Source organism: Phragmites australis, chromosome 11, assembly GCF_958298935.1.
Source record: "Phragmites australis chromosome 11, lpPhrAust1.1, whole genome shotgun sequence".
Taxonomy (NCBI): domain Eukaryota; kingdom Viridiplantae; phylum Streptophyta; class Magnoliopsida; order Poales; family Poaceae; genus Phragmites; species Phragmites australis.
The window spans coordinates 36,532-97,479 of record NC_084931.1 but is presented as its reverse complement, the minus strand read 5'-3'; the positions used below and the strand labels follow the sequence as shown (position 1 = coordinate 97,479).

At 45.6% G+C, this 60,948-nt stretch overlaps 5 protein-coding genes and 1 long non-coding RNA gene across 10 annotated transcripts; 4 read left to right on the top strand and 2 right to left on the bottom strand.

Annotated features, from left to right (window-relative positions):
- The first annotated feature begins 212 nt into the window (after positions 1-212).
- Positions 213-7,881, top strand: LOC133884502 (uncharacterized). Of its 2 annotated transcripts, XM_062323941.1 has the most exons (21): positions 216-481; positions 625-687; positions 1,107-1,447; positions 1,552-1,648; positions 1,728-1,805; positions 1,886-1,945; positions 2,016-2,120; positions 2,553-2,663; positions 3,012-3,053; positions 3,184-3,279; positions 3,356-3,543; positions 3,881-4,164; positions 4,247-4,368; positions 4,499-4,541; positions 4,655-4,746; positions 5,331-5,379; positions 5,583-5,653; positions 5,751-5,870; positions 6,394-6,482; positions 6,820-6,865; positions 7,548-7,881. In XM_062323941.1, the coding sequence occupies exons 1-21, from the start codon at positions 341-343 to the stop codon at positions 7,593-7,595; spliced, it is 2,286 nt and encodes a 761-aa protein (XP_062179925.1). In that variant the 5' UTR covers positions 216-340; the 3' UTR covers positions 7,596-7,881. The 2 variants fall into 2 exon arrangements, with proteins under 2 accessions (XP_062179926.1, XP_062179925.1); XM_062323942.1 differs by lacking the exons at positions 5,583-5,653; positions 5,751-5,870; positions 6,394-6,482; positions 6,820-6,865; positions 7,548-7,881 and having other exon boundaries at positions 213-481; positions 5,274-5,338.
- Positions 7,882-13,586: 5,705 nt separating this feature from the next.
- LOC133885344 (uncharacterized protein At4g28440-like) lies at positions 13,587-15,979 on the top strand. 2 transcript variants are annotated; one of them, XM_062325040.1, is made up of 3 exons: positions 13,587-13,714; positions 14,309-14,591; positions 15,519-15,979. In XM_062325040.1, the coding sequence occupies exons 2-3, from the start codon at positions 14,366-14,368 to the stop codon at positions 15,707-15,709; spliced, it is 417 nt and encodes a 138-aa protein (XP_062181024.1). In that variant the 5' UTR covers positions 13,587-13,714; positions 14,309-14,365; the 3' UTR covers positions 15,710-15,979. The 2 variants fall into 2 exon arrangements, with proteins under 2 accessions (XP_062181024.1, XP_062181023.1); XM_062325039.1 differs by having other exon boundaries at positions 13,628-13,754.
- An 878-nt stretch (positions 15,980-16,857) lies between these two features.
- On the top strand, positions 16,858-21,382 carry LOC133884437 (proline-rich receptor-like protein kinase PERK8). The gene is made up of 8 exons (XM_062323854.1): positions 16,858-18,319; positions 18,402-18,815; positions 18,891-18,977; positions 19,079-19,149; positions 19,241-19,317; positions 19,412-19,559; positions 20,213-20,374; positions 20,668-21,382. The coding sequence occupies exons 1-8, from the start codon at positions 17,632-17,634 to the stop codon at positions 20,884-20,886; spliced, it is 1,866 nt and encodes a 621-aa protein (XP_062179838.1). The 5' UTR covers positions 16,858-17,631; the 3' UTR covers positions 20,887-21,382.
- Positions 21,383-21,938: 556 nt separating this feature from the next.
- On the bottom strand, positions 21,939-27,977 carry LOC133884436 (putative phospholipid-transporting ATPase 9). Its single transcript, XM_062323853.1, has 12 exons — positions 26,828-27,977; positions 25,315-26,657; positions 25,060-25,170; positions 24,652-24,928; positions 24,480-24,568; positions 24,285-24,393; positions 23,877-24,080; positions 23,645-23,770; positions 23,464-23,562; positions 23,154-23,345; positions 22,702-22,988; positions 21,939-22,595 (listed from the first exon to the last, which is right to left on the bottom strand). Exons 1-12 carry the CDS (start codon positions 27,257-27,259, stop codon positions 22,217-22,219), a joined length of 3,648 nt encoding a protein of 1,215 aa, XP_062179837.1. The 5' UTR covers positions 27,260-27,977; the 3' UTR covers positions 21,939-22,216.
- A 12,755-nt stretch (positions 27,978-40,732) lies between these two features.
- Positions 40,733-44,742, bottom strand: LOC133885881 (uncharacterized). Of its 2 annotated transcripts, XR_009903272.1 has the most exons (6): positions 44,502-44,742; positions 44,327-44,382; positions 44,174-44,240; positions 42,261-42,350; positions 41,925-42,161; positions 40,733-41,537 (listed from the first exon to the last, which is right to left on the bottom strand). It is a non-coding gene; the product is annotated as an uncharacterized LOC133885881 (long non-coding RNA). The 2 variants fall into 2 exon arrangements; XR_009903271.1 differs by lacking the exon at positions 40,733-41,537 and having other exon boundaries at positions 41,768-42,161; positions 44,502-44,739.
- Positions 44,743-44,864: 122 nt separating this feature from the next.
- On the top strand, positions 44,865-47,739 carry LOC133885880 (protein TIC 62, chloroplastic). Of its 2 annotated transcripts, none has more exons than XM_062325648.1 (10): positions 44,865-45,343; positions 45,474-45,519; positions 45,654-45,836; positions 45,958-46,039; positions 46,136-46,208; positions 46,295-46,537; positions 46,634-46,740; positions 46,842-46,988; positions 47,095-47,304; positions 47,402-47,739. In XM_062325648.1, exons 1-10 carry the CDS (start codon positions 44,945-44,947, stop codon positions 47,454-47,456), a joined length of 1,545 nt encoding a protein of 514 aa, XP_062181632.1. In that variant the 5' UTR covers positions 44,865-44,944; the 3' UTR covers positions 47,457-47,739. The 2 variants fall into 2 exon arrangements, with proteins under 2 accessions (XP_062181632.1, XP_062181631.1); XM_062325647.1 differs by having other exon boundaries at positions 46,631-46,740.
- The last annotated feature ends 13,209 nt before the right edge of the window (positions 47,740-60,948 follow it).

The following is a 60,948-nucleotide window of genomic DNA, read 5'->3' as shown; positions in this document are numbered from 1 at the left end:
TTGGTTAATTAAATCTAAGGTCATAAGAGCGGATGCAAGAACTGAGATTCTAATTGGTTGCTTATATAAAAATGGTTTTGTGGCACTTACAAATAAATTCGTTTGCACATACATTTACATACACCAAATTAAACAGAAACAGTATATACAAACAACTAAACACATTTCTATCTAAAATTATATTTATCTACTAAACCGGATCCCGGCCAACCAATCACCCCTGAATTGCTAGCTGAAAAGGGTGTGTGCCCTCCCTTCCATTGCAGTCGGTTCGGTCGAGTCGAATCCCCTGCTCCTCCTTGGGTAGGTAGGGTTTCGCGTTCCTCCCTCTGAATCCGCCATGGCCGATCCCGACGAGCTCGGCCGGAGGCTTAATGCTGTCGGCGTCTCGGACTCCCCCACCGCCCTGGAGAGCAGCAGCAACAACCTCTTCCAAGTGATGCGCGCCGTGGAGGACGCCGAGGCTACCATCCGGCAGCAGGTACGCTACCATTCCGATCCCCTCTCTAGAGTCTCCTCCTCTCCTTTCCTCTCGGCTGAGTGAGTGATGGATTGAGTGAGTGCTGGATGGATGGATGAATGCCTCTTTCTTATGCCTCTTCTCTTCTCTCATCTTGTCTTCAGCTGGAGGAGAACAGTCGCTTGAAGGACGAGCTGATGCTCAAGACGCAGGAGCTCCACAGAATTGTAAGTCCCCCGCTCAGCTCTGCCCCCTCTCCCAGCTCCCTACCCGACCCCCCACTTTCTTCTGCTCTGCTCTGCTCTCACTCCCATTCCCACTCGACTGTGCGTGACCTTTCCAGATTCGATCGCGCTTGCCCACTCATTCAATTGGGCTGCCACAACACTTTCATAACAAAAGGATTCCTGGCTTCGCTATCAGCAAATACCGCCTGCTAAAAATGTAGCTGACCGTTAATCCTGGCATCATAACTGCGATAGCCTAGGGTGCTAAGTGAATCTTCTTTCTCAAATACACCAACAAAGGATTCTCCTATAACAACCACAAAGGAATCAGTTACAATTAAATTCTACTCTTTTTTCAATTTTTCTATGTGCCATAGGGCCATAGCTTTGATCCATCTTCAATTTCTATGTGTTGCCAGAGGTCAGAAGCGACAAACCAAACTTCATTTCGTGGGATTGATCAGGATCGCACTCTCGAGACTCACATAAACACCTTCCCAAGTGCTCCGCTTGGCAATAAGACAGAGGCCTCAAAATGGTTCACTACAAGTTCTTCGCCGCCAATTCAACAAAGCACTCTTCCTGGTCATCAGAATGGAGCTGGGGATCCCATGTTGGAGGATGCCATGAAGCACAAATACCTCGAGGCCAGCCAGGCTAATGGAATACCGAGGAAATTTTCAGGGGACCAGAGTGCTGCTGACAGTGGTGTCCAATCCCAGCTATCTACTCCGACATCTCGTTCACTTTCACCAACTAGGTATATCCAAAATACAACCTCACTGAATAAGTTAATCGTTTCTTTCCCTGGATGCATCTTTACCTTGAAGAAACCATGGTGTAAATGAAAGCCTTTCCTTGCAGAAACCGCAAAGAAGGAGACTATGATTCTAGGTTCAACCTAGCTGGACAAGGTTTGTTGCCTGTGTCAGAGCTGAACTCAAACATCATCTGGAAGCAGGTATATACTAGTATTTGCTTTGTCTGTCATTGGCATGTTTGTGACTTGCTGTTCTTGATGAAGTTATTTCCTTCCACAGGATCTTCTTGCTAAGGTTAAAGAACATGAGGAGGAGATTGCACAATTAAGAAGGCATCTCGCTGATTATTCTGTGAAGGTGACTATGCACACTAAGAATCTTCTTCCTTTTTGTTTCTTCTTGAGTCTTTGATATTTGACTCGTATTTCTTTTGATAGGAAGCCCAAATACTTAACGAGAAACATGTCTTGGAAAAGCGCATAGCATATATGCGCATGGTGAGTATTTTATCTTATCAGGCCTTAACTACTCTCTTGGGGTGCATGAATTTATGTTTTTTTTTGTCAGGCGTTTGATCAGCAGCAACAAGATTTGGTTGATGCTGCATCAAAAGCTTTGTCCTACAGACAAGATATTATTGAAGAAAACATCCGTCTGACATATGCATTACAGGTAACTATTTCCCCCCTTGCCATTGTACCAGCTCTTAAAGTTCTGAGAACCAACTGCATACTCTATCCTGATGTGCTTGCTTTTGCCTCATGGTACATTTGCAATCAATTCATTGTTCATTGTTTTTGCTTTCCATATATCTGTACTTTCCACAGTAAACTGCAGCATTTACAATACTGAATGAACAGCCTTTCTGATTTACAAAGCATCCAAAATCTGTGAAGAATTCTTTTACAGCATTAAATGATTTCTGGCAGTCATTCGATTTATATAACGGACCTTAGTCATTTCATATTTTTAGGCTCTTACTCGTTTGGTTTAGATAAGCTAATTGTGTACGATGCACCTAGTCCTCTTTATCTTCTTCAATCTTTCATTGTCTAGATTTAGTCAAATAAAAAAAAGAATGCTGAATTATTCTTTACTCCACAGGCAGCGCATCAAGAGAGATCAACATTTGTATCGTCTTTATTGCCTCTTCTATCAAAATATAACCTGCAGCCTTCTGTTCTTGATGCTCAATCTATTGTCAGCAATCTGAAGGTATGTGCCTCTGTCATTATAAATTATTTCCTTGTGATTAAATTCCTTTTTTCCACTAAGCAAGCTTGCTCAGGGTAAACTGGGGAGGATATTGCATAGTTTAAACAGGAAATTTTACTTGGCTTATTGGAATATGTCATACATACCAAGAGGGAGCTAAACTACCTTCTAAGTTATGTTCTGATGTATTGTATATAGAGAGAAATGATTAACACAATAGCTATTTTTTTCCTCTCTGGAAACAATCAAGTAACAGAAGTAAATAAGTTCTGTGATTCTTTTCATTCCTTGTTTGGTTGAAACAGGCCATATTAACATATTAGTTAACCATTCATTTCGTTCTTGTAGGTTTTGTTTAAGCATTTGCAAGAGAAACTTATAATTACTGAGGTGAGTCACATTGGCCCTTGTTGCTATGTATTTGCTTTGTGAAAGAAGAGCTAGTACAAACCTGCAGCCTGGCCAGTAGTGAGCTTGTTATGCTTGCCAAGCGTATCACTGAGAAGCTTGGATGTTGCAGGAAAAACTGAAGGAATCACAGTACCAGATTACTCCATGGCGCGCTGAATCTTCAAACAATACAAGTGCTGCTGCACAGCCGCCTTCTCATCCTCCTGTATGGCTCTAACTTCTCGTCATTTACTCTTCAATGGATGCATGACTGCATATTCAAACTTTATCACATTTCCCAGATCAAAGCCAACCTTGACATTGTGCCCCAGCAAGCATATTCTCACGTACAATCTCCAGTTTCTTCTCCTGCTCAAGGTAGACGTGATTGGGATTTGTTAGGGAATGAAAACCGTCAGGTCATCCCAAGTGAGGTTGCTGCAGCAAGTGCAGAGCATGATAGCTTTGGAAGGACCTCGCCTTCAACAAGGTTGCCATTGGTTACTTAAAAAAATTCAATAGGACGACTTCTTAGTTATTTTCAGCCCTTCCACGTTACAATAGTTCACTATCGACTTCCCTTTTTTGCCGCATGATGAAAACATCGATATTTATAGTGTAGTACTCCCCCATTTATTGCAAAAAAGTAAAAAATGGTGGCCTTGGAGCTTGCTTAGGCCCCATTATTTGCAAGTAATGAAAAGTTCTTGTCCTTGGAACACTACTACGGCTTGGAACATTAGGAAAGTTTTTTTATTAATAAAAAAAGAAACTTCGAGCAGTTATGCAAATTTGGATGTTTCTTACTTGATTCGAATGCTCTGCAGTAACCAAAATACGAAGGATGTTGTCCCTCAAGGATCTGAACATGGTTCTCGTGTTGTCCGATTTAAGTTCGAATCCAAGGATCAAAACCCCTCATTCAAAGACCTCGTTACGAGTGATGCCTCAGAAAATCTTGAGGGAACCGAAGCCCAAATTCCACAAGAACCTTCTACACAATGGGGTTCTGGAGGCTCACCTAATTTGGCGTCTGGCCTTGATGATGCAAATCCACCATACCCTTATCTTCCGACCGTCCTTGAGGAGCCTAGTTCTTCTTTTTCTGAAGGTGTTGCATCTTTATATTTGTGCAACCTCCTTCCATGTTACATCCGTTCTTATGTTAAACATTATTTTTCATGAACGGGCAGCTGCAGAGGATGATCCGCTGCCAGCCATTGAAGGGCTGCGAATCACAGGCGAAGCTTTTCCTGGAAGAGAACTTCAAGCAAGTGGGTACTCCATCAATGGGACCACAAGTTGTAATTTTGAGGTGTATTCTATTTGCCATCATTATCCAGAGTCTGAATGTTTCATCAAATTCTTTTGTATTCACGAACCCCTTCTCGGTTTCATATTTTCATTACAATATCCAATTTTGCAATTTTTTTTTGTGCCGACAGTGGGTACGCCATTTGGACGATGGATCAGTAAATTTCATAGAAGGTACTTTCTTTTACTTGAGATGCAAGAAAGAAGTTAGATGCGTGAGGGAATTTTGTTTCGTTTTGGATATACTGTTAAAATATTGGAATTAGCATTTTTCCTGGCTGTTGTAGGTGCAAGGCAGCCCACATATTTGGTAACTGCTGATGACGTGGACTCTTTACTAGCTATTGAAGTCCAGCCTCTGGATGACAGACAAAGAAAGGTATATCTTCGCATCATGTGCTGGTCATTCTTATATGTCATTGTTGCTTTCTTGCATTTTTGGAATCAATAGCTTGGTCAGCTGTTGTTTACTTCTTGGATATTAGACGATGGGGACCTGCCTGCAGTGATTTTAGCTGCACACTAGTGACTTCTACTATTCTATAGCGTACTTTGAGAAGCAAATTTCTGAAAATTCTTTGTCCACTTGATGAAAACCTGGGAGGCAGTTTTTCTATTTGGAATTTGCAATAACAAGAAAATGGCAAGGTCTGTGACTTTACGTGGTATGTTTTCCTTATTGGTTAGAAAAAAGAAGAAGCTTAAGGTGAGCTGACTGTATTGGTTGGGAAATATGTACGGATGTGCTGGTTAGGATTCATAATGCTGCTTAATAGTAATCAACTAGGAGGGTGCTCAGTTACAGTTGTTGGTTTTGAGACTGTAGCATGGTGGAGCATTATTACTTCCAGTTGGATGCGGAAAACATTTGATTTTATCTGAATCCTTTACCTTTTCTTGTTGTAGGGGGAGATTGTGAAGGTTTATGATTTTATCTGAATCCTTTTACCTTTCTTGTTGTAGGGGGAGATTGTGAAGGTTTATGCTAATGATCAAAGAAAAATTACATGTGGTGAGTTTTCTGAGAGGCTTTGTTCTTCAAGTTGGGGGCACAAACTTTCTTGTTTCATCCACACATATATTTAAAGAATGATCAAGTACTGAGCTCCATTTCTTCTTGAGAGAATTCCCAGAATAACATCAGCTCTGGGATGGTTGTTTTTACTTTTGGTATGTTTACTACATACAGTATTTGCATAATCCTTATTTCTGCAGATCCTGAAACCAAGGAGATCATTAAGAAAATTCTTTCAATTGGGCATGTTTCTTATGAAGTTCTGTTACCTGTATGTCCTCTACTCTTCTCTAATGGTCTGCCAAAAGCACTCGTGCTACACTTTTTCAGTGTCATATTAACCATTGGAACACCAAACAATTCTGCAGGTTAGATTTTTAGATATGTGGGAACCAGCTGTTTTGGCAATAAAGAGGGAAGGTTACAGCATTAAGTGTAATGGACAGCGCGGTGTCGTCATTACAGAGAAATTCCAGCAAGCCATGACTGTATGGTTCCCAAAATATCATTGCCCTTAAAATAACTCTGTTCTAGTTATACTCAAGTAAAAAAAAAGTCGTCTTTGGATTTGGGTGATCAAATCTTTAAATTTTGACCAGCAATATCGTTTCAATGTTTAGATTAGCTGCATGAATTTATATAGTAGATCCATGCCAATTGCTTTCATCATGGTAAATTTAGTAGGTTTGCCAAATATATTAAAATGAAATGGTGGTCTAAGGTGCATGACTTTGTATAATAGATCCACGCCAATTGCTTTCATCATGGTAAATTTAGCAGGTCTACCAAATATATTGAAATGAAAAGGTGGTCTAAGGTACATCTCGAAGACCACTAACAGTATAAATTACTTCTTTTCTTTTGTAACCGGAAGTGGTATTTGTTAGTTTCTCTTAATAAGTTTACTAATTCAGGTTCGGGGGTTCTCTAGAGTTGAACTGATCTTTTGTGCTCCATTGCTTTTTAAATATGTACAGTAATTTACAACTAATCTTGCGCAACTTTTTCCAGATCAATATCCCATATGGACGTCCTACTGAATTTTCTATTCTGTCTACTGATGGAGCTGAGTACAATCTAAAGCCTGCAGAAAATGCCCCGTGAGTTTCATACTAAGTCACTGTCTGAGTGTCTGTTGCTATTGCAGTATATGTTTTATGGTACATCAAGTTACATTTTAGCGGTTGCTACATCTGATCATCAAAGCATGTCACAATCTGCTTATTCCACTTACCCTGATTGATTAGCAGTCTCCATAACTTTAATCCAACGTTTAATTTAACTCTCTGGCACTGGCAGTCATTTGCTTCTTTGTTTGGATGACTGAATCCGACACCATTGTTTTTTGTGCCTTTGTGGTAGTTCTTTTAGAGTGATGGTCTGGGTCATAAAAATCATATACCGCACAGTTGCTAACTATTTCTATATTTTTTTCAGATCACGAGATACCATTGTTCTAATACTAAGGCTGTTCAGAATGAAGGTACAGGCTCACTATCTCACTGAAATTTCAGGATTAAAATGTTTAAAATGTTTTAGGCTTAAAATGTTCACTTGTTTATTTGTAATGTCAATTTACAATATTCTTTCTAATGATATCTTCATCTAGTTTTTTATTTGTCTGCTGCGCTGAAGTTCAGGCACTTGTAGACATGTAGTGCAGTCACCTGTTCTGCATAGTCAACAGTATCATTTGACCCCGCACTGCAGTAGCCCACATTGTCCCGTGAGATGATATATGTGCCTGGAATGTTTGCCACTTTGTTGCATAACTGATTTTGTCAAAAAGCACTGTAGTTTTGTTTTGGCATACCAGATGGTCGACAACTAATACAGGACAAGTTCCAGTAAACTAATCAGGCAATGGCTGTTATTCGCTGGGTTTCTTTACAGTTTTGGTTTTGTGGTCAGGAAAGCCATTGTGCTATGGTCCAAGCAATGTGTGTTACAACATGTTGACTCTAGAGAAGATGCGCTGCCATTCTTGCGCCTAGATGTTTCTAAATAATCAGTTGCATGGTGTCGCAAGGTTTTCTCTAGAACCAGCTGAGCTAGGTTGTTAACCTGCTTTTAGGAAAGAGGAACCTTGGCAGTTTGTGATTACTAAGTTTACACACTTCACTTGTGGTGCATGGATCGTGAAGTGTGAATGCGTGTGATTGCAGGCTGTTGAGAAGAGCAAAGGAAGAAGAAAGGGCATCTTCTTCAAGTAGATCAGATGTAGTAATATTACATAGTGGGAGGATGTGTGTTTGTATTTAATTGTGTTTTTTTGTGGTTCTTGTATGTAGAAGGAAAGAGTGGGTTAGGCGTGGCTGTTTGCACTCACTGATGTATGTGCTGTAAAGATTCGATTCAATTCAATTGGTACAGTACCCAGTTTTACCTTATTGTAAAGGGAGTAGAGGACAGGAGGATCAATTGGGATTCAGGTGCAGATGGCTCTGATGCAGCTGCCTCTCTGTTTCTTTTAATCTATGCATGATGTGTCCCGTTTCATTTAACTTGCCTCCTTGGTCAATCTTAGGGTTTAGGAATTCAGGAATGCTTTGGCAGGCTAATCTTGGTTACCCTGCCAGATTGTGGATTTGTAAAGAGGAAATTGCATGGTTGGTGATGCTCATAATTCTTCTTTTTGGTCCTTGGCTCCTTGCTTGGGGATGCTCTTCTTCGATATAATCAAGGCGCATAAGCAATCTCTTGTTTCTAAGTGCTTGCAAAAGTGTGATTTACTAATTACTGTTGCGTATGATCATGTGGTTCTCCTATTCTTGACCTCACTAATCAAGGTGTATGTGATCAAACAATAAGAGATGCCAGATTGTGTGTGATTCGTGAAAAGAGCGAGCATTCTGTATCTGCCTGGGGAGGATAAGAGGCAGAATCTAGTGGATGTTTTATGAGTGCTGTGATCGTTTGTCACGCTCAGTTTTCAAGAAAATAAATTAGATGTATTTCATATGTATGTTAGAATCAAGTTTTCGTATATATATAGTGATATTATTAGTGATAGCATAAACTGTGTTATTAATAACGAAAATATTCCTTACAAAAGGACCTACAGGTCTAAAAGAAAACACTAAAAGATCTTCAAGCGGCAGCAGGACTCATATATTCACATGTGTTGTTCGGGGGAAACACTAGTTTATGACATGGTCTTCAGAGCGACGTCTTCCTCCTTCTAGAATTCAGAACCATCGTCCGGGAAATCTTCGAAAGCTTCACCTTCTGAGCAGCATCCGGAAGTTGGGAGAAAGCAAGCATGAGTACACGGAGTACTCAGCAAGTGAGGGAAAAAATATGACATGCAACCTTATGACAAGGAAAAGCTTGACTCGGGATAACTGCGACTAAGCCCAACTAAACAAGACTCAAATGACTTAGCAACCTAATTACTAGATTATAACTCCAACAAATTAAGAACACAGCTCATCGGATTCCATTCGACTACCAGACTCACCAGATATCCCATATCCGGCTACCGACTCATCGGGAGTTCCACCACCTGACTATACAAACCAACCCTTCAGAATCCCCACTAATTATGAAGAAGTCCAAGCTCGCTCTTAACCATGAGCACGACTGATCGATCAATTTTATTACTCTGCAGAGTTTGCACACTTTACCCACGAGCCGTGATTCCCGTTTTTCTTTACACTTCGGGGGTTATCGGAGGGTGAACTTCTCAAGCAGGGGTCCGGAGGGACCCCCTTTGAGATTCGACCAGGGGGATGATTCCGAATCTGTTTTGCGGGTGGAGTAAATGGGTGTAAATGCGATGCAGGTGGAATGGAAGGATCGGATGCAGAAAGTAGTAAATGCACAGGAGATTTTTAGACAGGTTCGGACCGCACTGAGCGTAACATCCTACTCCTGTGTGTATGCTATAAATGTTATGAGAATGTCTCTCAGAGATGTTGCTGGTTACAAGAATATTTATCTAGCCTAGAGCTTCGGGCTCCTTATTCTTCGGTGATCTCAGCTTCTGCGCTTGTACTGAGCTTCCGTTCACTTGGCTGACCCTAACTTCTCTTTTCTTCGGGGAGCCCGCCCCGCCTTAAATACCCGTCGGGCGGTAGCGTGCCCAGAAAGGGAGGGCGTGAGTTCCGAGACGCCATAAATGAAAAGCAACCATCATGGGCTGCTGCACGAAGTGACGGGGAGGGTTGAAAACGCGCCCTCGTCCGGTCTTGTTCATCATCATACCGTTCTTCAACGGGCGCCGCGGGGAGGGCCCACCGAGCAGCCCGGCGTGCCCGCTCGGTCTTGTACACCTGACACAGCAGGGCGGCAGGCGGGGCGCCTTGGGCCTCGCGATGTTATCCCGAGGCACGCCGGATGTCCCGCGATGGGACCCGTGCATTAAATGTCCCCACGCCTCCATGCCATGCCGTGGCAGGGACTGACAACAAGCGTGGAGGAGCAGTTGGATGTGACAGGTCACGCACCCTCTTAAATGCAGCATCGGGCCTTTCACTGGTTGATACCTCATTGCTAGACCTCTGTAGGGGCCACCAACAAAGGACTTCTGAGGTCGTCGGGGAACTGAGTGCTCGGGGGCCACTGTTCACAGTCCTGAGCACTCTCTCCCGGATATGCCCTTTCTTGGTCCTCAGGGAACCGAGTGCTCGGGGGCCACTGTTCACGGCCCCGAGCACTCTCTCTTGGAACTGACTGTTCGGATCCTCAGGGAACCGAGTGCTCGGGGGCCACTGTTCGCAGCCCCGAGCGCCCCCTCCCTGGTACTTGGCTTTCCTGGTCGTCGGGGGACTTGAATGCCCAGGGGCCACTGTTCACAACCCCGAGCACTTTCTTCCTGATACTTGGTCTTCTCGGGCCATCGGGGAACTCGGGTACTCGGGGACCACTGTTCATGGCCCCGAGCACCCTCTCTCGGGACTTAGTCTTCTCGGACCTCGCGGAGGTGATTCCGCGGGAGGGCGCCATGTGGCACGCTGCTGATCTGGCCTCGGGACTCGGGGACCCCTAGTTCCTGTGTCACCGACAGGGGTGTAGAGCCGGGGTCTCACTACAAGACCGTTACAAAGCGCCTCTAAATCTATAAGCACCCACTAAAGTTTCACCGCTAACAGGGATTCCATCCACTGCAGAGGTCCCCTCTTGTGCCACTTAACCGACCATTTGTGCATACAGAATATGAAGGGCACTAATTACTTGGCCATGCCGTACCCATATAGGCCTCATGGTTGTGCTGTTATGCCGGGTAACAGGCTTCACAAACCGGTCCTTAGGATCCCATATAGAAACATACACAATCCCTGATGTGTAGCTCCACCTTATACTAGCCATCCAGTTGGGATCTCTATTCCAAGTTACTACAAGAATACCATACCCCAAATTCTTGTTACATAAACATTAGTTAAAATTAATATTTACTCTAACCCTGACTGCACTAGTATAGCTACCCATTTCATGTCTCATGACCCAACAGAGGCTACAAGGAATTATCACATAAATTCTAGTAAAACCCTACTCATGAGATTACATATTAAACAAGCATGCAGCTAAGGAAAGTAAAACTACAATATCCTACAATGGTATCAAAGTGGTCAAGAACACTTACCTTTTAATGCAGGTTGCTCAAAGTCTTCAAATGCTTGGTCTTGAAGGCTGACACACTACTTGTCTCATAAAGCCAAAGCGCATACTGGAAAGCAAACAAACATAACAACTAAGTACAGCACACAAAACAGGGGCAAATAACTCTAAAAAGGCTACTAAAGGACAATACACGTTGCTACGATCTCGGGAGCGCGAAAATCACCTAAATTGGAGCTCGTATAAAAAAGTTATGCTAGTTTTACTCTACAAGGGCTTTTTTGAAAGATTACAGGGACTAATTTGTGAATACAGAAGGCTCTAGGGACTTATATGTAAAGTTCAGGGACCTATCTGCAATTATCCAAAAGTTCAGGGGCCTAAAAGCATAAAACAACACTATCCAAGGGTATTTTTGTGAAAACATAAAAGTCTAGGGGCCTAAATGTAAGTTTACATATTTTCTGGGAATTAAGGAATTATTTTTGTACTGAAAAATCCATTTTGATGCATTAGCACGCTGACTGGGCTCAGAGGCTGACATGGTTGACACGCGGGCGACACGTGGCGCTGACGTGTATCACTTAATCCGACTGTGCTAAAGTGGACACGTGGCAGCTTCCTACTGGTTAGCGAAAGGGTACGGGGCATTCTAATCTGGACCACTCATAAACGATCGGACGGCCGAGACTGGTTGGGGAGGATCGGCGGCCGACGGCGACCGAAGGTTGGCAGTGTCGCCTCAGGCTTCGCCGGAATTTTGCCGAAGACGCACTAAAACACGCTACGGGCCACTAGAATCTACGGCGAGCGGCGAAAATCAAATAGGGGTGCACGGGGAGTCTCACTGAGAGCTTGTCGACGACCGGGAAGGTCCTGACGGTGGTTGGCGACGGCAAAAGCAGACGGCGAAGGTCGGAGCCCGGTGAAATCACGACTGCGGCGACGGGGAGTTGAAATTGATAGTCGGGAAAGGTTCCTGGGAAGCACGTGGTGCCGGAGAAGGGGTCAATCGACTGAAAAATGCTCCTGATAGCGCTGACGACGGTGAGGGGGCGGCAGTGCTTACCGGCGTTCGGTGAAGGCTCGGTTCCGGTGGCGGGGAGGCTTCGGCTAGTGGGGAAATAGGCTCCACAGGCTTCGGCGAAACCAATGGCGCGCTTAGACGCGGAGGGGAAAGCTCGAGCGCAGTGGATTTGCTCGGCGAGCTTAGCAACAACGGCTATGGCGCTCGGACTTTCGACGAATTAGGGAGGTGGGGTGGTGGCGCGCTGCAGGGCTGCTTTATAGGCGAGGGGGAAGGCATGTCGTTGGGCGGACGTGGGCGCGTGGGGGCGGGGCGTGCCAATGAAATCGGGCGGCAGTTGCGGGAGCGGGCGCAGGCGCGGGCACAGGCGCGGTGCGGCAGAGACGAATGCGCTGACAAGCGGGCCCCGGGTGTCAGCGAGAGCGAGGGGGTTGGGGCTGGGCTACGTTTGAAGATTGGGCCGAAACCAATGAGCTGGGCTGGGCCGCAAATTTTGAACGGGTGTCACACCGTCCGACCCTATGTGAATAAATCCTGTATCCTTTGTTACAACTGGGGCCGAATTTGGTTGGTAATTTTTAGTATTTGCAAACAGAGGGAATATATGCATCTATACTGGTCACCGATGTAATAATTACGTTACAGTGCACTAGTTAAATAAGAATTCAAAGAAATAACACGTAAAAAAACATAAGATGTGGTTTGATACCGTTCTACTTTATTGATCAATGATTGCACGTATAACTTTGAAACCCCTCATCTATTTGTATATGTACTAACTAAGTGTCTGTGTGTTGTAATAAAAATATAAATATTAGATATGGTAACATTAAGCATAAACTCAAGGTATGGAGATGTTAATGCGCTATGAGAGTACTGCTGAACGAATATGTCGGAAGTGATGCTGTAGTTTAATTTTAGATGAGATTCGAAAAAAAAGGAAATTATCTAATAATTTTTTTTATTTTTTTATTAGTAAAATGTATCATATATTCATAGCCAGTAACGAGATGGGGATGCTGTAGAACGAGAGTGGATAGTAAAAGTGGTAAATAATTTAAACTTTAGATATTTTTATTAGATGTAAGGAAAGTAGATGGAAGAAGTGTCGCGAGAATATTGGGAGGAGAAAAGGCTCCTATTACATAGATGAGCAGTATGTAACTAAATTTACTACCACTAATAGGTTTCGGCTAAGTGTCCACATAGTTTAGTCCATTAAATATGTCTATATTATAACAGTCACAACTTGACATTATTTATTTTTAAAGGACTTAAAGTTACAAACATTTATGAGGTATTTGATTTGAGGGATCAACTCATCCAACATCCTAGATAGGATGGTACATCATGGGATCATATCATGAAATTTGGTTGGATGACAACATCCTCATAATTAAATTAACCTTGTGCTTGTGAGGTATGAGGTGGTGAAAACCAAACAAGTGAATTAGGTTCGGAATTAGGATCAGGTGATCCATCACCACCTCATATTTTTCAAACCAAACACAGCCTTAGCGAAAAAATGTTCCTTAAGTGAAAAAATGTTGAGGAGAAATGAGAGGAAGCCTAACCTAGAAGAAGAAGAAGAAGAGGTAGTTGGGCCGTGGGCCTTGGATGGGCCGAGGGTGTCTACTAAAGGCTGTCTTCTCTCCACCGAAGCCAAGGGAAGGGAAGGGAAGAGCGCTCCTCATCTCCTCCGCGCCGGCGCCTCGCCTCGATCCAGATCCACCACCGCAACTGCAGGTCTGGAGCCTCCCTTCTCCTCTCCTCTTCTCTACCGTAGGTTGGCGTCACTTCTGCCCCATCCATCTCGATTGGACTCGATTCTTGCTCTTCCCCTTCTCTCCTTCCTTAGGGTTTTGAGTTAGGAGGATAGATAGATAGGGCGCTAGCTTACCTTACCTTACCTTTGTGAGTTGAGCGCGCCCTCGATTCCAATCCAATCTGTACCATCGGGTTTTGGTGCGGATTTGAAAGATTTGTTATTTCTTTCGGTTGCGTAAATCGTAATGGCGATTTGGTTTGGTTTTCTTTTTGATTCCTAAGAAACAAGAAGAAATTCTTCTTCTTGGCCCTTGCCAGACCCGCCCGGGACTTCACATCAGGTGGATGGATGGATGGATACTCACTAGATATAGATATACATAACTAAGCTTGCCTTCCTCAGATATGCAAATTTCTACCTCATTCCCCCTTATACAATACTCCACTTAATACCTATTAGGACTCAAGATTGGTGGATTCCAATCAAATCAATCGTGTCAATACCATCCCATCTAGATGCATCTCACATTTAATTATCGTTGCTAATGGTTATTAGGTTTGCTATGTTTATAGGGTCAGTTAACTACCGCGCACACACACCAACATAAAGAAAGAAAAACAACAAGAAGAATGTCGGCGGATTCCAGCGCTCGTAGGCAGCCAACCTTCACCAAGGTGGACCAGCTTCGCCCAGGCACCCATGGCCACAACTTAGTCATCAAGGTTGTCGACTCCAAGATGGTCGTCCAGAGGGGCCGTGCCGAGGGGGGGCCCCAGGGCAGGCAGATGAGGATTGCCGAGTGCATGGTTGGTGATGAAACCGGCATCATTGTCTTCACCGCAAGGAACGACCAAGGTACAAGCTCACTTGCTGCTCCTTAGCTAATGCTTTTTGTTCAAATAACAATTAAGGTGAAGCAGGGTTAGGATTAGCATGATGTAACAATAAGCATCTATGCAAGATCTGTGTGCTCTGTCATGCTTTAGGGCATATGATTCCAGCTTGTAATACTACTTAGTGGGCTGTCTGAGTTTGAAAATTTCATAAACTATTTGCAGTACCAGATCACCAGCACTACCGTTGTTCTCCTGTCCAACACATTCAGTGCTTAAGTTGAATTTATCGTCTGTTGCATTGTGTGTTTCACTGTGTATTTGAGCACTGACTGCAGTTTAGCTTGTACTATTGAGATGCTAGATAGGTATCGTGCTCTCTACAGTTAATCATTTAACCCATGCATTTTTCATGCTAGGCATGGCACTTGTGTAGTAGGGATTGCTCGACGTGTTGTGATGGACTTTATAAATATGTCAATCTTGACCTCTCTACATGATGTCAGTGTACTTGTCAAATCAAATGGACTGATCGGACCATTTTCATGTCAACTATCAACCCAATATAATGTGGCTTTGCGTCACAAAACAGTTGGTACATAATTTACTCTTACTACTGAAAGCACACAATTTTCCAAGTTCAAATTTGTTCCTCTGCTCTTCCTTGCCTTGTGTTGCATACTAATAGATAAATGTAAAAATGTGGCTGGAGATGGTGTTTGGCTTGGGCAAATTGTTGTAGGTCACCTTTTCTTTTTGGCCCTGTTTCTGAAATGTTTTTTTTACTAAACAGTTCTTATTGTATGTGGCACGCACGCTTTTGTCATCAGTGTTGTTGATAGTTCTACTCTGTTTGGAACATTACACTACCTACCTGTATCCTAGCTATTTTCCTCTCCCAATCCAAGCAAGGTGGGACTTAACAGAGCAATAAATCTTTTTTTTTCAGTGGATGTAATGAAGCCTGGGGCAACTGTTGAGCTGAGGAACGCGAAGATTGACATGTTCAAGGGTTCGATGCGGCTTGCAGTGGACAAGTGGGGAATCGTGAAAGCTGCTGAAAGCCCAGCTGAGTTCACAGTCAAGGATGACAACAACCTGTCGTTGATTGAGTTTGAGCTGGTGACTGTGGTGGAGTGAACTCTTGTGTTGTTGAACGGATTCATCTTCACCAAACAATAAGCGAGTCATGGTTGATGTTTTTTTCATGTATCGGAGGTTGCCTAGCATCATGTTTAGTTTTCGAATTGGTGAGCTGTGGAGCAATGGAAGTTGGACCTGTCATTATGCATTTGAGTTTGCCGTGCTGATGTAACATGGCTGCTTAGTTGCTAGTGTTGGTTCTGCATTCGCGTTGCAACATGAACATAGAGTGCACTCTAATGAATAATAAGATGTTAATTGTGTACTTATCATGTTCCCCCTGTACTAAGTTGTAAGGTTTTGATGAAGTGACGAGGAGCTCAACTTGCAGGCGTTGTCGAGCACAGCTGACTGTCGACTGAGCACCTGGCTGGGTCGTGGTAAATGAGACTAAGACTAAGGCTATATACTATTCGTTCTCGTAGGTTAGGTAGCTTGTGCTTTTCGAGTCAGAGCACCCACTTTGTAGTGCTTCGGCCTGAGTGGTTGCAACCCGCTTAATGATTGTGCTTTGAGGCCGCCAGCCAGAGAGGCTTTCCAGCACAGGACAGGAAAGATCAGTTTATCTTGTTGGATTTGGATATTTCTTTTTTAGTTTAATCTTATTGCCTCTGCCTTTACTTTTACTGATAGAAAGAAAATAGTTCTAGCTGGGCCTTATTGACCAGCTTATTACAAGGCAGCAGGCACTGATCATCAGTCATATCCTGGGCGACTTGTACACAGGGTTTCAAAAACTGAACTTGGATGAAATCGGTCCCAGCGTTTTCGTCGGTTTTCACGAGAACCGCTCGAAAACCAACAAAAAACCGGTAAAATTCGGATAAATTTTGTCAAAAATTTGAATTTGAATGAATTCCCCATCAGTTTTGGTTATCGAACCGCAGCGAATTAATCAAAATTTGTGAATACCGACCAATATTCGATGAATTGGTAAACCAAATTGTACAACTGATTGATTATGAGACATAGGACAGGAGGGGAAAGGGAAAGATTTCCCATTGTTTGTTTGGCAGAATAAGATCGTATTGTTGCCCTAAGACTCGAGGTAGATCATGCATGGATTCCAATACTAAGTATAATCTATTGGGACCACAGGCATTTTCTTTTCCAACCCTAAAACTTTAATCTCTCGCGGAGCACAGGTGAGCAGAGGTCCAACCCCGAGCCGAAGAGACGAGGAGAGAATCCCACTCCCACTAGTGAGTAGTGACTAGGGCCACGGAGGAGAGGACAGCTGAGCTTCCACCTGCAAGCTGCAAGAGTTGGGCTGAGAGGGAGGAGGAAGAAGAAGAATTCCGGAGGAGAGAGACGAACCAACCAACCAGAAGGGAAGGGGATCCGTTGTTTCATCATCTTGGCAGGCCGGGCTTTCTTGCTCTGCTGCAGTTGAGTTCCCTCAAACAGCTGCTGCCGCAGTTGAGTTGAGGAGGCTTTCTTCCACCTCTCGCCATCTTTCCCTTCCCTGCCCCGAGTTGGAATCTTCCCTCATCTTGGATAGATTAGATTAGACTGCTCCTCCTGAAGAAAAGGAAAAGGAAATTGAAATCGAATGCGTCGCCACCACTCCATCCCACTCCACTGATGGATCCTGCATGCCCAAATCCCTTCCCCCCCCCCCTCCACTCCACTCCATTGCAGCAGCAGCGCCGCTCGTACCCTCCTCCTCCTCCTCTTCTGATTGGTTCGGTGGACCTCGTCTCCACTGAAGCAAGTTTTTAGCTTGCTTTGCAGTTGCTTGCTTCTTACCATTCTGATTGATTGATTTTGCTTCCACAAGTCAAGTCCGCCTTAAAGGTGGAGTCTTGCAATCCAATCTCTCTTCTTCCATCGGTGAAGCAAGCAAGCAAAACTCCCATTTTGATTGGATTGGGTTGGATTTTGGCCATGGCCCAGACGACGACAAGGACAAGCAGGTAATGGCTGCTGCTGCCCCCCCCACCGCCTCCTCCCCGGCGCCGCAGCCCATTGCCACGCCCACCGACACCTCTGCCACTCCACCGCCCCTCTCCTCGCCGCCGCCCACTGCTCCCCCACCCTCCTCCCGTCTGCTCACCCCTCCAACCCCCCTGGTTGCTGCCTCGCCGCCGCCCACCCCACCGCAGACTCTTGCTCCTCCTCCTCCGAGGCCTTTGCCTTCGCCTTCGCCTTCGCCGCCGGTGCTCGCGCCCCCTCCCACACCCCCGCCGTCAGCCCCACCAAAGCCAAGGACGCCGGCTGCGCATCCGCCTCTGTCCCCGGCGCCTGCTGCATCACCTCCGACCAATGATGCTTCTCCGGCCGTCGTGCCATCAGCACCGAATCATCACAAGCCTTTGCCCACGCCTGCCACGGCAGCTGATCCGGCCCACCCGAGCTCGGGCAGGAACCCAAGTTCCAACAAGTCCTTGAGCCCCAGTGCACGCTCCGCCTCAGCCTCCGCCTCCTTGGGCGGGCTTAGTGCTGGTGCCATCATAGCCATCGGTGCAGTGCTTGCCGTTCTTGTGCTTAGTTTGATAGCAGCTGCTGTTTTGTACACCAACAAGAGTAGGAGGAAGAGGGAAAGAAATGCTTACCGTGCTGGATTCATGTCGCCTGCCCCGCCTTTTTCCTCTCAGCAACCTTCAGGTAATTTGTCATGCATCTACCTGAGTATGTAGGTGTGCTCAGGGGGCAGCACTGCGACTGATATCTTCCCAATTCTCTTCAGGTGACTCAGCAAATGTAGGATCCTCAGTTGATCCTTCTGTACAAACCAGCTATAGTGCCGGGACTCCCAGACTGCAAGCATGCGTGTCTGATATTAGCATGGGCAATTCCAGGTTATTCACATATGAGGAACTCTATCAGATTACTGATGGCTTCTCGGCTCAGAAACTGCTTGGGGAAGGAGGCTTTGGATCGGTATACAAGGGCCGCCTGCCTGATGGTAAAGAGGTGGCTGTGAAGCAACTAAAAGATGGTGGTGGACAAGGAGAACGTGAGTTCCAGGCTGAAGTGGAGATAATTTGTCGTGTGCATCACCGTCATTTGGTTTCTCTTGTGGGATATTGCATTTCCAATAACCAAAGATTACTTGTCTATGATTTCGTGCCTAATAGCACCCTATATTATCACCTTCACGGTATGCTATAGCCTTTTGCTACATTTTTACAAGGGTGTAAAGACGAACTAGTACTGAATCGTTCTGCAATCGCAGGACAGGGAATGCCTGTTTTAGAATGGTCTGCCAGGATTAAAATTGCTTCTGGTGCTGCTCGTGGAATAGCATACCTACATGAAGATTGTAATGTTCCTTCTTACTTGTCTTCTTCTCTACAGTCATAATTTCCATCTACTTCAGTCTGTTAGTTGTTACAACCGTTCCTTTTTTTTATCCTTTTGCAGGCCATCCAAGGATAATCCATCGAGACATCAAGTCCTCAAACATTTTGTTGGATAACAACTTCGAGGCAAAGGTAACTACATTCCCAAAATGAGCCCGAAATTTCCCTACATTATAGTTAACTACTATTAATTTGTTGATTGAATGCTATCCATGACTTCTAGGTGGCTGATTTTGGTCTTGCGAGGCTGGCTTTGGATGCCGTAACACATGTAACTACCCGTGTTATGGGGACATTTGGGTGAGTGAAGTACTATCAAATTGCAAAATGGACATCTATATGTCATAATCATACAGAATTCAAGACTAAATTCATTTTTATCCTTTTCTTGCAGGTACATGGCTCCGGAGTATGCATCAAGTGGCAAATTGACTGAGAGATCGGATATATTCTCTTTTGGTGTTGTTCTCTTAGAGCTTATTACTGGCCGAAAACCTGTTGATGCGTCGAGACCTTTGGGTGACGAGAGCCTTGTCGAGTGGGTGAGTTTTAGTGCCAAACTTATTGCTAAACGCCTGTTGATGTTCCTAGATCACCTTTTGTTCACTATGATTTTTGGGAGTTTCTGTGCTCAAGCAGTATAAGCTTGTTCCCCGCGTTTGATGGTATACTTATTTTGAGAAATAAATATCGTGCGGGCAATTTATGTGCCACATCAGTATCCTCTGGTAGGCTGCAGTAGACTCATTATACATGAGCACTGTAACCGTAGGCAGATATCTTGAGAATAGAGAAAATCAGTCGTGATATCTGTAACTGCTACGCAGCAGTTAGAGCTGGTTTATGTTTGAAGAATTGCTACACAGTGAATATGGAGCATGCCTGCACCCTTAATGTTATAGGATTCTTGTGTATTTCCATGAAATATAAATAGTTGCAAATCTCGTCATGGGACACTTTAGGAGCAACAGAGAAAAACTCATCTCATAATATTATTACTCTAAAAAAAACTAATAATAGTGATTCTTTTGTTCATGCAAACTAAGGGTTTCTACCTGTGGTTCTCAAGGGTGTACAAACCGCTGTGCCCCTTGAATAGTCAACCAAGAGCAGCTTTCTAATCAGAACTCGTTTACAACTTACAGCCTGCAAGCTCTGACATTTCTCGAATGATTCCCTTCCCAATTATTTGCAGGCTAGGCCATTGCTTTCTCGAGCTCTTGACACAGGCTATTTGGAAGGGTTGATTGACCCCAGGCTTGAGAACAACTTCAATGAGGTCGAGATGTTCCGTATGATTGAGGCTGCTGCAGCTTGCATTCGACACTCGGCATCAAGGAGGCCCAGAATGAGCCAGGTACTTGCAAGTTTTTTGTAATGTGGATATGACTGTATAATTTGATGTATTGCGGAACATATATTTTGTGAAACAGCGTAGATGTTGTATTTTCAGCTTCAGCAAATAGCATCATAATTGTTTTGAATTGGACAACCAGTTTTACTTTTATGGTTGAAATTCAAATAACTACGCAACCCAAGTGTGTAGGAAGATCAGTGTCAGCGTCCAGAGGACACTTGATGCACATTGAAAGAAATTAACTGATTCTCATTGATTCATGAAGCAGAAGATGATGTTTGTGTCACTTTCAGGTGGTGCGAGCTCTTCATAGCTTAGCCGACATTGATCTAACAAATGGTGTTCAGCCTGGGCAAAGCGAACTTTTCAACATTGCCAACACCGCAGAGATAAGGATGTTCCAGCGGATGGTGGCCGGTGCGCAAGATGACAGCTCCGACTTGAGCCAATACAGTTGGAGCAGTCGTGGTAGAGGAGGTAGTGACGCGGCCTCAAGTTCCAGGATCTTGTGATCATCGACTGCATCTGCTTCATTGCTTGCTTTCTGACTATGTACTTAGTCATCATTCTACAAAATTATTACTAACCGATCGAGTTGGTTGTATCGAATGAGTGTCTCTCCTGGTTTCCTTACCTTATTCTTTAGGAAAGTGATTTGTTTTGTGTAGATTACACAGATGAGATCGTGTTGTTTGGGTCCTTGTAGCCCTCCTGCCCCTTCTCTTGTTTTGTTGGGTTGGCTCGTCTATGACACAGAGCCTTCAGCTATGAATTTCATGCTGAATAGTCCTCGTGTTTTTTTTCCTTGGGTTCTCTACTGTATGAATTAGCTTATACATGAAGAGTTTTGATTGAGACACCGAAAGAAGGTAAAGACTTGGAAAACATTGAAACACATGGCAGGCATCCTTTGAAGTTGTAGACCTGGTTAGTTGTTTTGGTGGACCCAGACATGGAAGTTCAAGTTCTAGTCTAGTGACTTATTCAACTCGTCTTCCTTTCCCGTCCCGTCCCGTCCCGTGCTTTGAGGTGAAATGAGACTCCTGTTGTGGTTCTCCTAGTCGTAACTTGCCTAACCAGGCATGTCATGATGATCGATGTCTTCGTCGTCGTCTTCTAGAAGTAGAGTAGAGTTATCAGAGCTCCAAAGAAAGCAAATCCAAAAGGAGTTGATGACCAAATGCCCCTTTCAGGTCCCACAAGACATCAGCTTTGACCATCAGGAAAGTAGATAAAGGTTCGTTGTTCCGAGCAGTCCAAGTCAATTGTGGAAGCGCGTCACTGAATTCATATTCATTTGGGTTCACTCGTGATTCATGTGATTCTGTTCTAGTGATAGGTTATCTGTGCGAATAATCATTCTGCTTTTGCTTTCTTGTTCGTTTACAGCACCTCTCTCTGTTCGTATGATTCAGGCAGGGCAAAAATCCTTGTGCTGGAGCACCGTGTATCCTGATCGGTGCTTCATCCTTCTTCCTTTACAAGATATACGCATTCCGTTTAAATGCGTAAACAAAACATGATTACAGAGGCCATCAAATTCGACGACTCAGACAACAGTTCATTTCCATCCTTGCTGTATATTTATTTAAGAAGAAAAGGGAATGAAAATGTCATCCCCAAATTATTTAGTGAGGGGAAAAGAATGAAAACTAGTACGTAATAACTTTTATCCTCCCGCTGCCACCACCTCAAATTAATGAATACAAAAAATGGCTCCTACAAAAAATTCTAATGTACAGTTGAGTTGACCCTAGCTGCTGCTGCTCCTCTTTCCTTTCTAACAAAGAAAAGAAACGACTCCTGCTGATTTGTATTTACATAGGGACTCGTGCTGTTTTGTCATGACAACTGGGGTGGATCCGCATGGTAAACCTTAGTGTTGAGGCGAACAAGCTCCACGGCGTCACGGCGTGCCGACACGCCGACCCCGGTGGACCTTACGGAGAACTGGCGGAGGGCCTGGCCGAACTCAAGGTCGGCGTTGCTGTCAGGCTGGCCTCTGTCCCTGTGGCGCAGCCACTGGATCTTGTTGTGGTAGTCCGGGAAGAACCACGTCTTGATGGCCGCGTAGGTGAAGTAGGGGATGAGCGCGGCGGCGGACACCAGCAGGGTGACCACCCAGTAGGACGGCGCGCCCGCCAGTGCGTCCACAAACACCATGAAGAAGGTCGTTGAGAAAGTTGGCGTGATTGCACCGTAGGCCACCAGGAACACGTACCTGCCATCACCCATCGCCATCATCAGCTATATAACAAGTGCTGCAAGGATATGATGATATAGCATGCATGGGTTCATTCAGATCGATATACGTATATACGACATACCACAGGGCAATGCCACCCCAGATGCAGATGTGCTGTATCAGGGTGAAGTAGCTCACTGTGATCGCCATCTGAGCGTTCACAGCCCAGACGACGCACGTGTAGGCGGTCGCACCGAGGCTCTCAATGTCCATCACCTCTCCGCTTTTGCGGAACGCCTGGTACTGCAGCGAGCCGGCGCTGAGGAAGAAGATGATGACAGCGCTTGCCACGCCGTACAGCATCCATCCTAGGATCCTTGCCCATCGGAACAGCAGGTTCTGAGGACCCTCTTGGTAGAGCATCGGGTACTGCATTGCATTAATTGCCACACAGTAAGGAATAAGGATGGCGATCATTTAAACATTATATCGGAACCATTGACACATTTCCATGTCTCAAGTCTCAACAACGGCAAAGACAACCAGCTATTGCATACAGAAACAAGGAGTGAGTCGAGTAGCTAGCTTAGATACCTTGAGGCAGAACCGAGCAGAAACATCTTGGTCGAACACGCCCATAGCAATCACAGGAAGCGACGTGAAGAGGACGTTGTAGAGCGCCATTGCCCAATCGTTGTAGAAAGCCTGGCCTGAAAATGTTGTGTGCGCCTCGTAAAGGAACATGGTCACACCAAACGTGATGTTCTTGTAGAAGAAGTAGCATATCTGTGGATTCCAGCAAAGTAGAACGAGGAGAGGTCAGATGCTCGGTTCAGATTCACACAAGGATCTGCAAGCGCCAACAGTAGTGAAAAGTAGAAAACGTGTGGTTGTATTACAGTACCATTGATGAGATCCTGCTATAGCACCAATGCCCATGGACAAGTAGCAGACGCTCCAGGAAGCGGAACTGGGCAATGGAAACATCGCTTGCCATGACAGCCTGAGATTCAGGGCCATATATATCAGAGCTGATCAGAACACAAGATTCCTATTAGAGTCCATGGCGAGTAGCAAAATCAAACCTGCATTCCTTCAGCACCGCTGATCCCAACCCCAATATCTGCCTCTTGAATCATGCCGACATCGTTCGCACCATCACCAATTGCCAGTGTAACTTTACCAGTGCCGGTTTTGACTAGCCTGGTAACCTACATCACCAATGAAAATGGCAGTTTAGAATGGAAGAATACAAAATCTTTTTTTTTTCCATCCAAAAAGAGAGAAAAAAAAGATTCGAGATGCGGTTGAGCTTACAAGAGCTTTCTGCTTGGGTGAAGAACGGCAGCAGATGACCGAGCCACAACCAATTGCAAGATCAAGGAAGATGCCCTTGGCGTCGTCTTCCAGCGCATATGTGAGTGACTTCCCATCAATGATCAAGGCGAAGGTTTCACCAACAGATGCATTTATGAGTTTCTTTCCCTCGTTTATTTGCCGCACCACATTATCCTTTGATGCCTGCAATATAGCAGAAGATTGACAGAGTTAGTATTCACAAACATACTCCACAGTAAATCCGGAAATGAACCAACACATAGTATGAACTGAAAAGAAATTATGCAGCATCACACAGGTGAGCACAATTCTGGTGTTTTTTTTTCAAAGTAATGCATATGTGTATTAGACAAACGTTATCAATTGAATCAGTAATACTTTTCCTACCTCAGTAATGGCTGCTTTGTCACTACCTTTCTCCAAAGCAATGATATCTGCTGTCTCCAGTGTGATGGTTATTTGCTTCATTCCTTGTCTGAGTAGACTGCAGGCATATCTGTGAAAAAAAAGTATCATATTTTAAGCTCATAAAGTTTACTGAGTATTTCCATAAGTATCAAAACTGTCGAAGAGACGGCATACCCGATGTTGATGGCGGTCTCCATCTTGTCGCCTGTCAGCACCCATATCTTGATGCCAGCTTGAGCAAGTTTGTCAATGCATTCCGGCACCTAGAAAAGGGGAATAACTATGAGCAAAACAAAGGGACCTCTTAGATTGTCGCAGATTACCACATGGAAGAAGATTTTCTCACCCCCTTTTGTAGTTTATCCTCAACAGCGGTAGCGCCAAGAAGGATCAGATCCCTCTCTAGCAAATCTGCAGCCTCTTCAATCTTTTCATCTCTATCAGCGCTGACAGAATTCTTAGCTGCTGTGAACTTCCTGTCAAAGTATGCGTATTCATCCTCCTCAAGTTCACGGTATGCAAGAACTAGTGTTCTCAGACCGGCATCAGCGTATTCGTTTATGTGCTGTTGGGTCACTTGTCTGTACGCACCCTCAGAACTTGATAGCCTTTCAAACATTACACTGCGTAGATTGAGATCAAGTCAAGGGACAGAAATTGTGGAAGTAAAAAGATTAAAAGTAGATGCATCATGTTATCAGCTTGCCGTATTTAACACATCCCAGCAGATAACTGAACAGTGAATAGAACCTACCTGTCAGCACCTTTACTGAAGAGAAATGTTTTCCCCTCCTCATCCTTAACTATTACTGACATCCGCTTCCGAGCACTATTGAACTCAAGGACATGCAAGATCTTATATGATCTGCCAAAAAAGAAATAAAAACAATGATGTTTGGTATCACAAGATTGCCAGGTTGCTCCTGATTCTTTTTGGATGGAAATAGTTTGTACTGTGTGTCACTCCTTAAATTTTACTGGAAAATTAAAACTATTTTCAAGCTCATACCTGTCAACTTGTTTTCCAGACAAGGGATCTAACTCATGCAGAGAAACTCCTGTCTGTGTCCGTTGGTAAAACGTGAAACCGAGTTCCCGTGCTGCAACAACAAAGGCTGCCTCATCTGGAGACTCTGCTTCGTATGAGATTTTCCCTGATTCTTCGTCAACTTCAGGTATGCATGTGTGACAGACTGCCAACAACCGGAAGAACATCTCAATCACATTGGAGTGGGGTTGGTTGACCCAGTTACCGTTCATGACACGCTCATCCATGAAATTAAATCCTTTGACTGCAATATTCCCCTCAGGCTGAAAACGCTCGATGCCATTGTCCATGTCGGCGATCAATGGGGAGCCTTTCCTCTTTGCCATAGCTCTCTCGACCGCGGTGATACCACGGCCGTATGCAGTTCCTGCAATAGAACATTTGATGAACTCCATGGAGTTGCAAGTCAAAGTCCCGGTTTTGTCTGTCAGAATTGTGTCAACTTGACCCAGCTCCTCGTTCAAGTTGGACGTCCTAGCATGAGCTGGCGTGTCGGTCTCTTCATGATACATGTGGATGTCCTGGTTGATGAACCGCGCCTGCAATAGCTTGACGATCTCAATGGAGATGTAGAGGGAGATTGGGATGAAGTAGCCATAAAGCATCATTGCTGTCAGGAAGTGGAGTACTGCTGATATAGCTGCCTTTTTTGGATCGAAGTAGATGGTAGTGTCATCAGGCCTAAGGTACCATCTCTTGGTCCTGCCATCTCGCAGGTCATCTCTGGTTGCAATGCCGAAGAAAATTGAGCCAATGAATGAAATTAGGACGAGCAAAGACAAAAGGAGGTAAATGATCCAGTCCATCTTCTTTTCAATATTGCTTCTTTTGGATGGAACTTTCATAGCGTTCTGCATAACCTTTGTGTCATGGCCTGTGAAGATGACCACGCCGTACACAAACTCGGTGTTCCGAAGCTTAGAGTCTCTGAGGAGCAGCTGCTGAGGTGAGAGCGGGTGCGGTTGCTCTTCGATTTCAATGTTGCCGACAAACGAGTAGAGATGTGCGTTTGGGTCTTCACATCTTATTACAGCCCCGAAGGAGCTGAAGCTCTCATCATCCTGCAAGTTGGAGGTTACCTCTAAGGACTGCTTCAGCTTGAGGTTTGTCTCTCCGTCAAGGTTCATCGTCTCGACATAGCAAACGGCGTCCTCGTAGCTTGACGAAAGCAAGACAAGATCAGCCGGGAAGAAGTCATCCTTTTCAACCTTGACAATATCACCAACACGGAGGTCCTTCCATTTGGCATCTTGGAACGCACCATCCTGGAACACCTTTGTCCTTCTGTTGTTCACCTCGGTGTCCTGGATGAGATTCATAGTCAGCTTTGCTATTTGATTTTGCTAATGGTTGGTTAGATGCATGCGAGCAAGTGTTTCTCTTCTCTTGAGCTTGAAGGCCAAGTGAAGGCTGCCAGCAGCAGCAGAGACTAGAGAGACAGAGAGAGTCAAACAAGACAGAGGGACGGACGGACCTGCTGGTTCCTCCTCCAGTCCTCGACGGCCTCCTTGACCATGGTGGCCACGATGACGATGACGAGCGGCGCGATGGCGCTTGCGGAGGTGTAGGGGGCGAGCTTGGTGTAGGCGAGGCAGGCGCTGATGAGGAAGTAGACGTTGGCGACCCGGCGGAACTGCTCGAACAGGGACTTGGGCAGGAAGGTGGCCACGTTGTACTTGGTCGTGGAGATGGAGTTGCTGCCGGTCGGCAGGAGCTGCTCCGGCGGCGGCTGCTGGGCCAGGGCGCCAGCGTTGACTACCCGCGAGAAGCCCGGCCCGCCGATCCTGGACCCCGGGTCGTCGTCGGCCACGCTGGGCCTCCGGCCGCACGCGAAGCTGTAGAGCCTGCTCAGCTGCATCTTCCTCCTCCTACGACGGCGGCCATCTCCTCCGCCGCCGCCGGCCATTAATTGTATTGTATTGATTTGATTTGGTTTGGTTTGGTTTGGTTTGGTTTGATTGCAGCAGCAAAGCAACGGAATGGAATGCAACAAGACGAGGCAATCGATCAATTCGAGAATGCAAATTAAGCTGCTGCTGCTGCTGCTGCTTGTGGTGGTGGGAGTAAATAAAATCAACAAACTACTGAAACTGAACAAGATTGGGAGCCGGCGAGCTTTATAAGCAGGAGCGGGTAGCAAGGAGGGAGGGAGGGAGGGACAAATGGAAAGGAAAGGTAGCAGCAAAAAAAATTAAGCTGGAAAGAATGAATTGAACAAACAAGGAAGCAAGTCAAGAAGAGCCTCCAGGCTGCAGCCTGCCTGCCGATATAAATTACACAAGAGAAGAGAAGGCCGGTCGGGGAAAGAGGCAAGAAATGATGTAGCTTGCTCCTTGAAAGCTCCGCGCAGAAGCCAAGATGGAACGGGTTGGGTCGGGAGGGAAGACCGAATCAAGCAAGACGAGCCAAAGCAATCCGGCCTTGGGGGAGGAAAGGGGGGATTCTCTTGTTCCTGTTGGTCTGGTCCTAGAAATGCAGCTGCAGCCTGCAGGTGGATTTGGAATCTCATCTCGTCAGTCGTCGCCGTGGTGGACGGCATTCTATATGCATGGTTGACTTGCTTTCTCGCTGCACTGCATGGCAACGACTTGTTTGCATAATAAAAAGAGATAATCGAGAGACCACCCAAGCAGAGAGTGCATAGCAACCTGCCTACAAGTATGCCGAATTAGAAAAGTAACTAGCGCAGAACCAGTTCATTGGAATGCATATACATGCTGTAATTAAAAGGTGAAGATAATCTAATAGTAAGATAAAGCGTAGCACTAACTGTTAGGTTCGATTGTGAAGGGCTAATCAAGTGCATGAGACATACTTTACTTTTTTAATAGTACTCTGTAATTCATATGCTAACTTCATCTCCTCTATAGGAAAGAAATTGCATGCAACTATCCTGATCTATGCAAGATATCCTAAAGGCACGGATCTCGTATGTAAAAGATATACACATGGCATGGTGTATATGACCACCATAACTATCACATTACTTGAACTTCAATTTTATATGTAAGATAGACAAGTAAGCATCCTCATTTGTGCAAAGGTGCACTACTAAGAAGTACTTCACTCTCATTTAACTTTAAAAACATCCTTTAACTTAGTAAACATACTAGAGCAGAAAGAAAACTCATCATTATTTATTTATTAAGATCATCATATGTGTTTCATTTTAAAAGTGAATGTATTAAAATAACAAGTCACAGCTGTAGCAACTATCACTACGTTTACTTACTGTCAAGGGTTAGTTCCTGACAATGATTCCAGAGTATACAGGTCAATGGACGCGTAATGCTTACGGTGTGATGAACTCAAGAGCACCAGAGGTTATTCAGGTTTAGGCCTCCCGAAGGATAACAGCCGTACGTCATGTATATTTTGTTATAGGTGTTTGTGAATAGGTTACAGATGAGTCTCCCCCCGAATCCTAGACCCGTTCCCCTCTTTATATACAAGAGAAGGAAAACTTACAAGTGGGCCCCTTTCAGTAGACCCATACCTACCCTTTTCTCTGGCCATCAACACGTGGAGCGTGCGCACTACACCTTACACCGGTGGTATTGCGGGGGCCCTCCCATCTTCTTGGACGCCTCCACTTTTATTTTACCTCGGTAGCCCTGCTTGTCCCTCACCGTGAGCCGCAAGCTTATCTGCCAAGCCGTTCTGTCCCAACCTTATGTGAGCCTGCCTGCATTCCCATCCACTTGCCTAGTCGTTCTACAGACCCTGTCCCATATGTCGTGCGGCGTTAAATCGGTCCGCAAAAACCCACTCCATAGCATTTAATGCTATGGAACGGGGCACTAACCATCTACACCAGCCATGATTTTGTTCGTTGAAGGAGGTGCCTCGGGAAGGAAAATACTTGAGTAGAAATCAATAAATACGATTAGTGCCCTGTGACTACAAGGGCTAGTCGTGGGATCATAATATATCGCAAGGAGGCTGGTCACATAAGCCTCGTGCTGGTCGAGCGAGTCTTGACCTGTCGCACGATGGGCCAGAGTTTAGGAAATATCCCCACCGGTTACCATATCCTTTATGGGGCCCGTTAGTTAGGATGCCCTCTTACTCAATACTCGGACAATAGCCCCCAAGCTTCCTCATGGTCATGGTTAGGTCTGGTCGCACCATTTGGGTCCCAAGTGAACATAGTCCACCCAGAGAGTGGTCATCGACATCGTTAGCTTTCAGAGTTTGATTTTGAACTTCACGTCACGTGGGAAGGTAAAGCGTCCTGAGAAAGAAGAGGCAGAGAGAGAGAGAGAGAGAGAGAGAGAGAGAGAGAGAGAGAGAGAGAGAGAGAGAGAGAGAGAGAGAGAGAGAGAGAGATTGATTGCCGCTGGGCCCGAGGGACTTTTGGTTCCCCATGCGCGCCCTCTTGGATTTTGAGCGGTTCGGATGCCGCGCCGGTTGAGGTTCCTCAATACTCCCTACAGTGAGGTGTCATGGTGAGATGTGTATAGAAAATGAAGGTGTTGTTGCTCAGACGCCGCCATGCATTCACGGGTTTGATCGGGGCGTGGCCATGAGCCCCTGGGTAGTAAATGATAGAATCACGGGGACATTTCCCGCAATGGTTCTGTCTTCCACCCCAGGTGTGAACCAATGGTTGGTTGGGCCATAAAAGCAGGAGTATACCCAGCCAGTCACCCATCGATGTTTTTTGCAAGGCAAGAAGGCAACCCTCCTTGTGAATCATGGCATCCTCCTCCCATTTTTAATCGGGAGGGTAGATGATTTTGGAAGATTTGGCAAGGGCCGAGTCACCTCCAACACCGGCTTCGCTTGTTGTGGTGCCCCCAAGGGCAGATAATCTCAAGACCTGCTCGCAGGGTTGGAGCCGGCCGCCATCGTGCTTCCCTCGCTATAGAGAGGGTTTCCCCTGCCACTCCCACCCGATCCCCGGCCTGAGCGGTTGCCCCGGTCGAGGTTATCGACATCTCTAACGACGATGAGGAGGTCGATTGGGACCACCTAGAGAAGGAGATCGATGAAAAGGAGAAGGCGGAGGAGGGGCATGAGGAGGGTCAGTCGGGTTCACCAGTTTCGGTCAGCAACTCTAGTAGGGTCTTAGCTCCGGCCACCATCCCTGGCCCTTACGCAAGCCGTCGTTCGATTCCCGGGCGACCAGCTGCCACCCCAAGGAAGAGTATAAGAGGTTTCTCGACTCATTCAAGGGCAAGTAGGGGGTCCACATACCTCTAAATTCTTGGAGCTATTGAATCTTTATGACTCGCAAGAGTTAGACGGAACCTTTCTACCAACTTTGCGCTAGTAACGCGAGTCAAGAGGGAAAGAATAAGCATGTAATAGGATAGTTAGTCCGATCAAATGTAATCGTACTGCCTGTAACCTTTTTTTTTTTGTGAATGAAAATGTTCTGACCCTTTCTAATGGCCTCGTCGATGGTTGAAAGATCATACAAGAGCCTTGTGGTTTTTGGTCCGTCTGGTCTGAACTACTGTTCAGAGTGTTCATAGAGTTTTCCTTGTGTTGTCGCGGTGAGTAGGCTCTGATTGCTCCACCCTACTTGTTAGTTAGACTTTCAAAGCACATGATAGCCCTTAGCACGACAAGCCCCTCGGTGGAGGCTTGTGGCCTTGTGGTCATTATCTTGAACTGTTCATACCTTTGCCACTGCGCGAGCAGTGATCCCACACTGTTCCAGAGCTCTTAGCCGTCTGATTGTTTTAACTTCCTGGTCATCAGGTCCCGTAGTGGCCATCAAGCGTTGTCACGTGCTGTGGTCAGAGAGCTAATCTGGCGGGGGTTCATTGTTGGTCGTGAAATCCTGCAAAACAGAGAGTTTGGTCCTTTGAACTTTTAAAAACTTACAAGTCATATTCCACGCTCGTCCAGAAGGTTCTGCAAAATAGAGAAACATGCATGTCTCCGAGCAACCCTACACATAGAACTTACGCAACAGGGCGATATTCCAGGAGTTGTGTAATTCACGACCGTCCTCCATGGTTAGCTTGATTGCACTAGGTCGGGTGACATCAACCACTTTGTAGGGCCCTTCCCACTTAGGGGAGAGTTTATTCTGACCGGCCTTATTCTGAATTTGCCTAAGGACGAGGTCGCCTACGACCAGTCTCTGCTCCTACACGTTGCGGTTGGGATAGCATTTGAGGCTTTGCTGATATCGGGCATCTCGAATTAGAGCACGTTTGCAAAACTCTTCGATCAAGTTTACATCATCTTCTCGTCGCGCCACCTGGTCATCGCCCGAGTAGTTGGCCACTCGAGGCGATGGAAAGGAGATCTCAGAGGGAAGCATTGCCTATGCGCCAAAAAAAGTACGAAAGGGGTTTCGACCGTAGCCCTACTAGGAGTCATTCTCAATGACCAGAGTACTATTGGTAGTTTGTCCACCCAACGTCTTGAATAGATTTTAAGCCGATCAAAAACCCGGGTTTTGATCCCTTGCAGTATCATCCCATTTGCCCTTTCGACCTGTCTATTGCTCTGTTGGTGTGCCACCGACGCCTAGTAAACTTTGGTCCCGATCTCTTCGCAGTAGTCCTAGAAAGTACTACTGGCGAACTGAGTTTTGTTATCCGTAATTATGCGATTTGGACTACCAAACTGCACTACTGGCCCCCATATGCACTTAATTACTACTGAGGTGGTGATCTTCCTGATGGGCTCGAGCTCTATCCACTTGGTGAATTTGTCTACTGCGACGAACATGAATTCAAAACCGCTTACGGTTTTAGGGAACGGTCCCACGATATCCAGCCCCCAGACAGCGAAATACCAAAAGAGTGGTATAGTTTGCAGTGCTTGGGCTGGTAGGTTGGTTTGTCAACCATAGTATTGACATGATTCGCACTGTTTCACTAGCTCGCAAGCATCCTGGAGGGCAGTTGTCCAATAAAATCCTTACCGAAATGCTTTTCCAACCGTAGTGTGGTACAAAGCATTATGCTCCCCTCTTCCTGAGTGATGCATTTCAGTAAAAGGCTATTGCTCTCCCAGCGGTAAAGGTGTCCCTCTACCAGGGAGTATCTGAGGGCTTGCCGCAAGACCTTTTCTGCTAGCACATCATCATCAGGGATTGCTCAATTCTTAAGATAGTCCGAGATCTGATCCATCCATGTCATACCCGAATCAAGCAGGGCGACTGAAAGTGCATCTAGGCCCCCTAAGTGGATTTTGGATTATTGATGATAAAACGATTAAGGATCTAATATGTTTATCTAAGTCATGAACATGTTTAAGTCTAAGTTGAGAAGACATATGACGTTTGATGCTGTCGAAGGATTAACTCCTATCGCAGGGATCCCGAGAGACCCCTTTTTAGAGATTCGACCGGGGGGATGATCCTGAATAAGTTCGTCGGAGAAATAAATGGGAATGAATGTAATGGCCGGTGGTGGGGGTGACAACCTAGTGCAAGAAGAAGTAAATGCACCGGAATTTAGATAGGTTCGGGCCGCACGGGGGCGTAATACCCTACTCCTGTATGGATGCTATAACTGTCCTGAGGAAGTCCCTCAAGGATGTTGTTGGTTACAAGGATGTTGGCCTAACTATGAGCTTGAGGCTCCTTGTTCTTCGGATAGAACTGTGCTCAACCTTGCTCACAGTGTCTCTCTTGCGCTGTGTTCTTCGTGTCTACTCCCGGACTCTCGTTGTGGGTCTGGTTCGTCTTGGGGTTGGGGTTTTTTCGCCGTTGTTGGTGTTGCCTCTCGTTGTTGTTCTCCCTTCTGTGTTGCCGGCTATTTTAAGTACTCGCCGGTCACGACATGCCCCGAACGGAAAGGAGGGGGCTCGAGTTCCGAGACGCCATAAATGGAAAGGGCGTCATCATTTCTTCTGGGTGAAGTGACCGGGGGTGGAAAATGCGTCGCACGTCCGGTCGCCCGTCACCATAAATGCCCTGGCAACGGGTGCCGTGGAGAGGGCCCACCGGGCAGCCGCAGAGCAACCCAGCATGCTCGTCCTGTCTTGTTCCCCTGCCACAACAGTGTGGCAGACGGAACGCCTTGATCCTCATGACGTTATCCCGAGACAAGCTGGATGGAACGAGACGGGACCTGTGCAATTAATGACCCCACACCTCTCTGCCAAAAAGTGGCAGGAACTGACGCTGAGCGCGGCGGGAGCAGTTAGAGGTGTCAGGCCACGCACGCTCATTAAATGCGGCCTCGGACCTCTGGCTGGTTGACACCTCATCAGCAGGCCCCTCGGGGGCCTTTCTGGGTCGTCGGGGTACCGAGTGCTCGGGGGTACTGTTCACATCCCCGAGCACTCTCTCCCGAGAATGCCCATCCTTGTCCTCGGGGTGCCGGGTGCTCGGAGGTACTGTTCACCTCCCCGAGCACTCTTGCACGAACCCTCGGGGAACCGAGTGCTCGGGGGCTGCCACGTGCAGCTCCGAGCACTCTCTCCCGAGCACTCTTGTACGGATCTTTGGGGAACCGAGCGCTCGGGAGCTGCCGCACGCAGCCCCGAGCACTCTCTCCCGGAACTTAGCTCTTCTGATCATCGGGGGACTAGGGTGCTCGGGGGTGACCGGGCACCTCCCCGAGCACTTTCTTCCCGGTACTCGGATTCTGTGGATGATCGGGGTACTGGGGTACTCGGGGGCCACCGACCGTGGCCCCGAGCACTTTCTCCCGGGACTTGGCCTTTCCTCATCCCACAAGAGAGACCTCGCGGGATGGCGCCATGTGGCAGATGGCTGGCCTGGCCTCGGGATTCGGGGACCTCTGGTTCCTGATACACCGACAGACGCCCTTCGAAAAGAAAGGAGAAGAAACTAGGAGTACTCAATAGGATTTAAATTATTTTATTTTTGAAATTGAGTCTAGGGTAGCCGCTCTATTAAGAGGGTTGCATTTGATTGCTTGATTAGTGTCTCAATGCTCAAGATATCCTTTAGAACCAACAAGTTGAGAGACACACTCACTCACGGACACCGGGTTTGTTTTGCAAAGTTCACTGAGTCCGGAGTCTCCGGTGTTCACCGGACACTCCGGTACTCAATAATTAGTCCGGAGTCTCCGAGGTAGACTCCGGCAGAGGGTGCTCGGTTCCGATTTATTTTTGTTGAAAAAGACCGGAGTTTTTGGTGTTCACCGGATACTCCGGTAGTTGGTGAGTTTTAAGGCCGGAGTCTCCAAGGGAGACTCCGTTAGAGGTCAATCGGTTAAGTCTTTATTTTTATTGAAAAAGACCGGAGTCTCCGGTGTTCACCGGACACTCCAGTAGGAGAAATTGTTTTAACCGGAGTCTCCGAGGGAGACTCCGGCAGGGGTGTCTCAGTTAGCATTTATTTTTTTTGATAAAAAGACCGGAGTCTCCGGTGTTCACTGGATACTCCGGTACCTGGAGAGGCCGGAGGGTCCGGCAAGTCTCCGGACTTAGTATATTCGATAGCCCTGTCACGACCGGAGACTCCGGTAACTTAACAGATTTGTAACGGCTAGTTCTGACACGTTCTGTGATCGTTCTGATACCGTTTTTGGATTTGGGACCGGATACTCCGGTGTTCACCGGATACTCCGGTCAGGTCTGACAGAACAGTAACGGCTAGTTTTTGAGAGAGGGCTATAAATACTCCCACACCCCTTGGTATTAAATGCTTGCTGTTGCTGGTGAACTCTAGATTCCTTGAGCATTCTAAGAGCATTCAAAGTCCCTCCAACCACCTCTAGTGCAAAGTTTGCAAAATTTAGTGAGTTTGGGTTTGGAGTGAGATTAAGTCATTTGAGCATTGAGTTCTTCCTCGAGCATTCGCTGTGATCTTTACTCTTGAAGCTTTGTGCTTCTAGACGGCAAGGCGTTGCCCGTAGAGCACCCAATCTTTATGAAGTGCCACGGGAAGTTTGTAATCGACTTCAAATTGAGTAAGGAAATTCTATCTTGATCTTTGTGGTCGCTAGAAAAGGATAGGGTTGGAAAAGACCCGGCTCTTTGTGAGCTCCTCAATGGAGACGTAGGCATATCTTTGTGAGGTGGCCGAACTCCGGGATAAATCTCTTGCGTTCTTATTTGTGCAATTTACTTAATTGTGTGAATTTGTGAATTTACATATAAGTTGCCTTAGTGATCATCTTGCTAGTATTAACTGTTGTTTTAGCTCTATAATAACTAGTAGACGTAGCTACACCTTTAGATTCTAGCTGCTCGCTTTAATTCATAGTTGTTCTTGATTTGCTGTATAGACCGGAGACTCCGGACTAGACCAGATACTCCGGATCAGACCGAAGTACCCGACCTTCACCGGAGTATCCGGCAGTTTTAATCCGTTGTTTTAGTTTTAATTTTCAGAAAAGCCTATTCACCCCCCCTCTAGGCACTTTCAGCGACCACATGATGGCCACCTGAGGTTGACGATACCGAAGGAGGTGTTGCCTCTGGTGCTCCTTTTCCAAGCGGAGCATCCCCTTCACCTTGGCCCGAGACTGCGGTGGATGGTCGTGTGAGTCTTTCTTCAAAGATTTCGACCGGGACAGGTTTCACGAGAAAAAGCTAGATGGGCCAGCTTATCGGCTAGGAAGTTTTCCTTACGGGGGACGCGCTTGACTTCGAAACTAAAAAATCATCGCTCCAGTCTTCTCACTTCGGTGAGGTATGCCACCATTCTCGGATCAGAGCACTGAAATTCCTTGTGCACTTGGTTAACAACCAATAGCGAGTCCTGTATCGCTAACAGGCGCTTAATCCCAAGTGCAGAGAATGCTCGCATTCCAAACAAGAGGCTCTCATATTCTGCAATATTGTTAGTAGCTGAAAAATATAATTGAACTACGTACCTGAGGATATCGTTGGTTAGTGAGGTCAGGACCACTCCCGGCACGCTCCCTTCAGCGTGAATGATCCATCGAAGTACATGCTCCAATGCTTGTCTGCCTCTGGTCGTTGTACCTGCTCGGGCTCAAAGGACGACCACTCGGCCACAAAATCAACCAACACCTTGGACTTGATAGCCGTTTAGGGGACGAACTGGAGATCAAACTCCCTGAGCTCTACCGCCCACTTTGCTGTTCTTCCTGATGCATCCATATTATGGAGAATTTTTCTAATCAGGAGCAAGGAGATTATCTTGATTTTGTGGAGCTGGAAGTAGTGTCTGAGCTTGCGAGAAGTCATCAGAATAGCGTATAACAACTTCTGAGCTTGTGGGTACGGAGTATTCACATCGTGTAGGACCTCAGTGACGTAGTACACTGGTCACTGAAGACCTTCTTGCTTGACAACCAGGGTTATCCAGGTTCAGGCTTCCCGAAGGATAACAGCCCTATATCCTTTGTACTTTGTTATGAGTGTTTGTGAACTAGTTACAAATGAGTCCCCTCCCTCCCAGAATCCTAGACCCATTCTCCTCTTTATATACAACAAATGAAGAACTTACAAGTGGGTTCCTTTCAGTAGACCTATACCTAGCTAGATGTTCTTTTCTCAGGCCATCACCATGCGGAGTGTGTGCACTACACCTTTCGCTGGTGGTACTGCGGGCCCCCTCTCATCTTCTTGGATGCCTCCACTTTTATTTTACCTCGGTAGCCCGCATGTCCCCTTGTCGTGAGCTGCAAGCTTATCTGACAAGCCGTTCCGTCCCAGCCGTCCGTGAGCCCGCCTGCGAACCCATCCACCTGCATGGTCATTCTGCAGACCATGTCCCATTTGTCGTGCTGTGCCAAATCAGACCGTAAAAATCCACTTCGTAGCATTTAATGCTACAGGACAGGGCACTGCCCATCTACGCCGACCACGACTTTGTTCGCTGAAGGAGATGACTCAGGAAGGAAAACACTTGAGTAGAAATCAATAAATACAATTAGATAGGTTAGGTATGGACGTCCTGTGACTAGCAAGGGCTGGTCACAGGATCACAATATATCGCAAGGAGGTTGGTCGCGCAAGCCTCGCGCTGGTCGAGCGAGCCTTGACCTGGTCGTGTGATGGGCTAGGGTTCAGAAAATATCCCCCGTCGGTTGCCATATCCCTCATGAAGCCTGTTAGCCAAGACGTCCCCTTACTCAATACTCCGACACTTGCGTTTTGTCAAAGACGATGAAGAAAACCCGCTTAAGCATGATTGGAGGCACTGCCATATTTACAAGTATATTATCAACACCAAAACACATCAACGTTGCATAAAATAAATACACACTTCTTACACCCAATAAACCCCAACATACACAACATCTGAAGTTTACAGAAAAGAATCTACCACATTGCTCACATGACGTTGGGTGAGAACTTCCTGTAACTAGCTAGGTCGAATACCGAAGAACATAAATTTGCATCGACTAAAGCTTGTCGGACAACAACGCTATTTTATCAGTTACTCCTAAACTGCTTAACCAAAATGAACGAGTCCAACACCAAGGGAATGACAACGATGGGACCTCTAACTTTCTTTTTAATCTTAGAGACAATTTTGACACCAAAACCCCAGTTTCCAAATTAACTACTTCACACCAAACGGATCAAAAAAACTCAAACTCTAGCGGCCAATGCTTCCATCCAATTTAATCTACCGAAAACTAGGGACTAATTAGGGAACACCTTCATAGTGAAATAATGAATTGACTATGAATTCTGGCAAATTACATGAAAAATCTTTTTCCCCTTCTTCTCCTCTTCTTCTTCCTCCTCCTTCCTCTTTTTTTCCCTTTCTTTTCCTCTTCCTCCTCCTCCTCCCCCTTCTTCTTTCCTTCTTTCTTCTCCTTGGCTCAGCCTTCCCCATCCTTGGTCGGCCGACGGTGCACTAGCCAATGTCGGGTGACAGCTGCGCACGGTTGGGCGGTGGTGGCTATAGGCGGCGCGACGGAGGTGGCGGCGTCAGATGGAGTCAGGGCACAATGTGGCCATTGCAGTGAGGGATGGTTCTGGGCATCTGCCATGTATGCAGTGTGCTACCAGGGTCGCCAATCCTTAAGGGGATGAGATGAATATAATAACCTAGCCCGTTAGTAGTCTAATAGTGTTGGCCCATATAGCCTAGGTGTGTTATGTGATGGTTTAGTACCACCTTAATAGTTTAGGTGGGTAAGAGCCATATATAAGTCTTAGCGTCAAACATATCACTTTTATGTTAACCCTTTTATATAAAACAATGATGAAAATATAAAAGATGTGATATATATATATATAGGTCCTCCTATAGGTTAGCTAGGATAGAAACGGATTTGAGATGCGGATTTTTACACCAAGTTAATCGGGTTGCAAGGAATTCCTTAATTACTTGATGTGAACACAAAGCAAGAAGAGGAGAAAGATGAATATAGATAGTACGTATTAAGAGAAAGAAAGTGTAGATGAGAGCGTGGCGACCGCTACGTATTCTATACGCGTCCCTCTCCGGAGAGTTGGAGTCAAATCCGGCGAATTCCACACCGATTGCGTGTTGGAAAGTAGGCTGTTCCCATCAGAGATCACAAAGCCTTTGCCCTCCACGAGAATTTCGTTGCCACTTTCCACATCTCCTTAATCATTTCTCTCCTTCCGCGCAGGACAATTTTGTTCAATGTCAGTATTCATTCCTATTCTTCTAGATGAATGGGAAGGCTCTTTTGAGTCTTCTCGTCAATGTTTAGGGATATCTGTGCTTCTCTGCCTAAACCCTCTAGAAACCTTGTTGCGAGTTCATCGCCAAACTTTTAAACCTTTGACCACTAACACATAGGGAGAGATATACTCAATATCATGAAACTTAATCTTGCACTCTCGCTCCAGATATAATTTACTGTATTTCTCAAGAGTAGAATGGCCAGACTTGTACACGAATCTAGAGCTAGTTTCGGTTTGACATGTCCATGTCGGAGCTCTCGCTATATCTCCAGCTACTTTGTATACAATTTTCTACCATATTGCTGAAGAATGCTATACATACACAACACATGTATCGCTCTGTTTATTTGCAGCTTCTAGAAGGTATCAACTATATATTTCTTTTCTATTTCTTTCACACGGAGAATCTAAGCCTTCAATCCATTGAGCAGTGGAATACTAACCTTCGTTTCAGAATAATTGACAACTTCGACTTTACTATTCAAACTTTGGTCGTTTGTCTTTTCTACGAATATTTATGCAAATAGCTTGACCTATATAACATGCTTAAAATACATTTGATAGTATATCTATTGATACTTTTTTTGCTTTATTTAACTAAGTATTTAAACAAATATTGTTAGTCAAAATTTCAATAGTAAAAATCAAAGCTATCGATTATTCTAAAACGGAGGTTAGTACTGTACATATAATTTCACAGAGCCTAAATTAAGCTACAAGGAACGAACAGCGCGAAGCCAGCCAGCCAGATTCATTGTCTTGTTTTTTTTTTTGTTTTTTAATCAGTAATAAAAAAAAGTGGAGTCAATCGCTTACTTTTACATTCACCCATCGTCTATCTGCTTCAGAACACGCAACTATGCAAACGAGCTAGCAAATAATATATCGAGTAACTATGATTCTACACAAAAGCCAGGAATTATATTTTCATTTCTCTTCGTAGCATGTCCTCCTTTTCGTCCATTGTTTTATGTTAAAGAATGAATGTTCCTGCCGTTCCTAGAAGGCTCAATTCCTAGATGTCCTCCTTTTGAGATTCACCAACAATGGATAGCATCCAATCGCATGGATTTTGTACAAATTTGAGAGCAAACAATATAATTTCTGCAGCAAATGAAAAATAAAGATATCCACGCTAGACCTGGCAACGGGATGGGTCAGGGCCAAATGCAGCAACAACTCATCCGACTCGAAACCTAAATAAAAAAACCCAACCCGTCCATGAAATGCCTCACAGGTGATAAATCACCATCAGCCCTAAACCCAACGGGGACCTAAAACCCGATGAGAACCCCATAGGTGGGAGCTGCAAGCGACGGCAGGCGCGCCACGCGTGGGTGCATAAGGGTGGGCTAGGCTTTTCGGGCACCTGTGGACGCTCACGAGCGAATACGTGCCCCCGGCTCCACCCCGCCGGGTGTAAAACCCGTAAGTGCCCGACCCAGGCCACCTTGTTGCCAGCCTTAATCCACGCTTCATACGGGTCGCAATAATTAAGACCCATGGATAGTTTGGAATATGAGATTTACAGAGGAAGTTGATGAAATTTATTTCTTTCTATCTTTCTTTCTTTGACTTTTACTTTTCGGATGATTCTAAGTATTTGCTGAAACCTTATGAAAATGTTCCATCTCTTTGTAGCGATGTTTCTCTACAGAATTCCTATATTTCTTCAATGTGAAGCACCCAAACATTTACTTCTACTTGCTCTCGTGGGGTTCCATTTTTCATTCACCTTTTCTACTGATGCCCTTTTCCATTTCGCGCTTTCTAACTTGGCCCAAGGAGGCAGGAAGGTTATGCATAGTCGAGCCTCTGCACACATAAGGAAAAGGTGCTAAATTGTAGTAAGTTTTGTGTTAAAAATGGTCAAATTTTGTGCTTAATGCGATTCCTCACGTGAACAAAACCTACCAGAGGGCTGATAAGATTCCGAATAAAAAATAAGCTCAAACAGGCTGTAATCAAATCAATACAAACCAATATAATCACCGAATAATAGTACTAGGCGGTTGTAATAATCAGTACAGGATACAGGGGTAGCCCTCCTCTCTAAGCTCCGCTCCTGTAGCTGTATGGACGACCACAATTCAAGCAAAGCTCCCCACATGGAGCAGAGCGGAGCACACGGCGGTTGAATTTTGAATGTACTTTGGCTTGCTCTCCTGCCTAAGCGCTGACGAAACTGCTTACATCTAGTGCTTCATCTATCATCGATGACAACTAGTACCAATTTTTTATTCTCTCAAACCAAGAAAAAGTCAATGTGTGTTGAGTAAGCAATTGAATTAGTTGGATTGCTCCCCAAGGGCATAGCAGCCGCCATTGATCGATTCTGGACTTTGACCATAAGACCAAATTCCGAAACAAAGAGTTTCCTATCTTTTCCACGGCTAGCTTGCCAACTACAAGATGCCTTTATATTTTTTTAATCACAAAACCTATTTATCGCTAGACTAATTGTTAGTAAAAATTACAAAACTTGAATCTTGAATTGCGTGCACTCCTTATAAAAAGAAATGGGGGGAGTAAAAAGGAAGAGGAGGAGTATGCATTCAGATATTCATGCATACTAGACTAGTCAAATGAGTTGAGTCCGTTTGCCATGCTGGGACGAAACCAATGTTTCTTCTGTTCCCGGGGGGATAGGTATCCTGGGTTCAAAAGTTTGAGCGGCAAAAACCAAACTGTTACTCTGGCAAAGTTGAAGAGAAAAGATATATGAACCTATTCCAAATAACATACATGCATAAAGCTACATGCTGCTAGTCAAGTTTACTCTTGGCGCTAAAATGATAGTACCGGTAGAGTACTAGCTTAGTTATGACACCATGCAGGCATGATCCAGTTAGGGCAACTAACTATCTATGATGGTGGAAGCCAATAAGAAATGCACACTAGTTGAGCTTATATGCAATGGACTGGAGGCTAACTAAACTGTTTACATGCATACGCGCACACACAAGAGCAAACAGGGAACACACACAGCAACCAACTATTTGATGTATATATATAAGTTGCATGCATGTCAACTTACGCACATGGTACAACAACAGGTCCCACTCCTCCAGCCGGGTCTAAACCGATTCACATGAGGCACATATATGAAGATTTGTTCTAACCATCGTTCCACCGTAGCAGCTCCATATTTTATACAGCCAAGGTTAATTTGAATACAACTGATTTTAGTTGTATTGTTAATTAGTCCAACATAGGTGTCTCCCAACAAAATATCCATGTAAAAACTATAGGGATCTGGTCTAGCACTGACCATGCACCTAGAGACCAAGGAAATCCAGTGAGCAAACAAGAGATTTGATAAAAAGAACATTTCCAGGATTAGCATGGAATGAAACAAACGCTAAGTATAATTTCACCTCATATACAGTCATCGTTCACGGAGTTCTGTATGCCTTTAGTAGTATTGCCCATAACCAGGAAAGGAAGAAAGAAATTGGTGCTCATCGCTGTAGGAATTGCAAGCAGGGAATCACTGTTAGATTTGATATTTAGGTACATGGGTATTCGTAAAAACAAAGGAAAAAAAATGCAAGGCTAAAGATAAAAAAGCACAATCAAGAGATGTAATCGGTACACATATAAACAACATATTGGCACACTAATGTTGTTCCACGTGACAACGAGCATAATCTGAAACATGTCAAATGCTATAAATGGCAAAAGACACATATATTGTTCATAGGTAACAGAGGAATTCCAAGACTGGCAGACAGGCAACCAATTTTTTTTGCATACTGAACACTACGGTTTTGTAAATTTGTATGTTTGCCACTAAATTCAAGCTAAGTCTTGTGATGCCAATGCAAAAGTGGGAAACCGAGCCTATTTGATATTCTGGCAAAGTTACGATGGTCAACAAATTTGAGCAGGTTCAAATGACCATTCTGCTCCTTCCACAAAAATTAAAGAAGCCAAAGGAAAATTCGGCTGTTGTGGCATTAAATCGAGCAGCTGGTGAGTGGTGGTGACGGTCATGCAACGCATGAACTCCAATGAGGTAAGGAACCAACGACAGACCCCAGGACGGCCATGACAGACTGGGATGGTGCACACACAGGAATCATGTGTTGCTGTGGCAGCAGTTCTTTGCGGGGCCTTCCTATCCCTGACCAACTTTGACCTAACCTCCCTGTTGCTGGAAGAGTGTTTTTGTTGATTTATGATCCAAATTCTATTTGACGGTGATGAAAGAACGGTTTATGGGAGCAGAGGGACAGTAGGTCTGAAGCGGGATTAGCCCACAATAAAAAAGTAGCCTCCACCTCCAACTACAAGTTTTGTATCTCCATATATTTACCGCTTCTAAGCCGAACGGGTGAGTTCCCCATATAGTGATCATCACAGGCTGTGCGCCCGTAGTTTTCTCCCTCAAGGGTTTTCCACTTTAAAATTTGTCGGGCATTCCTAGTCCTGACCAGGTCCAACCTCACCTCCACGTTGCGGCAAGAGCGCTGGGAGGAAAGAAAAGATTCAACGTCTACATCCACGCAGACTAGCCTGGGGCAGCAGCTGTAGATGCCATCGTTCAACTGCTCCTTAGAAGTTGGCGGCCAAGCAGACACTACCAACTTGAGTCAACACCCTGCAACCGACCCCTCTCGTGCTCATGCTACATGGTCATGTTCGATCGATACCACATTTGCGTCCCTAAATGCGGAAGATCCAAGCTCAAGTTACTCAGAGAAGCACTACTTTCGGATGCTGCTCCACACAAATGACCATTCACCAGCTGCTCGTTTAATGCCACAACAGATCGTTACTTTGGTTTCGAAAAGTCTAAAACTGAAATATATAACTCGGTCGAAACATCTCCCAAAACCGACCAAACTAACCAAATAATCACCCTTTACATACAAGATTTCTAAGATAGAGAATTAGGGCATGTTTGATTCATAGTTGCATATTGCGACACTCCAAATTAGATGTCCATTTGGTTTGTAGCTGCAAGTTGCCACTCTAAGTTAGGTACCTTGTATCAGTGACTCAAATAAAGCGTGTCAGAATACCCTTTTGCTATCCAAACTGTACCGTCAATTTTGATGACCTAGCTAGTCAATTTGGCCAAAAAAAAAAAGGCAGCAAACTTTGGCAACCTTAGTATATGAACCAAGCAGGGTCTTTATCTAGAGAGCAGAAAACAGCTGCTTGAAAGCACATCGAATGAATGATCGTAAAGGTAATTCAAGCAGCGGTGTTCTTGCTCCAAAGCATTTTGCAGTACTATACATGCGGTGAAGACATCGCAGCAAAGAAAGGGGAATGAACATACCATCAAAATGGGTCGTTAGGCTTGTTTTGTTCCTTGGCTTTGGATTCATCCTGTCATATGGAGCTCTCTGCATTAACCAACCCTCAAAAAGGCATCCACGACAACTAGATGGTAGATGTCTTGTGGAAGCGCGATTTGAAAGGGCGAATGTACCGTTGTAAGATTCGCTATGAATGGTTCCCGGTACCCTTGTTTAATCCCCAATTGATCTGGGCAAAATGCAAAAGAATTGTTGACAAATCAAACAGATGTAGAATGAATACTCCATCCCTAGATTCTCAAAACACAAAAGGGATATGCAATCAGAGAGAGCGTCCATGCAGCTTACGAATAGTTCAAATCGGATTCAATCCAATCCATCCATCCATCCATGGTTCAATTAGGTTCTTCTTCAACTACTGCTTGCACCACCAGGGGAATTGCAGCAGGGAAGGGGGCGGCGGCTAGGGTTTAGAAAAGGCAGGCAGGTGCGATGCGAGGTAGGGTGGCGCGAGGAGCGGTGGAGGCGGCGTCGGAGGAGGAGGGGGGAGCAACGGCCAGATGGCGGAAGATCGGACGGCTCAGTTTTGCAGGGGAGCTGAGGTGAGGAGGGTGGGGGGAGGGGGGGGATGAGGTAGGCGGGTCCCACGCTATCCCCGAACGTGGACTCGACCGCGCCACGTCGGATCGCAAAATCAGCCCGCTTCTTCCTCTCCGGCGACATCAGCCTCCCGATCCATCCATCGCCTTCCGCCTCCGTTTCTTGAGCAGCAGCAAGAGGTGGTGGTATACATGGAGGCAGCCAAGCTGAAGATGGGACTAGGCATGGACACCGCCGTCTCCCTCTCGCCTCTGCGTCACCCATCATCGTCGTCGGCATGCAAGCTGGGCATGGTTAGCATTAGTCGCTCCACTGCAGCAAATCCGCTGCTGCTCAAGCAGAGGAGCTGTAACAATTCAACCCGGCCTAGCAGATGGTCTCGTCTTCGCTCCTCCTCTGCTTCTAGCAGTGCCACGACCACGACGCCGCCGGCCCAGCAGCAGAAAGAGAAAGAGAAAGAGGATGACCTCGTCTTCGTCGCCGGTGCCACCGGAAGAGTTGGCTCCCGAGCCGTAAGGGAGCTCATCAAGCTTGGCTTCCGTGTCCGCGCTGCCGTCAGGAACGCCGAGAGGGCGTCGTCCCTTGTGCAGGTAGATCCATGCCATTCTTGCCTTAATTTCTTTCATTGCTCATAGGATTTCTTTGTCGGGAACACGTAGTCCATTATTTGATTTCATAACTAAGTAATCACCATATCTGATATCTATATTTGATTTCCAGAGCGTCCAGCAACTGAAACTAGACGACGACGCAACTGCAACTTCACGTGAGATTATATTAATTTCTGCATCGATCGGTCGTTCTCTTGAGTTAATTTAAGTCTGAGATAGATAGAGATATACTCCTGCATGCCTGTTTAGGATTAGCGACTAATTGAGTTCGAGTCTTGAGCAAATGCAGCCGCAGAGAAGCTTGAGATTGTGGAGTGTGACCTGGAGGAGCAGCCACAACAAGGCATCGTTTCAGCCATAGGCAATGCTGCATTGGTGGTGTGCTCCATTGGTGCAAGTGAGAAGGAGATCTTTGATGTGACAGGACCGTACCGAATCGACTACATGGCCAGCAACAACCTTGTACAAGCCGGTAGGTAATTTTTTTTATATATACACTAAGCTCGTGCGTGCAGATCTCTCTCTCTCTCTCTGTTGGTATCAATGACGACAATTATCTGCATGCATGCCTAATAACTATATATGATTGCTAGCAACTGCTGCAAATGTTGAGCATTTCATCCTGGTTACATCCCTGGGCACAAACAAGATCGGCTTCCCTGCTTTCCTCTTGAAGTAAGAGCTTAATTTCGAAACAACCAATTATTGCTGGGCTATGTTAATTTCTTGGTACTAATAATTTGCTGGGCTGGGCAAATGAATTATTATTAGCTTATTTTGGGGGGTTCTGTGCTGGAAGAGACGAGCTGAAGAAGCACTGATCGCCAGTGGCATTCCCTACACGGTAGGTCCTGTATACTTGGTTCATATTAGCTAGTGACTTCCTTAACTATGCATGCCAAATGGTAATGATGCCAAGTACATATGTAGATAATAAGGCCCGGAGGAATGGAGAGGCCAACGGATGCTTTCAAGGAGACGCACAACCTGGTCGTGGCGGCGGAGGATACCTACGTGGGTGGCCTGGTCTCCAACCTGCAGGTGGCCGAGCTGATCGGATGCATGGCCAAGAACAGGAAGGCGGCCTACTGCAAGGTGGTGGAAGTGGTCGCCGAGACAACCGCGCCGCTGCTGCCCATGGAACAGCTCCTCTCCACCATTCCTTCCAAGAAGGTCATCATCGAGATCGTCTATATTTGCCGCGCGCTTTCGATTCCATGAGCCATTAGCAATGAATCAGAGTTAGTTGTCTATGACACATGGCAGCAGGAACCCCCCGCTGAGGAGGTGGTGGACACAGCAGTAGAGTCAAAGCCAGATCCTCCTGCAGCATCGGCAACAGCGAAGACAGAGCGACCACTCTCACCCTACACGGCGTAAGCGATGCACTTGCAATATAATGTTGTAGGTGTAGTGTCGGCCAATTCAATAAGCAGGAGATTATAACTAGCTAGTTAGGATCATTGCATGCATGCAGGTACGAGGGTTTGAAGCCACCATCCTCCCCATCCCCCAAACCGAGCAGGAGCAGCAGCAGCAGCGATGATGACGAGAAGCTCCAAGTAGAAGCTGCGCATGTCGCCTCCTCACCAACCTCAAGCCGACCTCTCTCCCCTTACACCGCGTAAGTTTGCAACTACTCCACTCTCTCAATTAGGTAGCCATGAATATATGTGGTTATGTGTTTGTTTCCATGGACCGGATTGATTGGGCGGCGTACGTACGTGAAGATTCGTGGATTTGAAGCCTCCGAGCTCGCCTTCTCCTTCGTCTTCTACGGTCACAGTCACAGGCACCAATACCCCTGCTACTTCATCGGTACTATTGGACTCCAATGCCAACGGCACCCCCATCAACAGCAGCAGCAATACGGCAAGCCCATCGGATCAACTGCAGGGGGAGAAGAAGCAGCAACAACAGCCACTTTCACCGTACACAAGGTATTGAATTCGTGCATGATCTAATCGCGATGAGTTAATCGATATCTATGTAACTTAGGACGGAGTATGTATGTGATTTGCACAATTTTAACTGCAGCTACGAGGAGCTGAAGCCTCCAAGCTCACCAACCCCATCGGCGCCCAAACTATAGAGTTCAAGCTCCTGTTCTCCATCGATCGTTTGCGCCCAAACTATGTATGCTATGCATCTGAGTGTAATTAACCATGCGTGTACATGGCAGCGATTGCACGGCCGTAATTTTTTTAGATAATAGGAGTTTTATTTCATCTAAGAAAAAAATTGTCCCGGCCTACATCATAAGATGTATTCGGCCTCTTTTTTTTTTAAGAAAGGAGGCAGGAGCTCTGCCTTGTTATTAGAGAAGGAGTAAAAAGGATTATAAAAGAAAAACCAAAAAACCAGGTTCAACAGGACATACGCTCCTTGGAGGCCACTGCCCGGCGATAGCAGCCTCCGAAAACCGCTACAGATAGCCCGACAAAACACATAAGCAGAAGGCCTACAAAGACGAACAACAACTAAAACAAACTACAACCGGGCAAAGACACAAAATTGAACCACTCCTGATCCGAAGCAACTACACAACACTACAAACAGCCGGACAAGACAACAGCATAAACCAGAACTAAGGGACAGGGGATAAAGCTAAGCAGATAACTTCAAAGTGCTCTCTGATGATCTGAGCTAACCTGAAAGCTTCCTCCTTCTTTTGCTGGAAAATTCTTCTATTTCTCTCTTTCCAAATGTTCCACTAAAAAGTAATCACAAGTCTATTGAATTCCGACTGGAGATTTTTGTCAATAACACGCGGCTCTCCAACAACCTGTTAGAGTCTGGTAGTTGTTAAAAGGCGGCAGATTCTAAAAATGCATCCAGACCGATATGTGCATCCAAACTTCCTTTATACAGACACAATCCTTACACAAATGCACAACGGTTTCATCCTCTTGATCACATAATTGACATATTTGGTTGTGCGGCCAATTTCGTTTTGCCAAATTATCCGCGATGAGGATTTTATTTTGTAACAGGATCCAAGAGAATAATTTGCTCTTCTGCTCAGTTCTGACTCTCCAGATCTTTTGCAAGTTGTGCTTCTTAATGCATCTCACGAATTGGATTTCATATGCGCTCTTAGTGGTATACTATCCATTGGCCGTCCATTTCCAAGATGTATTCGGCCTCTCATTATTACAAAAGACAAACTCAAAAGATAGACCCCGTCTACCACCTAAACAGCAAACACCATAAGATGTTTTTCGATGTTGTTTTGAACTATCCAGCTATTAATCGGTGTGCATCTCTTGTCCACGTATTCAGCAAGTCATTTGGATTTCGGTCCTATCTATAAGCCTTTTCAATTGAATAGTTCTTGAATGGAGATGGGGGCATCTGTGACCTGTAACTGCTCACCTCACTAGAGTTAATAATTTGAATGCTGATTGCGACAATACACTCCCATCACCATCCACTGTACCATGACATCCCTTGCTGTAGTCGATTTTGCATCTCAGCAAAACATAGATGTAGGTGGTTCACAAATAATAAGAAAGCTCTCTATTATAGACTATACTTTATGAGTAACCTGTAACATTGTTATTTAAATTAATTTAGTGTCCCTAAGTTATGTAAAGTAATGTTGCAATGTGTTGGAATTTATAATGTACTCAATGCAGCCAACTAATACACACCAATTGAGTTCAGCTAATCAACATGGTGTGTCCTTTTTAACATGAGGTTATCTGATATCATGGAGCTCTTGTCGTCGAAGCAACCAAAGTGCCCCCAACTGTACATATACAGCTCTACCGACAGGGTTATCCCGGCAAAATCAATGGAGTCATTCATCGAGAGGCAACGGAGTGATAGGCGAGAGGTGAGGGCGTGCAACTTTGTGTCGTCGCCTCATGTTGACCATTACCGGAGCAATCCTGGGCTGTACACCTCTCAGCTGACCAATTTCTTGGAGGAATGTGTGCTGGCCACCCGTTGTGAGGACTCTTTTTCATCATGATGGAGACAATGTTCTTGCAGCAACGCAACACTATAAGATCATCTGTTGTGTTCTATTCGTCCCTGGTGATCAATTGAGACGTACCAGGGCCTCATCTTTTTTACTGTTTACATTGTCAGTTGACTTTAGGAGCACAATTGTACAAACGTTGAGGAGAGTAAACAAAAGAAATTGTCTCTTGTCTTGCAGTGTTGTTTCTTGTTAGTTACTACAAAATCGGCAGGATTTAACAAGGTGTGTTGTTGAATCTGTAGTTTCAAAGCTGGAGCTCTCTTGTCTTGTCTAGTGTTGCAACTTGTAACAATGTTTGGCAGTGGTGTTTTGCTGCTGCTGCGGCCACCGCCTGCGTTCTTTCTCCGCTCCTGATGGTGACTAGAGAAGAGGCAGCAGCACCTGCCACCGTCGCATAGGAATCGTGCGGTCCTGATCTAATTCGGCCCTCCAACGTCTCCCATAGGCAAGAAACGAGGCCTTGGCCGTCTCCCTCCGTCGTCACCCCCGCCCTGCCCCTGCCCTCCTCTCCATTCCTCTCCCTATGGCACCACCGCGCGCAAGAGCCGCCACTGCCGAAAATCCGTCGATTTCTCCTCCTGTTCCTGCCGCCGCCGAAAACCCATCGATCTCTCCTTCTTCACCTGCTCCTGTTGCTTCCGCCGCGGGGTCAGAGTCAGAGGGCAGCCAGCAGCAAGACGAAGATGCACGGTGGCTCGAAACCCTCTCCGAGACCGAGCTCGTAAGGCCACTCCCTCCCTCTCCCAATCCCTTCTTCCTCTTTCTTTCTTTCTTTCTTTCTTTCTTTCTTTCTGTGTGTGCTTTCCGATTCCAATCCACAGGGTTTCCTTCCATCTCTCCATTCTGTTACTACAAAATCTCAATCTTCCTTTTTTTTTTTTGGAGTACAACAGTTTTTTGCTTTTTGGCGCATTGATCCTGACAGAGACGTGTCCACCGCATGATATTTCCATTCGGCATGTCTAGTCCTCTTGTTCAGTTCAATTCAATTTACGCAGATTACTTCTTATACGTTGGCTACACATGTTTCTTCTTTTTTCTTCAGAAAAAATATACTCCAGTGTTCAGTTCAGTTCAATTCAATTTATGCATACGATACCGCGTGTTTGGATGGACAGCTAAGGCTTGCTGTTCCTTCCTTCCTTTCTGTGAAGCGCAGGGCAAGGTGCAGACAGATAAATATCGCACACAAGTGTAATGCCCCGAATATTAAGAAATTCGATGCGGGAAAAAAAAATAGATAAAACATTTACTGTGCAAATTTTTCAAATGGGTGAAAAGTGGTTTTTTCGAAACGTAGCTCAGTGAACGATGGAGACTGCGGGTGCGTAGATCTCGTCAAGACGAACAAGTCCAATAAATTTAGACCGTTCGGCTCAGAGAGAGAAACGGTAACCAACCGACTATATAAGGGCCCTCGGGCCCGACCCGTCTCCGTCGGAGCCCAGATCGGCCTCACCCCAAACCCTAACCCTAGCCCGTTCGCCACCGGCCACCGCCCGCAGTCCTCCGTGCCGGTCGCCGCCGTCCCTGGCCCTCCGTGCCGTCTCTGCCCACGCAGTGCCGCTTCCCGCCATCGTCGTTGCGTTGTCTTGGCTCAGCTGCCGCGCTTCGGTTCGTCGGCCGCCGTGTTGCAAGCAGCCGCCGTCACCCTCTACGCCGTTCGCCACTGGCCATCGCCGTCCCGTGTCGCCGACAGTTGCCGTCGCCATTGCTTATCGCCCAGCTGTGCCGTCGCCCCTCCGGCCGCCCCGTCTGTCACGACCCAAATTCTTAATCACGCGATTAAGAATAATCATGCTTTTGAAGCATTATGTTTAATTTTTGCATAATCATAATTCGGAATGTTAATGCATTCGTATGAAATCATTTGGATAAGAGAAAGAAATACGGGAGAGCAAAGAATTGATTTCGCAGCGAAAATGGACACCTTTCACTTACATGTGGGCCCCATATGTGGCCCCACCCTCCAACTACTTAAATAGGCAGCCCACCTACTCTCTCTCTCTCTCTCTCTCCCACCTGCTCCCTCACTCCCACACGTGCAGCAGCTGGAGCTTCCCCCTCCCCACTCAAGCTCTCACTCCCTCTCTCCATTTCTTCTCAAATCCGAGCTCAAGTGAAGGATTGGAGGTATGCATATGGTACCATTGCATTCTAGAGCTCATAAGCTACTTATCAATCCAATTTATTTTCGTTTTCCTGAAGGATTCGAACCGATTTTGGTATCTTTTGGTGTTCTAGGTCGAAACGTGAAGAACATCAGAATTCATCGTCTCCCGAGCATTTCCTCCATTTCCCGGTGGTCACCAACCTTCACAAGCTCCGTGGGTAAGTCCCTTAGGCTTCCCATGACAAGAATTCATGGTTTGTTTGGTCGATTTCGAGTTTTAGCAAAGTTTATGAGTTCTTGATATTTTGGACCAAAAATGGGGATTTTGATGAAATTGAGTTAGTAATCGAGTTACTAGGTTGATGAGTGAGTTCTAGACTCTCTAAACTCTCCTAAATATATCTCCCTTTGGAGTGGAAAAGATCACAAATTGATTTGGTAAAGTTTCCCCTCAAATAGGAGCAGTTCTGAAAAGTTCGGAACCTCCGGAGAATTGTTCGGAGGTTTCGCAGTCCGGAACCTCCGCAGAAAAGTGCGGATAGTCCGCAAAGGTGCAGAGGTTCCGCAGAAAAGTGCGGAGGGTCCGCACTTACTATTCATCAGGCGCATTGAGTCTTGTAAAATTCATAAGTTATTCATCCGAACTCCAAATGACGTGAGACCAGTTGCGTTAGCTTCGTATGAGTATAAACTACATGTTAAAAATGTTGGAACCCTAGAAAATAATTTTGAGAATTAGTGAGATAATTAAATGTGTTTCGGCTTGTTTAGGTCACGGTTAGTTGTTGCTATGTGCTAAAATTATGAAACCACTTTTGTTAGCTTTGTATTAACATGCTCTACACATTAAAAATACTATGAGCTATGAGATGAGTGTTTGAATTCCGTTGGTTAATGAAATACGCGCTAAGGTTTAATGAGTCATTGAAATGGTTTCAATCTTTAAAATTGCGTAATTAATTGAATCTAAACCCCTTATATAGTGTATGGCCATATTTAGGTAAAGTGTGTCTAGTATTCAAATTGAATCGATCAACAAATCGGAGAAAACATATTTTTTGTCAATGTCCAGAGTGTCCGGACAAAGTCTGGATAGTCCGCATATGTCCGGAGGTTCCAGAGATTTCTCCGGAGGTTCCGCACTTTCAGTAACTTTTCAAATGGCTTTGAGTCCCAATTTTGTTCTAATTTGCATGTTTGCACTTTTAACATATTTTACGTATCATATGGCATGCATTGTTGCATTTCATCCATACTCATGGCATTGCACACGTTATTCTTTTTAGAGAACATCGAGCCGATTTTCCAGGAGAGTGAAGGAGATCCACCTGAACAGCAAGGCAAGCAACTAAGCATATTGATCCATCTTGTGTAATTGGATAAGTCTAAAATTGATAAATTATGCTTATGTATGTATGCATGTTTAGTGAGTCAGTGTCGGGTACCAATGGGTAGAACCTATGCCGATTGCATTCTTCTACCTTGAATACTTGTGTATTTACATTCCTTGTAGCCTTGAGGTGTTGTCAATGTATAGACACGAGTTCGACTTATATACTTAGCCATGCTTAGGTCATTTGGTAGAAGTCGAACGATGGCACGTTCCGTTGTTCGCGAGCATAGGACCTTCTTATGGTTACGCACACTTGTTGAGTTTGGGATGGTTGTATGAGTGGTGAGTATGAGACGAGATATGGGCGGTGCTAGGATGGTGTTTTGTCCTGCCTAGAAGTGGAGTTCCCCTGGGTAGGCCGGTAGAGGAAGACTGAATACCGTAGACCGCTTGCATCGTTTAAGGCCTATCGTCAGGGTAGTTGGCTTTAGCACTTACCTTACTCACCACATGCCGATCTAATGGTAAGGCGAGCTGAATACCTTCACAGTTGCGGCTTTGTGGGGCCTGAACAACGACGGTGTGAGCGGGCGGGCTTGTAAACGGTACTAGTTTGCTCCGGGAGTAGTTCTGGTACCGTCACGCCGAGCGTTGCATGTCGGACACGGTTAGGGCTGGTTGGGAAAGGTTGTCACGGGTATCCCATTGTGTGCACTTTAGCGAGTAGCACAAGCCGTATGGTCCCCGTGTCGTGTGGATCCAGGAGTATCTCCTTGCAGGGTGTATAAATAGTTCGAACTGCCGCACTCTCGGTCATGAGCATGCTATCGTTTCATTTGCACCCAGTCGTAGAGTTTTGAGTATGGTTTTGTGGTTTGGTATGTGGGAGATGGTGATGTGGCACTTGTTACTTATTGATGTACATGTTGTTACGGTTACATGTTTCAGTTGTTAGATGCAGGGTAGTTTTCATATCCTTGGTAAAGTTTCAGTCGCTCACACATATGTCTAGGATGCTTAGTGCATATGTTTTACTTAACCTGTGGTTCATCCTTGCTAATGATCAATGCATAATCCTTGGAGTCGAGCTATGTATATGTGCTCTATATGGTTTAAGTCTTGCGAGTACCTTCGTACTCATGCCTGCGCTTTCAGGTACTCCTGTCGTTGAGGAAGAGGCAGTGTTTGGCTACTTTGTGCCTGTCGATCAGGGTGGCGGGCAGGAGTAGCACACTCTACTCCAAACTCAGTGTTTTGGTATGGAGCCTAAGGGCATGTGGCTCCATATCCTTTTGTTGTATAGCTTTTAGTCTTCTGCTGCTTAGTTCTTTTGCTGGTTAGGAGTTGAGCCGGTTTTAGTCTCCTCCTAGCTCTCTTTTGCTGTAAATTATGATAACTTGTTGCATGCTTAATACTTGTAATATAAATGTTTATTACTTGCTCTTTATTAAGCTATGTTGTGATACACTATGTTGGAGGCATGTGTTCCGATCCTTGGGCACAAAACACGTGCCGGGATTGCCGGAATGGTATTCGGGTTAATCGTCGAGGTTGGATTATGAATAATGATCCGCCTGATGATTAATTTGAATACTGTTTGGACGGGTCCTCACAGCGTCGCTCGGCCATCCTGGCCGCAACCAGAGCCACCGCTACCGGTGCTTGCTGCTGGTGGAGTCGCTGTAGCTGCCGGGCACGCGTGCTACTACTTCGGTGGAGGAGCCGAGCAGTGAAGGGGAAGAGGGAGAAAGGAAAAATAAAGAAAGAAAAGGGAAAGAAGAAAAGAAAAGGAAAGAAAGGAGAAAAGAGAAAGGAGAAAAGAAAAGGAAAGAAAGGAGAAAAGAGAAAGGAGAAAAGAAAAAAAGAGGAAGAAGGGAGTTCTCGGGGGTTTTCGTCGTCAATTCGTGGTCCACACGTCGAGGGTAATTTCTTCGTAATCCCTAGCTGCTCTTAGATAAACTTGGACGGTCGTTATTGTCGTTAGATGCGTGGTTGGAAGCTTGATCGTCTAGCTACGAGCGTAAACCCGATAGTTGAAAATGTTAAGTGCCAAGTTTCGGCATTGTGTTTAAAACGACAGTCTTAGGACTCGTTGATATCTTTCTAGTGGTGCCAATCTTGTTCTATGTGGATAAACGATTTAGGAAGAGTAGTTCAAATCAGTGTGCGGTCTGGTAAGATTTCATCGGCTTAGTAATTTAATTATCTGTATTCGGCTCGGTTAAAGTGAGATGTCGCTTAAAGCCATGAAGCAAAGTAGTAGGTTTTTTCCCGTATATGCTCTAGATATATTTCTTTGCCGTCATCGGTTAAGGAGAATAAAAGTAATTTTGCTGCGCATACCACAGGGAAGAAATGAGGCCTTGGCCATCTCTCTCCATCGTCACCCCCGCCCCGCCCCTGCCCTCCTCTCCTCTCCCCATGGTGCCACCGTGCGCAACAGCCGTCGCTGTAAAAAATCCGTTGATTTCTCTTCCTGCTCCTGCTGCCGCCAGAAACCCATCAATCTCTCCTTCTTCACCTGCTCCTCCTACTGCTTCTGCCACGGGGTCAGAGTCAGAGAGCAGCCAGCAGCAAGATGCAGACGCGCGGTGGCTTGAAACCCTCTCCGAGACCGAGCTCGTAAGGCGACTCCCTCCCTCTCCCAATCCCTTCTTCCTCGCTCTTTCTTTCTTTCTTTCTTTCTTTCATTCTATGTGTGCTTTACGATTCCAATCCACAGGGTTTCCTTCCATCTCTCCCTTCTCTGTTTTGGTGCAAGATTTGCTGATCAGCCTCAAGGAGCTGGCCGTCACGCGGGCCACCAACGCCGGCCATCCTAAGCTCGCCGACAGATTTTGTTTCCGCACGCTGCGTGCTCTAGGTATTTCCTCCAATCCCAATCCCAATCTGTCTAATGTCCCTACTAGGGGTAATGTGCTTACACTTGAGTATTAGCATTACATCGATGAGTAACCTTGATGATTCCTCTTGTTAAGCAACACACCCACTAAAACATTGTAGATACTCTAACATGGTTGAGTGAAACAACAAATCATGGTAAGTCTTATCTTACCTTTCTTCATACCATGTCTCTTCGGACCCACCTACTACTGGCTTAGTCGTATCAAAATTCTGAATCTGCAAAACAGAGTGTGCCTATCACATGCTAAGTGGTAGCCTGCCTAATGCCCAAGCTTATGGCTGCCTAGGCAGTCTGTCAAGTGATAGGAATAAGATAGCGATTCATGTATTTGGGCCCAACCATTTGGGTACCGATACAGGCTTACGAAGAATCTAGTGTTTTGCTCTGTCTAAATGAATGAATGCTTAACATTTTTGGCTGAGACCTGCTTATGCTTCCCAGGGATTGTTTTGCTGGAAAATTTCAAAGAGCGACTACAAGAGAGCACCTCGGTTAATACAACATGTTTGAGAGACTTGCCCTACTTAGTGATCCCGATGTGGATGTTCCCGCCTACAGGGGCCCTGAAAGACTCGTGCAATTAGGTGCTACGTGCTCCGTCTCAACTTATTCTCGTTGTTCTATGTCCTGTGGCACTACTTCTAGGCTTTCGGGTGCATCGTGGACACCCACGCCTCCGGCCGCTCTATTGCTAGTTTTTCACATTTTTGGCTGTTTTAGTGGGCTATAGCACATGATATTTCGGCTGTGTTCAGTATAATGGGCATAACTTTTACATAGAAACTTTGATTTTGGCGTACTTTTTTTTCACGGAAAGATAATTTCGAGGTCGGTGAGGAAAAATCAACTCGACTTCATCATGTTGCCTAGTTTGACCCCAAAATCCAGAGGGAGAGCACAATTTTTGGTGTTTTTTGGAGTCCTCGGCGCCCTGGATGCTCGTGCAATCAGGTGCTGTGTGCTCCATCTTAACTTATCCTCGTTGTCGCGTGTCCTATGGCACTACCTTCTAGGCTTTCAGGTGCATCGGGGACACCCACACCTCCTGCCACTCTATTGGCTGTTTTTCACGTTTTTGGCTGTTTTAGTGGGCCATAGCACATGACATTTTGGCTGTGTTCAGTATAATGGGCGTAACATTTACATAGAAACTCCGATTTTAGCGTACTTTTTTTTTTCACGAAAAGATAATTTTGAGGAAGCTGAGAAAAAATCAACTAGACTTCGTCCTGTTGTCTGGTTTGACCCCAAAATCCAGAGCCAGAGCACACTTTTTTGGGGTTTTTGTATACCCTTGGGGCCCCAGAAGGTTCGTGCAATTAGATGCTGCGTGCACCGTCTTAACTTATCCTCGTTGTTGCGTGTCCTGTGGCACTACCTTCTAGCTTTTGAGTGCATCGGGGACACCCACGCCTCCTGTCGCTATATAGGCTGTTTTTAGTGGGCTATGGCACATGACATTTTGGCCGTGTTCAGTAAAATGGGCGTAACTTCTGCATCGGAACTCCGATTTTGGCGTACTTTTTTTCACAGAAAGATAATTTTGAGGCCGACGAGAAAAAATTCAACTATACTTAGTCCTGTTGCATAGTTTGCCCCAAAATCCGGAGCCAGAGCACACTTTTTTGGGGTTTTTTGTTATCCTCGGGGCCCTGGAAGACTCGTGCAATCAGGTGCTGCATGCTCCGTCTTAACTTATCCTCGTTGTTGCGTGTCCTATGGCACTACCTTATAGGCTTTCGGGTGCATCAGGGACACCCACGCCTCATGTCACTCCATTTGCTGTTTTTCACGTTTTTGGCTGTTTTAGTGGGCTATAGCACACGACATTTCGGCCTTGTTCAGTAAAATGGGTGTAACTTTTTCATAGGAACTCCGATTTTGGCGTTCTTTTTTTTCACGGAAAGATAATTTCGAGGTCAACTAGAAAAAATGAAGTTGAATTCGTCCTGTTGCCTAGCTTGACCCCAAAATCAAGACCCAGAGCATACTTTTTTGGGATTTTTTGGTACCCTCGGGGCCCTGGAAGGCTCGTGCAATCTGGTGGTGCGTGCTCCATCTTAACTTATCCTCATTATTGCATGCCCTGTGGCACTACCTTCTAGGCTTTCGGGTGCATCGGAGACACCCATGCTTCCTACCGCTCCATTTACTGTTTTTCACGTTTTTGGCTGTTTTAGTGGGCTGTAGTGCACGACATTTCGGCTGTGTTCAATGAAATGGGCGTAACTTTTGAATAGAAACTTCAATTTTGCTGTACTTTTTTTTCACAGAAAGATAATATCGAGGCTGACGAGAAATGACCCCAAAATCCGGATCCATATCATACTTTTTTGGGATTTTTTGGTACCCTCGGCGTCCTGGAAGGCTCGTGCAATCAAGTGCTGCGTGCTTTGTCTTAACTTATCCCCGTTATTGCGTGTCCTGTGGCACTACCTTCTAGGCTCTTGAGTGCATCGGGGACACCCACGCCTCTTGTTGCTCTATTGGCTGTTTTTCACATTTTTGGCTGTTTTAGTGGGCTATAGCACACGACATTTCGGCTGTGTTCAGTAAAATGGGCGTAACTTTTGCATAGGAACTCCGATTTTAGCGTACTATTTTTTTAACGGAAAGAATTTCCTGGGGTTTACAGTCAAAAGCATATCAAGAAATGACAACTTTGAGACCGATGACCTCGCAAAGGCCGCGGCGCAAAATCTACCATTTCCGCTAGATGTTTTTTATCAAAAATTGAAGGTGCCAGCTATCGAGGCCACTTTGCAGGCGGCACGTTTCGTCAATGTAATTGAGAGCGAAGATTGGTGCTCCCCTATAATGGCCTACCTTCAGGGCTACTACGAGCCCGAAGATAATGTGGAGGCGAAGCATATGGCGCAGAGAGCCAGAAACTACAAAATTGTGGGAGCCGACTTGTACAAGATGGGAGTCTGTGCACCAATGCTTCGGTGCATATCCCAAGCAGAGGGGAAAAACTTGCTGAGAGAAATACATGGAGGACTGTGTGGCTCGCATATCGGCACTCGAGCACTCATTGCGAAAGCATTCAGACAAGGATTCTTTTGACCGAAGGCAGTCTCTGATGCGGAGTCCATAGTCTAAAGCTACGTGAAGTGCCAACACTCGGCCAAGGGCTCAAACAGGCCTTCAACAATGACACAGCTCGTACCTCCCATCTGGCCATTAATGCGGTGGGGAATTGACATTATTGGACAGTTACCGGCTGCCCCAAAAAAATGTCCAAAAATTCTTGTGGAAAAACATCATCTGCCACTTCGGTGTCCCTCACGAAGTGACGGTTGATAATGGCACACAATTTGACAGCGAAGGGTTCAGGAAATTCTGCAAAGACCTGGGAATTAAAGTCCACTTCGCATTGGTATATCACCCACAGTCAAATGGAGGTGTGGAGAGGGCAAATGGCCTCATTGTAACTGGTGTCGCAAGATGTCTGCAAGGTCTACCAAAAGGAAAGTGGGTGGAAGAGTTGCCGAGGGTCTTGTGGTCAGTAAGGACAACAGTAACAAGACTGACAGGATTCACGCAATTTCATTTGCTCTTTGACGAAGAAACGATGACTCTGAAGGAATGTAAAAATAAATCATTTTGAGTCACAGCTAAATCAGCCCAAAACGAAGAATCGATATCAAAGGATGCACTGGAGGAGGTGAGAATGCAAGTCGTCGAAAACTTGACAAAATACCAGGAGGAAATAAAGAGATGGACAGACAAGAAAGTATCCCTGAAGGAGTTCATTCCTGGAGACTTGGTACTATGAAGGCTCACCAATACTTCAGCTATGGGAAAATTTCAGAGTAGGTGGGATGGAACTTTCTTGGTAAAGTGTTCGTTGAGGCCCGGGTCTTATCACCTGGCTACTATCAAAGGAGAAGAGCTTCTGCACACTTGGAATGCTGACGACCTTCGCAAGTTTCATGTGTAGTAAAGATCAAAAGAGGTGTTTTTGTATTGATGGGCGAAGTACATGCAGTAGTTTTACATTTATGTAATTTTAAATTCCGCATTTCGACCAAAACAGTGTACAAGTGCTGTACTCTTTTCCTCACAGGGAGAACCCTTCGTCAGGGTGTGAGGTTTTTAACGAGGCAGCAACCTTTGTAAACCCTTTAATATATATGTAATTACCCCCAAGAAATAGTGTACATAAATGGAATTTGTGCATAATTCACTGTTGAAGTGATGCAGGCCTTCAAAAGAAGGAAGCACACCAATCGACGGTAGGAGGCGGGCCGAAAAGTCGCCATAAAAGTCGAGGTATGGAATGTCAAAGGAAGACATCTTACCTTTCAACTTTAGACGGGCGCAAACCCGCATCAAAAGTTCGAAGCTTATAAGTTACTTCGAAGTTGTCCAAATTTTAAAGCATTTATCCTTTGGCAACATTTCTCCCTTATGGAAAAGTAATTGTTATTCAATTGCACCCATGCATATCTATTTAACGCTCGAAAAAGCTGAAGTGCTGCTCGACCTCAAAGAAAGTGGCGCACCTCTCGACAAAGTCGGGGGCTAAGAGTGCCTGCCCCAGCGCCGAAGGAAAAAGATACCTTCAGAAACAAAAGCCGAAGTGTTGCCCAACCTTAAAGAAGGCGGTGCACCTCTCGACAAAGTCGGGGGCTAAGAATGCCTGCCCCCGTGCCGAAGGCAAAAGATACCTTCAAAAACAAAAGCCGAAGTGTTGCCCGACCTCAAAGAAGGCGACGCACCTCTTGACAAAGTTGGGGGCTAAGAGTGCCTACCTCGGCACAGGAGGCAAAAGATACCTTCAGAAACAAAAGCCGTAGTGCTGCCCGACCTCAAAGAAGGCGGCGCACCTCTCGGCTAAAAGTCGGGGGCTAAGGGTGCCTGCCCCCGCATAAAAAAAACTTTGAAAACAAGAATCGAAGTGCTACTGTACGTTAAAATGAAGGCATCGCAACTTTCAAATAGAAATAAAAGGCAAGGGCCAATGATGCCTACCTTCAATCCCAAAACCTGGTCAAAGTCTCCAAAACAAAATAAAACTTTAGCGAAATCAAAGTCAAAGCCTGCACAACCCTCACCAAAAAATGCGCCTGCGCATTTCCATTAAATAAAAATTATGGAGCAAAACAAAGGTGGGGGGATACATCGCCATTGCTGAATTGGCCGTAGATACTAGGCCTTCAAGTGCGAGTACGCGAGTAAACGAATGACAAATTTGTCGAGGTGACTCTAGAAGAGACGCTTCGCGCACGTTGCTGTCGAA

Bases quoted from the DNA above. Each gene is read 5' to 3' on its own strand.
- LOC133884502 (XM_062323941.1), top strand. From the start codon at position 341: ATGGCCGATCCCGACGAGCTCGGCCGGAGGCTTAATGCTGTCGGCGTC. The intron at 1,649-1,727 runs GTATATACTAGT...TTCCTTCCACAG, and splicing joins CAAACATCATCTGGAAGCAG to GATCTTCTTGCTAAGGTTAA. The intron at 3,054-3,183 runs GTGAGTCACATT...TGGATGTTGCAG, and splicing joins AGAAACTTATAATTACTGAG to GAAAAACTGAAGGAATCACA.
- LOC133885344 (XM_062325040.1), top strand. From the start codon at position 14,366: ATGTCGGCGGATTCCAGCGCTCGTAGGCAGCCAACCTTCACCAAGGTG. The intron at 14,592-15,518 runs GTACAAGCTCAC...TTTTTTTTTCAG, and splicing joins CACCGCAAGGAACGACCAAG to TGGATGTAATGAAGCCTGGG.
- LOC133884437 (XM_062323854.1), top strand. From the start codon at position 17,632: ATGGCTGCTGCTGCCCCCCCCACCGCCTCCTCCCCGGCGCCGCAGCCC. The intron at 19,150-19,240 runs GTAACTACATTC...CATGACTTCTAG, and splicing joins ATAACAACTTCGAGGCAAAG to GTGGCTGATTTTGGTCTTGC. The intron at 20,375-20,667 runs GTACTTGCAAGT...TGTCACTTTCAG, and splicing joins GGAGGCCCAGAATGAGCCAG to GTGGTGCGAGCTCTTCATAG.
- LOC133884436 (XM_062323853.1), bottom strand. From the start codon at position 27,259: ATGGCCGGCGGCGGCGGAGGAGATGGCCGCCGTCGTAGGAGGAGGAAG. The intron at 24,394-24,479 runs GTATGCCGTCTC...TTTTTTTCACAG, and splicing joins GAGACCGCCATCAACATCGG to ATATGCCTGCAGTCTACTCA. The intron at 23,563-23,644 runs GTTTGATTTTGC...CCTGAATCTCAG, and splicing joins GCGGTGCTGAAGGAATGCAG to GCTGTCATGGCAAGCGATGT.
- LOC133885880 (XM_062325647.1), top strand. From the start codon at position 44,945: ATGGAGGCAGCCAAGCTGAAGATGGGACTAGGCATGGACACCGCCGTC. The intron at 46,040-46,135 runs GTAAGAGCTTAA...AATTATTATTAG, and splicing joins TTCCCTGCTTTCCTCTTGAA to CTTATTTTGGGGGGTTCTGT. The intron at 46,538-46,630 runs GTCATCATCGAG...GACACATGGCAG, and splicing joins CCACCATTCCTTCCAAGAAG to CAGGAACCCCCCGCTGAGGA.